The following is a 69,153-nucleotide window of genomic DNA, read 5'->3' on the forward strand; positions in this document are numbered from 1 at the left end:
CCCAATCTCAGATCTAAGAGGCTTAATCAAAGAAGAATCCATGCTAAGTTAGATTCCCTAAGTTCTCTTTATGGTGTTATTTGTTTTTTATCATGCTAAGTTAGAATTCCCGAGTTAACTTTTCAGTGTTTTTTTTATATATTTTATATGAAGTTTTGTAGAGATCTAAGGAAAGGAAGATAGATTGTTGGAAAAGATTGGAGTTTCCATTGATAGTCTTTTTGATTAAAAGATGATATCTGCTAATTAGGTTTTGTTCTTGCTTTCAATCTTTAACAAAATAAGATTGATTGATTAGATTTGGATTTATTTTTTTTTTCTTTTATAAGAAAACTTGGAACAAGCTGTAACTGTTTTTTACTATTTTTTTTTGGTACAACGGCGGCTCACACTCGACGAGTATGAATACGGCCAACAAAATCAAAAAACAAAATGCTACATAGACCCGCTGGCAGAGTTGCGTAGTCCACCCATACAAAACCACCCGAGTGATGAGCCGCAAATGAAACTACCCAGTCGGCAGCACCGTTTGCTTCCCTATAGCTTTTTTTTACTATGAGAATGTAAACTCTGAACAATATTCAATTACTTTCATTCAAAATGTTTTTCTTTATCTCTTAAAGCACATATATGGTTAAATGCTAAACCTTTGCCGATCTTATTTCTAGTTTCCCTGTTAAGTCTCCAATTCCATTTATTTAAGTAACATTACATATCCATCTTAATACACTAATTTGTACTTTCTACATCAAATTGAATGCTTTTGTGCAACCTTTTGTTCTAAAATCACAATATTATGCTATAATGAACTCCATAAGCATACATTCTTGTTATCAATTTATGAAGACACTTCCTCCAGTTTTCTTATAATTTTTCAGGTCAAGCTTATAATGATTATGTTCGTTCCACAACAAATCTAATCTTTTCTATGTATTGGTTTGATTGGACCAAATGCTTTCATTGTATTGTATTGTCCTGCGTTATATTGATTAGATTTCAACTTTTCTAACCTGCTTTGAATTTTGTTGGAAGAAGAGGATGATGAGTTATTGTGTTCTCTTATCATCTTTAGTTAATAAATATTATTCCTTAGGCGCATTTCATTTAGTATTGAATTGTCGCTTAACTGATATTGATTCTTATTTGATCAGATTGCATCTATGTTGCATAGGTTTGTCCTTCTCAGGTAAGTAACTACATCCATTTGAATATTTTACATAATTATCATATATTTTTGTATTACCATAATGATTTTCGTATTCTTAACCTCTAAAGTTTTTATCTTTTTCTTGTAGGTTCCCGATACTTTCTCTATTCGTAAAGATAATGATGTTGTCATCGATCCCTGATAGCTCTTAGACTATTCATTTAGGAGTTTTATATGTATATTTTTTATGATTTTTGAACTACATTGTAAATATAAATTGATAATGTAAATGTAATCATATTTGACAATATGAATATTTTGAATAATCTATTAATCATGTAATAATATAACTTTTGTTGGGTATGTGTTTAGTGTATATATATATATGTATACAGAGTTTTAAAAAAAAATAATTTTTTTTCAAAAAAACTAATTATAACGACGCTTGGTAATACTAAAAAGCGTCGCTAATTCGCAACGAATGCCGATGCTTATAAGCGTTGCTAAAAAGCGTCAGCATTTAGCGACACTTTTTACAAGCGTCGACAAATTGATTTTCAATGCTCATATTGACGCTTTTTACAAGCATCCGCAAATTGATTTTCAACGCTCATATTGCTGATACTTTTGCAATGCCTTATAAAGCGTCAGTAATAAAACTAACGACGCTTATTAGTGTCGGTATAGATAATAAAAAGTATCGGCAATGCTTGATTTTCTTGTAGTGGCAGTCACTGATATGAAGACTACCACAAGTCCAATAGGTTCGTTCTGGCATGATCACATTTAATTTGAAATCGACTTGTCTGGCAATTTCCTTAACTACAAAAATTTTGGCTGAGATCCGATACAGACACCTTACGAAATGAGGTATAGACACTAAATTATAATCTGACCATGACCTATTTGAAAAAATGCTGCATTAATCTGTGTTTCTATTAGATATGACCTCTCACCATGCTTGCTAAATAACCAATTGACACAATACAATTCAATCATGGTAGCATCGCATCTAATTGTACTAGTTTTATAGATTAGCACTTAGTGATATCAACCAAACATAACCTAATACCTAGATGAGTTATATTTCTTTGTTCTTAAAAAAAAAAAAAAAAAGAATATAAGAGGCTTCTGATACCCAATCAATTTATTTAGGTGATAAATTTTAATGTCATTCATCCAAACTTCAACTCCAGTCACTAGCTGATTTTACCAATCGAACTACTTGGCACCTACTTATTGAAAAGGGAAAGATTTGTTTAACCTTCTATTTTTAAAATATTGAATCATTTATTAACCAAGAGAGACTGTATTGTCATTTGTATGGTAATAAATGTTAAAGATATGCATGCAAGACTCAAATTAAATTTGAAAGTTAATTTCATTTAATATTCTCTTTAATAATTCAATTCATGTTTGGAAATTCTGGCTCATTACTTGTTTTATCATTTGTAAATTAAATATTTTATAACGGGCAGGAGCCAACCATTCTCAATGAAACCCAGTGCCACCCACAGGAATCACCAACAGAACCTGTAATGCGAAGTTTCGCAGTCATGTATGGGAGTTTGGATCCTCTCAGGTTCGCGATCACAGCCATCCGTGTGTTGCAGGACGGTGCAGATGGATCGGGCACCATCTAATACAGTGTCGTTGTACCATGTGCAGCATGGGCTCCAATGCATCAGAGGCCGACCATCAAGCTCGATCCCGGAAATTGAGAAGATCTGGACTCGAATACATGAGGCCTTGAGCCGGAGCATTACGTGTACCAACCTCACCAGCCGAGCGCCAAACGTCTCCCTCTCCATTTGAAGAAGCGAAGCCAGCTCTCTCGCTGTGTCCTTTTCTCACACTCGTCGCATTCTTCTGATAACTTTTTCTGTTTCTTTCTACAAGAAATCAATCTCTCAAATTTCACAAGCCTTTCACCTGCCCCAATTTCAGCCCTCATGAGCTGATCTCCAATCCTCATCCATAGACGGTAATCAGCGCCTACATCTTTCTCTTCCATCACAGTTTTCTTCGATTCTTTCATATGTTTGAGCTATTTTCATTGTTGTTTGATTCTATTTGTTTCTTGGATCAAGAAAACAGTTTGGTTTTCATGACGCTTTGTGCGTAGATTGTCTGTAAACGTTTCTTTTTCGTAGAAAGATGATGTTTTAATTGAGGGTAATGCATCTAGAAGCCGGTTTATTTGTGATTTTTGGTGGATTGATTGGAAGCCCCTTCTTCTAAGGTGAGATTTGATTAAAAATCTTATGTTCCCTTACTTCTGCATGCAGGGGCTCTGTGACAGTCCATAATTATGACCCATTTTTATTTTTTCAATTAAATACAGATCACATCTATATGCCTCTTCCATTGCTCATTTTCAGAATTTTTAATTTATGGTTATGCATCTAGAAGGTGGTTTATGTGTGATTTTTGGTGGATTGATTGGAAGTCCCTTCTTTTAAAGTGAGATTTTGATTAAAAATCTTGTGTTCCCTTTTTTTTGAGATAGTCAATAATGACCTCTTTTTTTTTTTTAATTAAATGCGGATTACCTTTAACTGCCTCTTCCATTGTTGAATTTTCGGATTTTTCATTCATTTCTGCTCTTTTTGGTTCTTTCATTTTTCTAATGGATGTCAATGAGCTGTTTCATTTTTAACCCATCTTTTGAGTGAAAGATGTTGTATCTATCAATGATATTGTATTTGAAAGCTGGCTTTTTTGTCTTTTCAGATGAATTAAATAGAATTCATTTCTTTAACATGGATCTTTATTATGAATTTTGGTGTTCTCCTTTAGCCTGCAAGAACTGTGAGATGATAAGGAGTGATTTTTTGGACCCAAAACGCGTGTAGAATCAATTTCATTGCAGTTTTCTTTTTTACTTTTGTGAATTTCAGCTAATCTTGTTGTTATTTGGTGCTCTAATCAAGAAAATTCATAGATTTATGCTTTCTGTCGATTTTTTAATGAGTTTTTTTTTTTGGGGGATTGAGACGAGAAACAGCCAACAAAATCAGAGAGAAGACAAGATCGAACCTAGGGCACAGAATGTAAAAGAATCTCTTTGCAGTTCTCTTTGTTTGTTTGATGAATTTTGGCTCCTATTATTATTTCATGTTCAAGTCAAGAATATCCATGCTTTGTGCTTTCTTCTGATTTTGTAGAGTGAGTTTCTTCGGGGGACTAAAACAAGAAGCAACCAATAGGATGAGATCGAATCTAGAATGGTGCTATCCAGCATCCAAAGACTTTACCAACTCAACTAGTCGGCATCCTCTTTTTTATTAATTTTTCGATTACTTTTTGAGAAGAATTATTTTTATTGTTTTCTTTACTGACATTATTTGTTTTTTTTTTTTATGATAATGGATATGCTTATTTTCTCCAAGTTTTTACTATTCCTATATATAGTCATTCTTAAATATAGGCAAAAAATACTTGTTTCAAAATTGTCTTCTACCTCTTCATATCAAGATTTTACAATATTTAGAGTTAGTCCGTAGTTAAAAATTTATAAACTTGATCTTGCTAAAAATAGACTACTTTGGCACATCAATGCATATACATATACATACGTACGTACGTACATACATACATACATACATACATACATACATACATATATATATATATATATGTATGTATGTATGTATGTATGCATGCATGCATGCATGCATATATGGATGTATGCATGCATGCGTATATGTATGTGTGTGCATATGTGTATACACACACACACATATATACACATACATGCAAGTATAAATACATGTATACATGTTTGTATCTACGTACATACATAAAGTCATAGAAACATAAATGCATACATAATACATACATATATACATGCATATATGTGTGTGTGTTGCGTGCGTATGCGCATGCATACCTATACTTCTTTTGTGATCTCATTTCCAATTCCTTAATATGGTTCTCTTCAATCCTTTATTTTTCAAATGATATTTCTTTTATTTTAACTAAAGGTGGCAATGCTTAACCGTTCAACCTATTTAACTTATTTCAACTTGTTGTACTTTAGGTTAGATTACCTATTTAATAAAATGTTCAGGTTCAGATCTGAATTTTTGACTTGTTTAATAAATAGATTAGGTTCGGGTTGACAGAATTTTTATCTATCTTGTATCTAACTTGTATCTTGTCAGACCCAACCTGTATCTTGTCCGAACCAATCCGATTGCCACCTATGATTTTAATTGGTACATTAGAAAAATTGTTTTGGATTCTTGATAATAAATAAGTGTTTCTTCAAGTGTATTTCTTATTTCTATTTTTTTGACTGAATCGTACAAGTATATCTTCTTCTTTTTTCCTTTTTTCTAGTGAATCTTCAAATTTATTGTGAGGACCTGTGCGGGCGTGTGTTTAGTCCCACATCGGTTATTCGCTGGGTAGATCTTGGGTACTTATACAGGATCAAGGAACCCAAATAATACCTTTCGGCTAGCCATTTTGGGTGAGGTCATAGGTTGTTACAAATGGTATCAGAGCGGATCCGGCCCATAACCTATGTGGAATAGGGGACACTGCAACACGGATCTATTAGAGCTGACCACGAGCTGATTGTGGTGTTTGTTATTAGATTCGAATGGATTTGAACCCTTAGTCTGATGAGGACGTCATGGCTTGAACGGGAGGAGTATGTGAGGACCCGTGCGGGCGTGTGTTTAGTCCCACATTGGTTATTCGCTGGATAGATCTTGGGTACTTATACAGGATCAAGGAACCCAAATAATACCTTCCGGCTAGTCATTTTGGGTGAGGTCCTGGGTTGTTACATGTATCCTAGTTGCATTTTGATGCAATGAATTTGATCATGAAAGATGAAAAATTTGGATGAATTTCTTATGACTGGGCAAATGTGAAGAAAGAAGTGGGTCATCATCTAATTATTGATGAAAACTTCTGTAAACTGAGGAATGAGAGAGGTCTAGAGATTTGAAGTTTTAGAGTGATAGACAGTAATTTCTCCATTTAAAAAAAATAGATCTGTTTTTTAAAGAAAAATTATCATTATATAAGATCAAACACAGATTTTGACATTCTACCTGATCAATTTTTGTGCTTTGACAGATTTGATAAAAAGGAGAGTTTGTTTTCCAAATTACTTGGTCTTGGAGGGAGGAGATAGTCTGTCCATTATGCTCGTGAAGGGTTGGTTAAGGTATTAAAACTATATTTTTTATATTTTGATTTCATAATGTATTTTTCCTTATATTTTTTCCTTATATATTCTTGTTAGAATATCTTCAAAGCTCATGTTGCTTCTTTTAAGTAGATATTATGTTATGGAGATTAAGATGACTAATTTGTAAACTTTTTCTTTACCAAAGGGTTAGAATCTTGCTTAGCCGGACAGAGATTTGAGCTTCAAAGTATCGTTTGAACTTGCTAGTTCCCTTAGAATTGAAAACCCATCCTTTGCATGAGTAAGAAAACCCTTTTTTTTTTGTTCCGAGAGTAAGAAACCAATATATTTCCATGGGTCGCCCTTAATCAGTAGTTGATTTCTTTTGCATTTCTCGTATCTCTTTTCGTGGATCAATACTCATCATCTTCTTGTCATGCATAAATTCCTAACCTATGATGGATGACCTTCCAAACAAGAACCACTTTTCTTTTTCTTTTTTTCCTTTTGAGCTAGAATGAAAAAAAGTCAAGCCAAAATTGGGCGAGTTCAGGATTCAAACCTAGTAACTACTTCAATACTAATGATACTGATCTCCATCTCTCTCTCTTCCTCTCTCTCCCTGTGAGGGGGGGGGGGGGGGGGCGTTGATCATCTCTTTACCTGTTTATGGACTTTTGATATTAGTTGGGATAATTTTTGAGGAAAAAAATAGATTTTTTTTTTGGTAAGTCAACCTCTTAGTACACTCAGCCGTGAGATGGCCCAGAACAGTCACTGGACAAAACACGATCTAATGCCAGCGGCACACAATCGGAACTACTCCAAAAAACACTCCCAAAGTAGTGGGCTACAAAGGAGGCGACCCAGTTCGCTGAACTATTCGCCTCCTGAAACACATGCGAAGTCCGAAATAACTCTAACTCCTCCACGAGCCGCCAAATATCTCAGAGTAGTGGGTGCCGCTCAGACCTGGTCTGACGGCTCCGGATCCAACTGATCACTGTAGCCGAGTCGCCCTCCAGGAACGCCCGCCTAGCACCCAAGTGCACTCTAGCATAGACGAGGCCTTTCATGTCGCACGCAACTCTGACATGAGAATGGAACCATCAAATGTACACCAGCCCTCAGCTGCAATCATTCTGGAGTCCTAGTCTCTGATCACAAAACACATGCCACATCTACTGCCGCCCTCTGATATACTGCCGTCGAAGTTTATCTTAAAGAAACCAGAGGGTGGGGGCTCTCAGAATACCATCGATACCATCGCATACCTGGACGTTGCAAGAACCAAAGAAGAACCCCAGGTGTCCCTATCATCTCTAGGTGATATCTCTGCAGCAACGCTCACCAGCTCGGCTGCCTGTGAAAAAGCTCTATCAACCACTGATCGTGGGTAGAATCCTCTATCCTCAACAACATTAATACTGCAGCCATCCCCCACCGCTCAGTAGATGCAGGGGAGTATCTGTGGGGCTCGTACACACATCTCCCACCAAATATAAGAGCACTAACGCCCTAGTGTAAATGAGTCTCCCATCCCGTACTTTGCTCTCATCAGTCTACTCCATAACCCATCCGCCTCCAACAGAAATCTAGCCATATGCCTCAATGCCAAGGCCTCTCGCCTAGTAAGGAGAGAGTGAATGCCCAAGCCCCCGGAGCTCTTCGGCTGACATAGGACCTCCCATGCAAGTAGATGAATGCTCCGCAATAGTTGCTCCAATTGCCTAAGAAAGACAATCGGGACAATGGTGTTTGAAAGCATGTACACGGGGATAGAGCTCAGCACTGACCTAACCAAAATGACCTTGCCCGTCATGGAGAAAAAACTCGCCTGCTTCCCCTCCAATCGTTGTTGGAAGGTCAACTCCACCTCGGAACAATCTGCCCTGCGCAATTGTCGACCGGTAATGGGGATCCTCAGGTACCGCATGGTACCGCACTCCTCCTCAATTTCTAGGATCTTCGAACTGGTACCTTTCAACTGGATTTCAATCTTCGGACTGTAGGATATTGTCGATTTGGCCAAATTGACCCTCTGCTTGGATGCATTGCAGTACTCCGTAATTATCCCCCAAAGTGTCCGTGTCGACTTCCTAGTCGCACGAGCCATCAAGAAGTAGTCATCAGCAAATAATAAATGAGAAATTTGGAAGGTACCGGACCTTGGTGTGTAAAGCTCCAGCTCACAAGTCTCAGTGGCGCTACGGAGGGCTCGGGATAAAGCATCCGAGAAAAGGATGAAAAGTAATGGAGACACCGGATAGCCCTACTGCAGGCCCACCGAGGATTCGAAGAAACTCGTCGACATGCCATTCACCAGAATGGCATAGGATGGTGCTAAGATGCAACTCATAACCCATTCAATCCACTAATAGTGAAACCCAAAAATCTCTAGGGAGTGTGTCACAAAGTGCCAATCCATTATGTCATATGCTCTCTCCATGTCCAACTTGATGCCCATCCTATGTGAAGCCTGCCTAAAATCACTCATAAACTACTGGGCTATCAATACATTGTCGGATATACACCAGCCCCCAATGAATGCCCCCTGCTCAGGGCTCACCACCTCATCTAGTACCCCCCTAACCCTCCTCACTAGGATTTTGGCTATGATCTTGTAGAGGGTGATACAGAGGCTAATGGGTCGATAGTGGATGGGCTCTGTGGCATCCTGCCTTTTCGGTATCAAGGTTATGAAAGTCCGTTTTCACTCACTAGATATGGTAGCTGAGCTGAAACACAGTAGGATGGCCTCAATCACATCCATCCTAACAATATGCCAATACTTTGGAAAAAAGAGAGGGAGAAAACCGTCCGGCCACAGAGCCTTGTCCTCAACCACGGACCAAAGGTTCTCCTGAATCTCTGCTACTGATACCGGCCTAATCAGCTCGGCATTCTCCTCCTCAGTAACCCTCTTGGCTGGGGCAGGCTGGGTAGGCGACCCTCCACCACTGGTGTGCTCAGTCCACCTAGCCTTGAAGAACTCATGCAAGATCCTCCTAACCGAGGTTGGACCCTCCATCATCTAGCTACTGCTCTTCCTAATGCTATGAATTCTATTCCTCTACTGGCGGATAATAGTGGATTGGTGGAAGAATCTGGTATTACGGTCCCCCTCTAGAATCCACTGAACCTGCAACTCCAGAAGGTCTTCTACTGCTGAAGTAATGAATGGTGCATAGCCAGGTGAGCCCGAAGGTCCCTCTGCTCCTCCTCACATAAACCACCATTCTGCTCTTCTTTGTCCTAAATGCTTGCAATCACTACTTCAACCCCTTCAATCTTTCTGAAGATGTTCCCCACCTCCACCCTGTTCCATCTCCTCAGGCGTCGCTTGATCATCTCAAGCCTACGTGACACCCTCTCTATGGCATTCCCTCGCACCTGCCAGGCTTCCCTCACCACCTCCCATGATCTTGGATATGAAAGCCAAAATTTCTTAAATCTAAATGGACCGAGAGTCTAAGCTACGGGAGAGGTGCTTACCAGCACCGGACAATGATCTGACGCAATCCGTGGCAAGTGAAAAACCCTGAAGTTAAGCCAGCTCTGAATCCACCCCGCTGTGGCAAACACCCGGTCAATCCGCTCTCATACCCTGGCATGGCCCAACCTGTTGTTGCACCATGTATATCTCGGCCCCGAGAAACCTAGATCCACCAATCCACTTCCTAAAATAAAATTCTGAAACTTCCTCACCTCCACTTTGTTCGTGAATGGCTTGCCCCCCCTCTTCTCCAGTGGGCTGTCAATGCAGTTAAATTCGCCAACCACTAATGTTGGGTACCCATGATGAATCATGCTCCTTACCTCATCCCACAGAATTCTTCTCTCACAAAAATCTGTACTAGCATAAGTGGCACAAAAAACCCATGGTTGCCCATCTTCCTCCGATATGACCATCACTACATTCTGAGTACATTCATTAAACACATCAATTTTTCATATGTTCGACTGCCACGTGACATGCAATAATTTTCCCTGACAGTCCCCGAGATTCAATTGCATAGAATCCCCATGAGTTGGGAATTCTTCTTCTAGCTTGTTGTAGGCTTCTACCAGAGAGTGGTTTTAAGGTAACACAAATGGTTGGTTCATGTATGTGAACTAACCTCCGGAAGGCCGGGCTAAAGGACGGTTTCCCCGCTCTCCGGCAATTCCAAACAAGAATATGCATATCAAGGATCCGAAGGGGTGCTTCTGCCCACCCATAGCTTGGCACCATCTGAATGTAGTGAGCCGTCCCACCCCTGCATTGCCTTTTTTAGCTTAGCAACAATACGCATGTGGGAAACCTCAGTAGAGTTCGACCCCTCAGCCCCGATACCAATCACCCCCTAATCCCCTACACCACTTGACACTGTCCCACCATCAACCAGGCCTGCTTGGGGATCCTTGCCAGGCCTCCTATTCTCCCCCATCTTCCGCACCGTCTGTCTCCCCCCCTTCTTCTAAGCTTGGTCACCCTGCTTTTGCCGTTGAGCACCACCCCCCAAGCTTCCCACACCTTCCTCTGCCAGGACAACAGCCCCAGCCACCAAGACTAATCCCTCCCCTTCTTGCTGCTCTTGGTGCTCCCTGCCACCAATCTCTGATTCACCATGTGAGATAGTCGATGCCGCTAGATCCGAGCTCTTCCCAGAGACCGCCCCTGTCCTCGCCGCACCTTCTACCTTGCCGGTGTGTGATGAAGGGTCCTTGCTCCTATGCGTTGCCAGCCCCTCCTCTGACACAACCCTTCCACCATCATCGGCCGTGAGATGGAGAGTGCCCTCAGGTTTGGCTCAGTGGATGTGGACGACCTTCGCAGCCGAGCACCAAGGACGGCTCGATTAGTTTCAGTTCCCTGACAACCTAGTTTTGATCCAGATTCGGATCCCTGCCCGTCCGCCCGGTTCTGGTCCGCAGGCCCCTTTAGAGCTTGGCCTTTCAATGGGCTTCGTGCCCATTTGGACGGCCCTAGTTCGGTTGCTGCCACCTTGTGGACCAAGGTCAAATGGGCTTCTGCCGCTCGGGACCTTTGGTTCCCTTATAGCCCAAGTTGCTCCACACCGAGTTGACTCGGCCAAACTCAAAGTTAATCAATGGGTCAAAAGCACTCACCTCGGTAGGGAAGGCTGAGTCACCTTCGGGATAATCCACCGCTGATGCTTTCTCCCAATCACACCTAGCCATTCTCTTCCACTCGTCGGACTCTACCAGAACCTTGGACGGCTCCAGGTTGGGTGTCGGATCCTCGGGGTTTTGGACATCGGCAAGTGGACCCCGAGTTATTTCTATCCCCAACTCGACGATAGTCTTCCTCCACTACTCCGCTCCGACCAGTTTGGCTTGCGCATCCGGCTAGTAACCAGCCACAGTCCATATGTCGGCCGCAGAGGTTGATTGGGGCCAACATCGGCCAGGATCGGTGATGTCTCCATTGCCTTGTCCTCCCGCCTTTGAGTCCCCCCCTCCACCTGGTGCCGAGGACCGAGCAGTGCAGGGCTCCCTTCCATGGCCGAGACACCCACATCTGTAGCATACCCCCGACAGATTTTCGTAGGTAAAATCCTGTCAGATCGGCTCCGATTTGCTCTGGAGATAGATCCCAGGTCATAAGGGTTTCAAGGCATCCACCTCTATCCTAACCCTCGCAAACTCTAGCCGCCACCTGCCATCTGTCGTTGCATCCACTACCACTCCGGCAATGTCGAGGATTGATTCCCTGTCCTAGAACTCGAGCGGGAGTGCTGGCAATCACACCCATGACACAACCCTGGTCACTTCCTGGACACCGGGCACGAAATCGGGGCGCCACCTCTCCATGGCCAGTAGCTGTCCCGCTACCAACCATGGGCCACTTTGGAGCACCATGTCGCTCTCCTCCTTGAAGCAAATGGCCAGATGCCCCGCTGCCAGAGGGAAGCCTTTGACCTTATTGCCAAGCCTCACCCTGTATTGGATTTCCTTCAGAATCCTCTTGATTGGAATAGGGCGGCCGAGGCTTCGGGCAAGAAGGGTTGTCGTCGACCAAGCTCTCCGGGCTCTGTCGATCCTCTCCGGGGGAAGCTCCAAAACCTCGGTGAAGACGCTCTGGTTCTGCCGGAGTTCAACTTGGGAGATCTCGAAGGCGGTCCATCACGGCCTGCTCGAGGGAGCCTGGGCTACCGCCGACCACAAGGGCTTCTCCGTCGCACCTAGTAGTTGCCGAATCCCACTCCTTTGATCCGCCCTAGTCACCACTGGCTCCTCTACATGCCGATTCGCTGCTGCGTCCCGCCAGTGCTCCGCCGCCTCACAGCCACTTTGCATCCTTTCTTCAGGTGTTGCTTTCTGAAGTAAAGCATCTCGAGCTTCCTTTAAATTTAAAAAAAAAAAAAAAATAGTTTTGAGAAAATACATTACTTTGGATACTTGAGTCTCCTTCATTGCTAATAAATGAATCTGTTTTTAAACATGCTATATGAGTTGGGTTTGAGTTAGCCATGTAATTTATGTGTTGGATTCATGTTAGAAATTTTGATTTTTTATTTTCTGGATATGGTTTGAACGTGATTTGAAGTATAAGCTTAATTTTAAGTGCTTCAATTGTCTCAACTGGACACGAGCAAACATGACAATCGTCACATTCCGCTATCCACCCACATGAATCATCAGCACAACCTGTAACATAAAGTTTGAAGGGCAACCTTGAGACAAAGCACATATCTAACAAACTCACCCCCGAAGCGCCCAATGTCCCACTCCTCTCCATTTGAAAAAGAGAAGCCAGACCCCCACTGTCTTCTTCCCACACTTGTCATCGCTCTTGAAACTTTCTTATTTCTTCCATAAAGGAAAGAGCCCAACCTCTCAATTCTCATAAGCCTTTCCCTTAATTCAGCCCCCAGGAATTCTCTGATAGCCATAGATTGTAACGACCACCAATACCTACCTCTTCCATCACTTTCTCTTTTATTCTTTCATCGGATTCAGCTTCTCTTTTTGCCATCTGGTCATCACATTTAGTTCTCGTTTTAGTCTTCCCACTTAGCTTGTTATGCTTTTGTATTCGTTAGATGTTTCATTTTTCCAGGGTGCTTTTATGTGAAAAATTATGTTTTCATCAATGCTATTTCATCTGGAAGCCCATTGCCTTTCGATTAGTAGTTCTTTCTTCTAAAATGAGTTTTTGATTAGAGATCTTGGTGTCACCTTATTTCTGCATGCAATATCAACGAGATGGTCAAGAATGACCCTCTCTCTCTGTGTGCGCGCGCGTGCACGCACGCTCACAGGTGCGTGTGTAATGTAGATCGCCTTTAGATGTCTCTTCCATCATTGATTTCTTAAGCTATTTAATCAATTTCTACTCTTCTTGGTCCTTTCATCTTTTCCTATATCAAAATTGATGTTTCCATCTGTGATTTTATACTTGAAATCCTGTTTTGTTGCATTTTGAAATGAACTAATTATAACTATGGATTAGAACTTCCGTTCTTAAAATGGACTTTAGCCTTCAACTAAGCATTGGTGAGGAATAGGTTTGAATCTAGATCATGCTTAGATATCTCTTCCATTTAGTTCTATTTGATCTTTTGATCAATTTCAACTTTTCTAGTTGTTCTTTTAGTTCTTTTATGATGTTTTTTTCATTGTTCAGTTTTCTTACTAATTAATTTCTTGTTTTTGTAGTTTACTTTTATTGTAAGTGGGAACCAACATTCCTAATTTTTCCATGTTTTCACTAGGACTATCTATATAATTTATTCTCAAATATAGGTAAAAAATCTATATATATATATATATATATATATATATATATATATATATATATATATATATATATATGCATGTGTTTTTAAGGGTACGTGCCTTTATTTTTATGTACATGTATAATGTAGATTTGTGAATTAGATAGTTTCTCTACTTTATCTGGTTCTCTTCAACACTTTCTTATTTAAATTTGAAATTCTTTTTTATCAAAAGGTTCATCAAGGAAATTAATTTGGTTTCCTCATGTAATAAGTGTATCTTCAAGTGCCTCTTTTTTCTCCTTTAAGTGAACCTTTGGTTGTATCTTTTTCTTTTCCCATTTCTAAGTTTATCTCAGTTGCATGCTAGTGTGATGCATGAGTAATGCAGGATTTTGTCCTTTTTAACACCTAAGTGGAACATTTGTGTATATTACCAATGTGGCATGCATTTGGGATATAAGTCTCCATGCATTATTCAGTTACTGTATCAAAAAAATATTTAAATGAATTTCCTAGGATATGGTAAAGGTGAAGAAACGGGAGACTTCATTTTACATGATAGATAGAGTGATATAACTAGACATTCTAGCTAATTAATTTTGCTCCTTGCAAATACAAAAAAAGGGAGAAAATCATAGTTTACATCAAATATTTTGTAAAGGTATTAAAGTTTCCACATAGTGTATTTTCCTTATTATTTTCTTCGTAACTATTTCTGCCATAATATCTTTCAAAAGCTCATCTTTCTTCATTTATAGGATATTAGATTATAAAGTTTAGAAAATAAGATGATTATTTTGTAAAGCATTTTATTATATAACTGATGATGATTATTATATAACTGATTATTATGTAAAACATTTTATGGGCAAGCAGGGTTGAGGATAATAATTTCTTTTGGAATTGTAAGTTCTATTGAAACATTACCTTATTCATTTTCTTGGTTTTTTTTTTGGCTGTGAACTCATTTTCTTGGTTGTCCTAACATTTATGTGTTGAAGGGACAGGATCTCCCTCATATCTTGTTAATTGACTCTTATACATGATCAATGTTTTGTGGCATTTCTCATACTACTTGGGCTATTTGTGTCCACTTCCTTGCTGATAGATAAAGAACATGGTGGGGTTTTTTTTTTCTTTTGCAGCTTAGTGGTTGTGATATTAGGAGGCGTGCCATCTTTTGGACTTGGGAAATAAGTTCTGAAGGATTTGACACATTATGAAACCTATCATCCTAGACGGTATGTCGCAATTAGAATTTTAAAAATTTGTTTGCTTTTTTGTTTAACATATTTGTATTGGCGGTTACTTGAATTATGGCCTGTCAGTTGGTGATTACTTGAATTTTAAAAATTTACTTGCATTTAGAATTTTAAAAATTTACTTAAAGTTTAAAAATCTGTTTATTTGATCTATCAGTTCAATTATGGCCTTGTCATAATGAATTGATGTGGTTGAAACTAATTTTGGTACCAAAGAAAGTTAAACTATATGATTTTTATCCACTCTACCTTTAACTAGGTAATATCTAGAGCAATGAACTCGGTCTCCATGCTGCTCCAAGATATAATCGTTCGTCTAAAATATCCTTAAGCTATAGAAGCACCACCAAGAAGAAACAAAGTGATCTAAGAAATTATGATCTAGGTTGCATCACTATAAACGTTAACTACCTCAGGGTATCCAGTGTAGAGAAGATAAAGATGAAAGGTCCCTTAAGATATCCAAATACTATTTCTAAAAAGGTCAAATGAGATTGAAATTGGTTATGAGTATATCTATTTAATCATCCTAAAATATAGGTAATATCTAGTCCTCTCCTATTTGCCACATATAGTGGAGATCTAATGATTTGAGAATATCTAGTTTGATAAACAAATTCACTTAAGTTCTTCATAAGATGTACACTAGTATCATATCGAGTGGGAATCGGTTTTCAATTGAAAAAAACAAATTTTTTAATCAATTTATTGATAGAATGAGAAAGGGAGAGAGCTGCCCTTCTTAAGAGATTTCATTAGCTTTATCCTTATGACTACATTGCCTTCATCTAGATCTTTCATATCAAATTGTTTGATAAAAAGACTTGATCTCGAATATGATTTTAATAGATATTCCAACTATCATAGTATCAATGATGTACAAGCAAATGATCGCATAGTCACTATCCATGAACTTCGAAAATATACATTTATCATGATCATTTATAATAAAATTAAAAGATAGGATGGTCTTATCAATTTTTTCATGCCATTATTTGGGAGCATGTCTTGAACCATATAGGAAATTAACAAGTTTGCACACCTTATTCTTTTGTCCCTCTACAACAAATCTTTTAGATTATTCCATGGGTATCTCGTCTTCTAAATTTTTGTTTCGAAATGGAATCTTCACATCAATTTGATGAATGATTAGTTTATAGATGGAAGCAATAGGCAAAAGGATTATAATAATTGTAATTCTAATTATAGAAAAATAGGTGTCAAAGTAGTTTAGGTTGTTCTTCTGGTTATATTCCTTAGCTACTAGCCTAATCTTATATTTTTCTATAGAATCATAAGGTCTAAGTTACTTTTGGAATATCCACTTGCAACCTAATTACTTACTTTCGAGTCATAGATGGATTAGAATGTAGGTTGGGTTTTGAATGACTAAGTTGAACTCTTCCTTTTGAAAAGGAGCATCAACCGAAGACTTCATCTCTAAAAAGGTAGAAGGTTCACCATCAATAAGGAAAGTGGAGAATCCCTAATCAAGGTCTTTCCCCACCCTTGTGCCTCTTCCAAGTCCAACATGTCTACTATTAGATCTAGGCCTTTTACTCTTTTTTGATTCATGGGGAGACTCAATTTCAATGGGATTAAGTTATAAGAAGTGGATGATTTAGATGATATTGGATCAGAAACTTGGTTTCTAAAGAAAAAAATATTTTCAAAGTAAGTTACATCTCTAACCTCAATAAAAGTATTATCTGAGATGTCACTATCACTGTATTTGTCACAAGTAACCTATTGGTGTTACAATTAAAGAAATACCTTATAGAAATGGCATTTATAGTTTTGGGTCCTATCTTTTTTCTTTTAGGTTCAGATGTACCAACCTAAGCTAGGCACCCCCACACTCTGAGATAATCTAACCTTGGAGTTCTTCCTTTTCAGAGTTCAAAGATGCTTCAGCATTATCTTCAAAAGGTACCTTATTTAGGATATAATAGACTAATAATAGGGCATCCCCCACAAGTGTTCGATATCCAGAATTAACTAATATTAAATTAATCATGTCCATTAAGGTTTAGTTTTTCTATTCGGCTACTGTCACGCACCGAGCCCGGAGCGCGGCAGATGCCACACGCCCACACGGCGGACCGCACAGGCATGCAAGGCAGCAGATCATATCAAAGCAATCACAAATATTTAAAGATGACATAATTATTTAAATTGTTCAAAAGCAGTCTTACAGAGTTTCAAAATAACATTTGCTAACATAATTCAAATGTCCAAACTAAACTAACTAAAATGCCAATAACTGAAAAATCATCGAAAAATCTAACGCACTCCCCAATCTCGTGCGATCAAGCCTCTGGATCTGAAAAATAAAGAAAATAAAATAATGAGCTACATTAGCCCAGTAAGCAACAAAATACCCCAAAGTGGGGTCAGAGCATATCAGATCAAAATACAGGATAATGTCTGGAATAAATCATAAATATCATTGTTTTGCTGTTTTCAAAACTTATTATCATTTTTTCGAAAACTCTGATACCAGAATCTCAACATGATAGGCTACGGCCACGTAACCCAGTGGCATGGGTTGCACAGAGTGCCAAAAACCACTATTGTTAGTCACCGGTGGCAACGGTGTCCAGAAACCACTATTCTAATCACCGGTGGTGCGATGTCGAAATCGGTTCCTCACAGATTACAAGTCGACAGGTCCAACGTATAATCCCCATTGGCGGGGCCAGAACAGAACATAACAGATCATAGCCATGCTGAGAATGCATATATATATATAAATATATTTCAAAAATTATCCAATTATATTTCACGGATTTCAGAGCATATAACATGATTTTCAAATAAAATTTAACATGCCTGACCCATTTTACTGAATACAAAACATTTGTCAAAACATAATCAGTTTATCAAATAATTTAGAAATCACACTTGAAGTATTAAGCTACTTACCTCTTCTCGCTTAATTCCTACTTTAGGCAGGCGGATCAGGTTCACCTATTAACATTTAATTAATTTCTTTGTAAATTTCAGAGCTAAGCGAAAATCAAAAATAATACTATTGGATTTCGGGTTCAAGTTTGGAGTTCAACCGGATTTCGGGTTCGGATTTCAAATAGACCCAAATTGGGCCTAACCGGGCTGGACTGGGCCCAAGTTGGGCCTAAAATGGACAGGGCCCAACGGGCCTAGTTTGGCCCGTGATGGGCCTCCTTCTTCCCCCAAACTCCCCATGGACAGGGGAAATGAAAACTAAGAGAGGAAGGGGGAAACTGTGGGGGGGTCGGCCTGGGTGGCCGGCCTAGGCGGCTGGGGGCCGTCGCCCGATCGATGGCCAGCCGATCACGGTGGCAGCCGGCGTCCGCTACGGCTCCCGGCGTGAAGAAGCAACCGAGAATGGTCTTGGTTCATGGGGCCAAAACCAAGGGAGGAAAGCATGCATCGGCTAAGATCGGAGAGCACAAAGGGAAGAGAGCTTACCGGCAGTCGACGAAAGTGGCGGATCTCGGCTGGGGGAGGCTCGATCCGGCGGTCAAGCGGTGGCGGCGGCGCTCGGAACCGAGGGATGCGAATCTCCAAAACAGGGGAAGGCACGGGTGGTGATGGTGGTGGATCCGGCGCACGCCAGCCACTTGGGAGGCAAGGGCAGAGGAAGGAGAGGGAGGAGGGAGGAGAGGAAGAAGAGGGAGCTCGGCGGTGGCCCTAGGGGAAGGAAAGATGGAGTTTTAAAGCCCCATTGTAACGGCCCTCCACCGCGATTTTCGCGGCGGTCAAGCGAGATCCGCGGTCGTGAATTGGCCGCGGATGGACTAGGAGGGCTGCCGTTGCCCCGTTTGTCCCCCGGAGGAGCTGGAGAGGATCGCGATTGCGATCCTCTGTTCTGGTTCCTCCCGAATTGAATCGGGGCTGATGTCAGCGAGGGCTGCCGACTTCAGCCCCGTATCTCACATTCTTCCTCCCTAAAAAAAATTTCGTCCTCGAAATTTAACATACCTTAGCTTGCAAAAAGGTCCGGATATTTTTCCTTCATCTCGTCCTCCAGCTTCCACGTAGCCTCTCGTTCTGAGTGATTGCTCCACTGGATCTTAACATAAGGAATCGTGCGCCTCCTCAACACTTGTTCTTTTCTATCAACCACACGTACAGGCTGCTCAGGATATGTCAAATCTTCTCTAAGCTGCAGGGGAGCCACTTCAATCACATGGCTCATATCTGGAATATACTTTCTCAACATAGAAACATGAAAAACATTGTGAACTCCAGACAGTGAAGGTGGGAGTGCCAATTTGTATGCCACATCTCCTACTCTTTCCAAAATTTCAAAGAGGCCCACATAACGTGGACTGAGTTTTCCGCGTATTCCAAATCGCATCACCCTTTTAGTAGGAGACACTTTCAGAAACACATGATCTCCGACCTGAAATTCCAATTTCCTTCTTCTATTATCTGCATAACTTTTCTGTCTGTTTTGAGCTATCCGGATGCGTTCCCTGATTAGCTGGATCTTCTCTACTGTTTGCTGCACAATCTCGGGGCCCATAGTTTTTCTTTCACCAACGTCATCCCAACAGATAGGTGATCTACACTTTTTTTCCATATAGAGCCTCATAAAGTGCCATTTGAATACTTGCCTAGTAACTGTTATTATATGCAAACTCAACCAAAGGCAAGTGACGGTCCCAAGAATCTTTCATATCCATTACACAAGCTCTTAGCATATCTTCCAAGGTCTGAATGGTTCTTTCTGATTGGCCATCAGTCTGAGGGTGGAAAGTTGTGCTGAAGCTCAGAGTGGTCCCCAAGGCTTTATGCAAACTACCCCAAAAGTGAGGTACAAACCGCGAGTCCCTATCGAAAACAATAGATACGGGTACTCCATGCAACCTCACTATTTGTTCAATGTAGAGCTCTGCAAACTTTTCCAAGGTCATTCCTACTTTGAATGCCAAAAAATGTGCCGACTTTGTCAATCTGTCCACAATCACTCATATAGCATCATAACCTTTAGGAGTGCAAGGCAACCCGGAGACGAAGTCCATAGTGATGTGTTCCCACTTCCATTCAGGAAGTGGTAGGGGCTGCAACAACCCTGCCGATCTTTGATGCTTTGCTTTGACTTGCTGACATGTCAAATACCGAGCCACAAGTTGTGCAAGTTCTCTCTTCATATTATTCCACCAAAATGTACCTTTCAAATTCTTATACATCTTAGTACCCCCAGGATGCACTGTATATCCAGTATTATGAGCTTCCCTCATTATTTCATTCTTTAAATCGGAGTCATTTGGAATACACATTCTGTTCCTGTATCTCAATTATCCATCCTCATGAGGTCTAAATTCTGATTGAGAACCTAATTCAATATCACTTCTAAGCTTTTGCAACTGAGGGTCATCTGCTTGAGCAATCCTGATCCTCTCTATCAAGGTAGGTTGGACACATAGGTTTGCCAAATGTGCATCAGGGTCATGCCAACATACCTCAATTTCTGCTCTTCTCAGATCTTCCGGAATTCTCCTCTGAGAGGTGAGTAAGGTAGCAATACTACTAGTAGATTTTCTGCTCAGTGCATCTGCTACCATATTAGCTTTTTCCGGATGGTAATGAATAGACAAATCATAATCCTTCAGTAACTCTAACCATCTTCTCTGTCTCATGTTTAGTTCCTTCTGGGTAAAAAGGTATTTCAAACTTTTGTGATCAGTGTAGACCTTACAAGATTCACCATATAAATAATGTCTCCAAATCTATAATGCAAACACAACAGCAGCAAGTTCCAGATCATGAACGGGGTAGTTCTCCTCATATGACTTTAATTGTCGAGAAGCATATGCAATAACCTTATCATTCTGCATCAGCACACAAACAATCCTTTCTTTGAGGCATCACTGTAGATGGTATAACCTTCACCACTAGAGGGAAGGGTAAGGATGAGAGCAGACACCAAACATTGCTTAAGCTCCTGGAAGCTCTGTTTACATTTATCTGACCACTCAAACTTAACTCCTTTACGAGTTAGTCGAGTCAAAGGTGCAGCAATAGAGAAAAAATCCTCAACAAATCGTCTATAATATCCTGCTAGGCCCAAGAAGCTGCGAATCTCAGTAACACTGTTGGGTCTGCTCCAGTTGACCACTGCCTCGATCTTCTTTGGATCCACATAGATACCCTCTTTAGATATTACATGCCCTAGGAACATCACACTGTCTAGCCAGAATTTACTTTTCTTCAACTTACCATACAACTGCTCTTGTCTTAGGGTTTCCAGTACTAACCTCAAATGCTGCTCGTGCTCGGCCTGGCTCTCAGAATAGATCAAGATATCATCAATAAAGACTACTACAAATTTGTCCAGAAAGGGTTTGAACACCTTGTTCATCAGATCCATAAAAGCTGCAGGGGCATTTGTCAGTCCAAAAGGCATGACCAAAAATTCATAGTGCCCATAACAAGTATGAAAAGCAGTTTTAGGCACATCTTCAGCCCTTATCTTTAATTGATGGTACCCACAACGAAGATCAATTTTGGAGAATATCTGAGCGCCCTTTAACTGATCAAATAAGTCATCAATTCTTGGTAGAGGATACTTGTTCTTTATTGTTACTTTATTTATCTCTCGATAATCAATACATAATCTCATACTACCATCCTTCTTCTTTACAAATAAGACTGGAGCTCCCTAAGGTGAAACACTAGGTCTGATGAAACCCTTATCAAGAAGATCCTGCAACTGCTCCTTTAATTCTTTCATTTCAGCTGGAGCCATTCTATAGGGGGTCTTAGAGATTGGTGCGGTACCAGGAATCAAATCAATTGCAAATTCAATTTCTCTATCTGGTGGCAAGCTAGAAAGGTCTTTCGGAAAGACATCAGGGTATTCATTCACTACTCGAATATCTTCCAATCTTTGATATGATTGTCTGGTATCAACCACTGTGGCAATATACGCCATACTCCTCTTTCTAAGCAGCCGCTTAATTTGCATAGTGGAGACAACTCGAGGGGAGGTATAAGCACCACTACCTACGAAGCTGAATTCAGTATCTCCGGGGATCTGAAAGTTTACCCGTTTCTCATGGCAGTTAATGGTGGCAAATTGTGTTGCTAACCAGTCCATACCGAGGATTATGTCAAAGTCATGCATATCTATAACTATCAAATCAGCAGGCAAGTCTCTACCTAATATCTGAATCGGACAAGTCTTGCAAACCTGGTTACCAATCATCCGGCTCCCGGCAGGAGTGCTAACATGCAGATCATACTCTAATTGCACACAAGGTAGGTCATGTTTTTGCACAAATGTAGATGACAAAAAGGAATGCGTAGCACCGGAATCAAATAATGTATAAGCATAAACAGAAGCAACTGGCAATGTACCTGACACCACAGTGTTGGATGCCTGAGCATCCTGCTGAGTCAGTGCATAAATACGACCCTGTATGCGCGATCTCCCTCCTTTCTGCTGCTTAGGAGAAGAAGGCTGAGCTGACTGAGCCGAAGCAGGAGAAATTTGTACTTGCTGGGTTCTTGTAGTTTGAGGCCTCTGAACTAATCGAAGGTCCTGTTGAGGACACTCAGCTACCTTATGAGCCTGCTGGCCGCATCTGAAACAAGCACCGGATAATTGTCTATAATGTTCAGTCTTATGCATACCACCACATGCATCACACTTATGCTTCTCTTGCTGAATAGTTTTTCCATAAGATCCTTGCTTTCCTGATTGCCAAGATTGATTATGAGATTTTGCAGTCTTGCTAGAACTCTGTCCACTGCGAGCATCATAATCTCTGCTTCTCTTCTTTTGTTTCCTATCTTTGGTATCATATGTTTCTTTCCAAACAATTTCCAGATTCTTAGCCCTGTCTACCAGATCATCGTAGTTTGTCGAGTGTACTGCGGCCAAACTCCGATGTAAGTGAGGCTTCAATCCTTCTTCGAATCGCCTCATCTGGGACCCTGCATCCATGACGAGGGTGGGAGCAAACCGAGATAGCCTGTCAAACTCTGCCTCATACTCATCCACAGTCATAGTTCCTTGATTTAGATTGAGAAATTCCCTCTCTAGCTCCCTCAGGCGACTAGAGGGAAAATACTTGGAGTAGAATGCTGTGCGAAATCTCTGCCAGGTAAGTGCCTCCTGCTCGGGTGCCAATGTACGCTCCACAGACATCCACCAATGATGAGCTCGGTCCTAGAGCATATAGGTGGCAAATTTGACCTTCTTTTCATCGGTGCACTCCATTGCCCTGAAGGCTTTCTCCATTTCATCTATCCAGGTTTCGGCCTCTTGAGGACTAGTGGTGCCTTTAAAAGCCGAAGGTGCCATTCTCTTGAATTCTGCTATACTCCTTCTTTGCTCAGGAGGAGCAACATCCTGCTGGACTGGTTGCTGAGGTTGTTGCCTCTGTTGGCGTACTAACCCGACGACCTCCTCGATCAGTTCGAGCACCCGAGTTTGATTTCCAGCGATAGCTTTCGGAGTCATTGTTGATTGACCCTGGGGCCCTGAGCTTTGCGAAGCCTCGTCCGCTTGATTAGCAGGGACCCTTCCCCGAGAGCCCCTAACCGTCCGATTCAGGCTATGGACACGACGAGGCGGCATTCTGATTCAGTAAAAATATAAATGTCATAAAATCATCCAAACAGAATAATACGAAATAGTTAATAAAACAAATGAACATTATCCCCTTATCTGGTTCCTACCCATCTCTCAACCTTTCTGGCGGATCCTAGGAATCCTAAAACTTAGGCTCAATATAATTGTTTCAGTTACAATCCCTAGTGATCTTAAATCTGAGCTCTGATACCACCAAATCTGTCACGCCCCGAGCCCGGAGCGCGGCAGACGCCACACACCCACACGGCAGACCGCACAGGCATGCAAGGCAGCAGATCATATCAAAGCAATCACAAATATTAAAAGATGACATAATTATTTAAATTGTTCAAAAGCAGTCTTACAAAGTTTCAAAATAATATTTGCTAACATAATTCAAATGTCCAAACTAAACTAATTAAAATGCCAATAACTGAAAAATCATCAGAAAATCTAATGCACTCCCCAATCCCGTGCGATCAAGCCTCTAGATCTGAAAAATAGAGAAAATAAAATAATGAGCTACGCTAGCCCAGTAAGCAACAAAATACCCCAAAGGTGGGGTCAGAGCATATCAGATCAAAATACAGGATAATGTCTGAAATAAATCATAAATATCATTATTTTGCTGTTTTCAAAATTTATTATCATTTTTCTGAAAACTCTGATACCAGAATCTCAACATGATAGGCTACGGCCACGTAACCTAGTGGCATGGGTTGCACAGAGTACCAGAAACCACTATTGTTAGTCACCGGTGGCAACGGTGTCCAGAAACCACTATTCTAATCACCGGTGGCGCGGTGTCGAAACCGGTTCCTCACAGATTACAAGTCGACAAGTCCAATGTATAATCCCCATTAGCGGGGCCAGAACAGAACAAAACAGATCATAGCCATGCTGAGAATGCATATATATATAAAAATATATTTCAAAAATTGTCCAATTATATTTCACGGATTTCAGAGCATATAACATGATTTTTAAATAAAATTTAACATGCCTGACCCATTTTACTGAATACAAAACATATGTCAAAACATAATCAGTTTTTCAAATAATTTAGAAATCACACTTGAAGTATTAAGTTACTTACCTCTTCTCGCTTAATTCCTACTTCAGGCAGGCGGATCAGGTTCACCTGTTAACATTTAATTAATTTTTTTGTAAATTTCAGAGCTAAGCGAAAATCAAAAATAATACTATTGGATTTCGGGTTCGGATTCGGGTTCGGGTTCAAGTTCGGAGTTGAACTGGATTTCGGGTTCGCATTTCAAATAGACCCAAATTGGGGCTAACCGGGCTGGACAGGGCCCAAGTTGGGCCTGAAATGGACAGGGCCCAACGGGCCTAGTTTGGCCCGTGATGGGCCTCCTTCTTCCCCCAAACTCCCCATGGACAGGGGAGATGGAAACTGAAAGAGGAAGGGGGAAATGGCGGGGTGGTCGGCCTGGGTGGCTGGCCTAGGCGGCTGGGGGCCGTCGCCCGATCGACGGCCAGCCGATCACGGTGGCGGCCGGCGGCCGCTACGGCTCCCGGCGTGAAGAAGCAACCGAGAATGGTCTCGGTTCATGGGGCCAAAACCAAGGGAGGAAAGCATGCATCGGCTAAGATCGGAGAGCACAAAGGGAAAAGGGCTTATCGGCAGTCGACGGAAGTGGCGGATCTCGGCCGGGGGAGGCTCGATCCGGCAGTCAAGCGGTGGCGGCGGCGCTCGGAACCAAGGGATGCGAATCTCCAAAATAGGGGAAGGCATGGGTGGTGATGGTGGTGGATCCAGCGGCACGCCAGCCACTTGGGAGGCAAGGGCAGAGGAAGGAGAGGGAGGAGGGAGGAGAGGAAGAAGAGGGAGCTCGGCGGTGGCCCTAGAGGAAGGAAAGATGGAGTTTTAAAGCCCCATTGTAACAGCCCTCCGCCGTGATTTTCGCGGTGGTCAAGCGAGATCCGCGGCCGTGAATTGGCCGCGGATGGACTGGGAGGGGTGCCGCGGGATACCCGCAGCGCCCTTGCCCCGTTTGTCCCCCGAAGGAGCCGGAGAGGATCGCAATCGCGATCCTCTGTTCCGGTTCCTCCCGAATCGATTCGGGGCTGAAGTCGGCGAAGGCTGCCGACTTCAGCCCCGTATCTCACAGCTACACCATGGACTGAAGGGAATAAAGAGGAGTAACCTCATGATTTGATCCAATGTTTTGCCAGAATAGGATCATTGTATTTGATGTATACTCACCACCTCGATTAGACCTAAGTCTTATAATGATTTCTTGATTTGGGTTTCTTCTTCGACTCTAAAGATTTTGAATTTGTCTAGAACTTCATCCTTAGGTTTGTGAGATATGTGCAATATCATCAAGAGAATCATCGATAAACATTCCAAAGTAGTGTTTGTCTCCCTAAGTTGGTGACTTGGTAGAGTTATATCATTACATCAAGAAGACTTGAACTTCTATGTGCAGACTTCAAAGGTTTTGAGGTACTCCTCGCTTGTATATAGACTTTATATTTAACTTTCTATCTAGACGCACCTTAGGAATGGGATTTAAGTTCATCATGTCATGGATTTGAATAAAGTTCACATGATCAGGTCTACCAAGGTAGATATTGTAAGATCTATGATTGACGACAACATAAGGATTTTTATTCACATTTTTGGAAAGTACATAGTTTGAACAAGCTCTCTCATACAAAGTCTTTCTCTAGAAACTTGGTAATATGAGTGATATAAGTTTATTTGATTCTAATAAAATTTTGTACCCCTAGGATTCTAATAAAATTTTGTATCCCTAGATACTAGAGGATCTACTGATCAAGTATCTCTTAACATTGGATACGAAGGACAAGGATTTTTCCAAAGTCATCTTTAAGCCTACTCATCTTTTTTCTTGCACTTGTGTTGTTGAGTTATTCCCAAGAATTATACCTCCGCCATATTATTCCTAAAAGGTGGAGAACCTAGAGTGATTGAAACAAAAATGAACATTAACTTCAAAATTAAGACACCAGTCATAAGATGAATAGGTGAAGTTTATTATAGGGGTTAAATTATTTGACTTGAAAGAAAGTCCGCACCACCTTCAACAATGTTCAGTTAACGTTCGGTGTACTTTCACATTTCCTAAGTAATTTAGTTTTCTTATGGTAGAAATCCTTCACCATGTGATTGTTCCGACTGTACAAGAAGCAGAAATGCACTTTCAACTTCTAAGCTAATTGGTTTTTGTTTGGATGATTTTGATTTTAAGAAGGTTTGAAAGAAGGATTCTATGTTAATCAGTTTTGAAATTTCTTCTTTTGAAGTCCTTCCCTTGGTGTTTGAATTGGCCTTATTTTGATAGTCTAGGATAGGATTCGATTAGTTTGATCTTGGATCCACACTCCTACTTGTGTTTGAGCTTAACTCGGTATTCTTCTTCGATTTGAATAGAGTTATTAACTCCTACCAAGGTCAAGTCAGCTTGCTTATGACAGATCTCTCGATAAGTTTGAACAAGATGGAGGAAGAGAGTCATTAAAGCTAGAACCTCATAACTCTTCAAGAATTTGCATCTAATCAATTCAGCATTTAGAGAAAATCTTAGAATTTATGGATATGGACACTAATAGGTTTGGAATCCATCATAGCATACTTTCAGATCTAGGATATGGTGAACTAGTCTAAGCAGGAAACATCTATTCCATACTCAATCTCTAGGACAGTCTACGGTATCTTTGCAGTCTTGATGGCAAGGTAAACATCATAAAGGAATCAGATATGGCATTAAGAATCCTATAATGAGAATAAGAGTCCATTTTCTTGTGGATTTTAACTTAAGTATTAGAGGAAGCTATTTCTTGTGATTAGTCTTAGAGGTAGTTTGAGAACTTGGTATAGATGAGGGTTTAGCCGTTTAGGATTGGGTTGTTCAATAGGTAAAATCAACTCAAGTGGTCAACCACTATGTCACCTGGTTTTGACATTCTTGAAAAATAAGCCATTGGATTTTTTAAGGTTTAATAGCACTATGATCATAAAAAGAAGCCATTTTATGAAATGTGTGTTGATTAATGAATACTAAGCACATAAGATTCACATCATCTAGTATTGATATGTTTAAGTATTTAGTTAATAGCTTCCAATGATAGTGCACTAAATTTTGAAACTCAAATTAAATAGTAATAAATGCATGAATTAAAAGAGAAAATAATTAAATGGTAATAAATATAATAAATAAATAGTGTACTAAATAATTATATTAAACCAATATGATTATTCTAATGCAGGATAGGAATAAATTGATCAAATACATTTTAATGTGTAAGTTTCAAAATTTTGAAATAGAGTAATTAAAACACAATAAAGTGCATTAGTAGAGTTTTAAATAGAGTGTTTAATATTTTTTAAATATACCAAAAAAATTACTATATGTTTTAAAATAAAGAAACAAATTTAATATCCAGATTAAGAAAATAGACTTCTCCACAATTTTCTATTATTTTTATTATTTTATTTTGGAGATTCAAATTAAGGAATCTCTTTCTTCTCTTCGATCAGATCATCACTTTGGTCTTCTAAGACATAACTAAGACTAAATAGATAAATGATTTATTTTTTTTGAACAAGTATTCTATCTCCTTTTGATTTCCAGTGTTGCAACCTTTGTACCATTTTTTTGATAACTTTGGATGCTTAATAATCATTTTTCCTTCAACCAACATCTTGAATCACGTTGTTTTTCTCTTTTCATGCCAAGATGCAATATTTATGTTATATATATATATATATATATATATATATATATATGGGTGTGTGCGTGCGCGCGTATATGTATATAAAGAGAGGTTTTAGATGTTACAACTTCATGGATTGTTGTCTTCGCTAACTGATTTAAAATAGCTAAAGACTTGTATGCTTAATGGTCCATTACACACAAACACATATTTCATCACAAGTATGTCAATACAATTTGATATTGATCTACACATCTTCCTAATTCTAAGTGTCTCTATCCAAAAATATACTATAGTCTATTTCCCATTTATATTTGAATTGAGTTCTTAAGTTTTAGCATCACAACTTAGTATGGAAGAATGGGTAGCAAATTTGAAATTGGATCTAACCTAATTTGACCAAAGTGAACTTGTTTTGACCCAACAAATTGTAGTTAAAGAAAAATTGGGCCTTGGATTTTAAACTTAGATCTGACTTAGACCTAACCTAAAATGAGGGTTTACTCATCTGCCTCTCCTCTCATTTGTCTCCTAGCTTTTTTTCTCATCCCTTTAATACTTTTCTCATCTTCCTTTTCTAATACTTTATTTATCTTCACCTTTTTAATGGAATTGGCTCTAACGATTAATGGTTCTGTTTGGGCTAGTCGAGCCAACTTAAGCTTAGGCCAAAAGCAAGCCTGACTTTTAAACTTCATGCCTGAGTTGGACTAGACTTATTATATACTTTCATGTAGGACTCAGCTCAGAATAGGACCATATATATTTTTTGCCAAATTTGCAACCCAAGTCAAGCCCAATACTTGTTCTAGTCTTCAATTTTATAGGCTACACTTGTCTACAGAAAGGCGAATAGTACTGCTGACTGGGTTGCCTCCTTTGCGGCTGACTGGATTGCCTCCATGTCTGATCCCTTGTGTGATCTTCTTTTTTCTGATTTTTTTGGCCACACTCATACTCGTCGTGTGTGAGTCGCCATTGTACCGAAAAAAATAGTAAAGCCTGACTTGCAGCCAAGTCCGCCCTAAAACCTAAGCCCAAGCCCTGTTTTTTCTATGTCGGTCCTTCAAATGTTCTACTAAGCATGTTAGGCCTCACATGTCCTTTGTCTTAGGGAAAAGGAAAAGAACTCTATATAGATAAAAATATGCCAATAAAGATGCCATGTCGTTGAAGATTTTTCAAACCAATCCAAGCATAGAAGTTCAAATCCATCATTCTTGATGATAAATAGGAACAAAAATTTTGGGAATGAGAAAACATAAAGTGCACATTTGTCTATCTGAGTTCGCCTACCTGAGTTCTTTGTTTCCATGCCTCTCCCCTCTTTTGTCCCCCATCCTGTTTCTCTTTCCTTCTTTTTTTTCTTAATACTCCTTATATCATTCATTTAATGAAATTGGTTAGGCTTTCCTGTCATTTCCCTCAGGAAAGAAAAAAAATGTAGATAGAATATGCCATTGAAGATGTTATTTAGTTCATGATTTTTGGACTTTAGAAAAGCATAGGAATCAAAATTCATCATTTTTTAATGATTCTTAGAAATGAATATCCTCGGAATGGGAAAGCCAATCATGATTCCTATGCCTAACAATTGATGCCTAAATGGAAAGGAAAATAAGATAGAGGGTGGTGTCCAAGGGTTAAAGTATCGATGTCAATACCCTTAGTGGTATCTTGTTGTTATCATACCTCATTGGCATATGGCATACTTTTGGCGTCGGCACAATGAAAATGTCATAGTGCAATATTGATCAGCATACCAATGCTAGTAACTTATTGGTATGACATGGCAAGACCATTATGCACCCTTGCTACTTATGGCAATGATTTAAAAACCATCAGGTTGTTTGCACTCAAAACTCATTCTCTCAATATACATTGTTAACACTAAAAGTCATTATTCGTTTTGATGTGCACAGGGACCTAACATGCCATGGTGACAAGAAAGGAATGGATGTCATTAAAGATACCTTCATACAAGGTGCTATTTCCAGAGATTTTAGGGATTTGGGTGTACATGCACTCCATGATTGCATGTAAAATGTCTATGTTATTATCCACTAATGTAAGTTAGTTAATATAACTTACAGTTATACACCTTGATTGGTACTCTATAAGAAAGAATGTAAAGGTATATGTAGAAGTATAAAGGTTGAATTATTGCTAAGAATTTGCTTCTACCTTTATTTCCAAAGTGGGAGCAGTTGCAAGGGTTGGTTCAGGTTTTCATATATGGAAATGAATTATTGAAAAGAAAATGATAAGAGCATAGGAAGAGAGTGCTTGAGTGAGCTTTTCAAGAGATTACGAAGCAAGTGTAGCATCTTGGATAATAGTTTTCTCTACTAAAATTTCCAACAAATTGTATTCTTAGAAACATGGCTTATCTCAAGTTCATACTAAGACTAGAGAGGTCTAGTTTCAATTATTACTTGGATGGATGGAGATTAAATGGCCCCACAACTTTTAAGTTGGACAATAACTTTAAGACACCAACTCTCACTTGATTGTGAGTCATTCTTGTGATAATTAGATAGCTCGACAGCTTGAAAGAAGTGATATCTTTTTTTTAGTAAGACAGCGGCATGATATAGCCCTAGTGTAAATGCAACTATGGTGTTTGAAAAGAAATGGTTGCGAAGCTGTATAGGAATGGGCGAGAGTGAAGTCCAGAGAATCAAGCTTGTATGATATTCTACATGCGAAGTTACCTAATTAGTGATGCTATTAGCTTCTCTACAAATATGGTTGGCTTCAAAGAATCTCAAGGATGAAGTAATCCTTCAACAATTCAACAGGAGAGAACGAGGTCATCACTATGGGCTGCTGACTTAGATATCCAATTGGTCATAGTTTTTGAGTCACCCTTCAGTACTACATCGGTTGCCTTACAGATGGTGGTTGCATAAATAAGCCTTTCCAAGCACTTCTCTGCTCTACTATCGAAATCATAATATTATATGGATGGCTACCACCTGCTGCCACAAGAATAAAACTAGGATTCTTAATGATAAAGCATGCTTCTCCTTTGGTTCCACCATCTAGCATAATGCCGTTGAAGTAGCTTGGAGGCTCCCAAGTAAACTAAATCACATGAGACTCTGCAGAGCCTACAAAATTGAAGCCCTAGTTTTTTCTAGCTATTATCTCCTAAGGCACTCGAGTGGATGAAATCTAAAGCTAATAGCTGGGCTCTCTTGAGAATGACCAAAGGTCTCTAAACATTGTTCTAGAATATGTAGCATTTCTTGCCAACGAAATATGGTAAGTAATATAGCAATTCACGGTAACATTGTAAACTCATTTACCTCTCCTCTTTCCATCAATTATGTATCCAAGAAGTGTCCATTGAAATGAATGGGTCATGATTAATGCATTATGATCAACCTGGCACATATGAATAGCCCTTAAATATTCAAATAAAATACGGATTATCTCTCATATGCATTCGGGCAGCAGAGTATATGGCTTCTTCCATGATGAATTACACTCCTACATTGAAGGTGCTTATACACCACTTTCTAAAGGAAAAGTGCCACTCTCAGATGTATACTAATGTTCTAAACCCAAGCTACATCCCTAATCATTGGAAAATTGGTTTTGAATAGGTTATACAAGTCCTTAGATTTCACTCTCGATCCTTCCTACCCTAATTTGTTTGGATAACTGAAAATTAGGATAAAAATAGAGAAGATCCTACTAGCCAAACCTTCACCTTTTATTTGCAGATGATTGCATACTAATCGCTAAAACTGCATTGTTAAATGCAGTGATCCTTAGAAAATTAATCATGGACTACTATTTAATGTCCAGTCAGCAAGTCAATCCTTAAAAGTTAGTGATGAGATTTAGTCCAAGGATTAATCTATTTGTAAAGTAATAGATCAAGGACCATATGAGCATAACAGAATATAATGGCTTGTGGCAATACCGGATAGTACTGCTTACTTGTAGGAGAACAAAGTCGGTTAATTGTAAATAGTTGATACAAAGTTCACAAGAGAGACTGAGGGATGGAAATAAAAATTCTTTCGATAATGGGCAGGTTCGCTATCATCATATCAATATTGTGTGCTCTGCCTATTATCTAATGGCTAACACTATCATTCTGAAAAGTGATCTATAAAATTAAGCACGTGAGAAGTTTCTCATGAAATTCTACTGGTAATGCAAAAAAGTTACAGTTAGTATCTTAGAAAGTGGTTTGTCGACCCTTACAAATTGGAAGACTTGGGATCCCATCCTTGGCTCTTAGGCATGAAGCCATGGTGGTTATGCGACAAACAATTAAATAGATGAGGAAAAAGTATGGGACTAGGGATGGTATTTATAATCCTGTTCCGCCACTTAATTGCTCCTTCATATGGAAAGCAATATGCCTATATGCCCCGATTGTGACCTGATATATCATATAGAAGATCGGAGATAGTAGAATTATTAATGTGCTCAATGACTCCTAAATACATTAGTTCCTCTCAATCATACTCCCTTTCACTTATTCTATCTTCAGTCAAATATGGGACATTGTCCTAGTTCTATGTAGAAACATGGGTGGTACATGGACGTTAGACAAAATAATTACCCAATGGGTATGTAGCACATGAAGATAAAAAGAAAAGTGATTAGAAAGTGGAACACATGGTAGTCCTAGAATTAGTGTGGTCTTCCAAACATAGAAGATAGATTAAACCTAGTTTTGAAAAAGGAGGTTATAGAAGAGCTAGTAAATACCATGCTCTTCACTTCAAGGAATCCACCAAGACATGGTATTACACCTTACCTTTGAGGATCCTCCAAGAAGTCTAGGTGAAAGAAAAATTAGAGGAAATAACATATGAACCGAAATACATGAGAGACTTCCAAAAGAGAGACTCCTTGGAAGACAAGATATGAATTGTTGACTAGCATAGTATGGAAAGGCACGCAAAATGTACGGTGCTAATATTTTATTGACGCATTGAATTGACATGATATTAGGTATATCTTAGTACTTGGCATATTATCATACTAGCATACGCTAAGCACTAGTATAAAATTGAATAGCATGATGTGATTCGTACAATGTCATTGCTAATCCATTTATCATGAACCCATCATACTTCACTTCTTTTATTAGATTAAACCTATCCATCGATATTCAATATTCAAGTACTACAATAAGATGGAGAGTTCTCTCCAAGTTTTGAAAGAATCCCATGAATTCCACTTTTTCTCAATTCTTAATAGATGGGTTGGTTTAGCCTTAAGGACATGAAATCCTAATTTAGAACTTTCCTGATTAATACTAAATTATCTTTGAGTTCATATTTCTTCATTGATGATAGTTGCAGAACCTAACATTGCATTCACCATAAGAATTCTATAGCACAGAATTGATGCTTTCTTCTCAATTTTTACTGGCTTAAACATCATATTCTTCCTTATTTGAGGATTTTCATATTTTCTACAACTTTTAATTCCACTAGGTGAATGCTTATGTTGACTAATGGCAAATCAACCTAGAAAAGGATGACATCTCCTAGTTATTTCAATAATATCTTATCCGATTCTTTGTCCTATACTGCTTGCCGAATTCAATTGGAGGGTAATAATTCATACTGGTTTGGCTGGACATTTGTAATTCCAAAAGTAAAAGGATGCTTTTTATACAGATATAATGCTTGACAAATTCATTTGATGGACACTTGTAATTCCAAAAGGTAAAAAATGGAAAAAAAATATATTCTAACTTGGTAAATGCACTTCCCAATTTAGTTTATATACCCATTGATGACCATGCAATCTAAGTGTATGCAAGAGGCATTTTTATTAAATGAAATGTATGTTTACAATGATAATCATAGTATATATTTGATATTTAATGTTCTATGTACTTCTTTTATTGCTTGGACTTTTTTTTAAAAGTAATGCTCGCGTTTCTTGAGAGCCCTAATTACCTTGCTTATGGTTTGCTCTGTCACATATCATCTCACGATGCCACTAAATGTATGATTTAGTTATTTACTTTTTTAGTAAAAGAAGCATGTAGGAAATGGACTACTCAACTTGATGTAGTCCACCAATTATTCCTAAACCCTAAATCATGGTAAAGGTAGAGTTTGGACCTAGGTTTTTTGGTTTAACCATTAAGAAATTTTACTTGCCTAGTTAGCTAGCTCCTTCTTGAGGATTTTCTTTACAAAGAAATGATGCTATAGATGCATTATGTGCACATGAAAAGTTCATTTTGCTACATGGCACAAAGGGATTGGTGTAACTTGGAAAAATTAGTTAGGTGCACTAGAGATGGTTGAATATGAGTTGCCAAGCCTAGATTAGGTGGGCTTTAAGAATTTTTTTGTGTGTGTGAATTAAGGGGTTTCACAAAGTATTTTACTTAAACTAGAGTAAATGGGATCATAAGGATCTATAGAGACTTGGATGGAAATAAAGTCATGATAAATAATGATGAATGTATACTTGCAATTAAACCTGCATCTATGGATGTAAAATCATCCATGTATTCTTTTAATTAAACCTATTTATTTGGAAGAATGAAACTAATCTCTTCCATTGTGTCCAAATCATGGATTGGTGGTTTATCTCTATATTAGGTATTTTAGCCCCCGAAATTATTTGATTAGAAGACCATTACTCATCATTGTTGGAGATATCATGCTCCAAAATGTGACAAGATTCACCACATCCCCAAACTTCAAAGTATCAGTATGGACTTTCACAACCTGCACTTGTCTCCTCGAATCATATCTCAAAGTCATAAAAGATATATCTGAGACTACTTAAGCTTATATATACATTGATGCTAGAAAGGATTATTACTAAGTCAAACAAAAAGAGGTAATACAAGAGCTAGTAAATGTTATATTCCCTTGCTTTCAATGAATCCACACGAAGAAAAAATAGTGGCATGCCATGAATCTTTATAGGAAATCCACCAAGAGGGATAAAAAGAAAGAGAATATTAAAAAATCCATATCCTAGCAACAAAAAATAAGCTTTATCAACTTAGTCATTCTACTCTACATGCTATACTTTTTAAATTATTTACATGCAAACACTAAAGATTTGAAATTTTTTTGAAAAAAGTAACATACGAGTTGAAAATATATAACAAGTTTTCATAAGTTAGGCTCCACAAGGACAAGCTACGAAGTTAAATTTAACTACCATTACTTAATGCTTATGCATGGTTATTGAAAGATGGAAAGTTCGCTCTCTAGAACTATCCATTATAGGTTCTACTTTTGGAAGAAGTTTGTTATAGCCAAAATTCTCAATGGACTTGAGTTGATTTGAGAATAGGGTTATGGAAACTTCCATTTTAATGTGATTGTTGTATATTTTAAGATAATTATTTTAAGAAAAGACTATTTGTGTCAATGTTTCTTTAAAACCCCATCCAACACGTTATCATTAATATCTTTCGAGCCTCTTTAGCCATTTATTTTTTTATTTATTATTATCATTGTTTATTTTCTTTAATGCAATTTATCTTTCAATTATCATTTAGGTTATTTAAATTATGTGAGTGATTTACCTAATGATTAAATATAGCCATGCAATTAATTTTCAATTGCCCAACAAATTGGAAGTCCTCTTAAATAAGAAATGGAGAGAAACTTGAGAAAAGGTTGATGAATTGATCTAATTTGCATTCATTTATACAATCATTGGTTAATTGATTAAGTGAGGCCTTGCTAGGGTTTGTGGGTCATTTATGCAAAAATAGAAAAAAAATCTTGAGGAAGAAAAATATTTTATAGTCAGTGATTGGTGATGTAGCAACATAGAACATATTTGATCTTTGAATTATAAGTAATTGAGACTTGTGTGTACATTCAATTACAATGTTACATCAATATTTCTATCAATTGATTTATCCTACTAGAAGGATCCTAGTTGACTCTCTCCAGCAATGTTGGTCCCTATAAAGTGACACGCATTGAGGACTAGTATAATGTATTGCATTATTACATTATTGTTGAGAACCAAAGTGAAGTGACATGCATCAAAATAGACCCTAAAGAAAATAATATTACATTATTTGTACCTGTACAATATATACAAAGAGATGGAGAGAGCTAGAATCTTGTTACTAAGAGTGAATCCTTGATCAATTGGTTCAAAATTAATGGTTCAATGTTAAATTAGAAGCACATGCTATTAAACTTAATTTATAGTGTTAAAAATGCACAAAGACAAAAAAGGTAATATATTTTATAGATTTTGTACATATACATCAAGCGAAAAACAAATAAAAGGTTTGAATGATATGTGAAGCATTTATTTTGATGTGAAGTAACATCCATTAGACTAAACCACAAAGAAAAATCATGTTGCATTGAAAAATAGGTAACTTAAGTTGAAGTACAAAGCGATATTCCTTTATTTTGTTCAAATTGTTAGAATCAGCCTTTCTAAATAAGTTGGGCAATTAAGAAAGTGCAACCTCTATTTTGAGCTAAACAATAACAAGATATTGTTGATATTATATTCCTTTATTGCACTTGTACAATTTACATATTACAAGGCGATTTCAAAGTTCTCTCAGCTATTTATTAGCATTTATATAAAACATTCACTTTATGTGATTTAACAAGTACAAAATTAATAGACTATTTAATTAAAGCAGCATTTGTAGAAAACATGAGTTTAGAAACTATCCAATGTAAGAACTTAGTGTTACTTTCATTTACTAACTTATGTGATATGGTTTAGAAACAAAATATGATGCTAAATAATAGCAAGAAATATCCATTTATAGAAATAAAAATAATATACAAGTAGAACTAGTGTAGCACTAAATTAGGATGACGAGTTGGCTAATGAAAAAAGGATTTTAAAAATTGGCAATTATTTTAAACTTAATTTGACTTTATTTTAATAAGGTCAACCATGGAGACCATTTGTTGCTACTCTACTCATGAAAAATTTATATTAGATTTGGAAGGAAAAAACAAAGAAAGAAAGAAAGAATAAATCTACACATAGTCTTTACTAACCTAGAAAAAAGATATTATAAAATGATATGAGCGATTTGCAAGGACTTGTAGGAAAATAGTTTTTGAAGGGTACATCAAAATTTGACACGCTTGAATGAGCTGTTGTAAGTGTTAAAGCATTTCTGATGAGATAATTGCATTTCTAGTCATAATGGCTAACACCATTTATTGGCAAAAATCTCATATATCTTTCAACTAGTTGTATATGAAGTTACTATTTCTGATGAGATAATTGTATTTCTAGTTACAACTGCATAAAACAATTATTGGCACAACTCTCATATATCTTTGAACTTATTGTATGTGAATTACTTTAATATTTAGGGATAGAAAACTCATGATGTATGTCATATGCCATCAGATAACAAAATGCTGATAAATGATATTATTTTTTTTCACCGAAAGACAATGTGAATTAAAGGTTAAATGCTTGGGAAAGTTTTGAGGGGACAAAGGTTTAAATTTAGTGTAACTACCATAGAACATAGAGGGAAACAAGGCTGTGAGAAACATGTGGAACTAAAGTACGGTATAAGAAGGCTGTGGAAAACTTATACAAGTCAAGAAACATTTATCCATATCATATTTTTTTTCTTTTTAATCTTGAATATATCATATAGAAGAACAATGAGATAGATGAAGATATTATATACAATTAAGTCAGGTAGAAGAAGTAAATAGAGGTGTTTTCACCAAAAAAAAAATTGAATAATTAGCTCCTTACCAAGCATATCTCTCCATTTTCTCAAGGAAACTCTCTCGGTTAGATATATATTATATCTATCCTCATGCAATGACATAACGAATCACTCTCGTCACTTCCTCTCTAGGCGATTCTCTTAATATTTCTAATTTATGATGTTATCTTTATATTTTTGTAGATCAAACTGATAGCGACCATGACGTTCAAGAAGAACCAAATGAAAGGAATCATGGAACTCAGAAAGTTCCAACATCTACGTATCAAGCCAGTGGCTATCCTTACGGCCAGTCAAGCCTACTCCGTAGCACTCGTACAAGCAGAAAAGATGCAGGTGGTAGCGGTTCCAGTGCTTTCCCAAAGCCTATTAAAGTCACGCCAATCCAGCCTTCCCCTAGGGGTTTCCCTCTTCGTCATGCCCTAAGTATATATGTATGCTAAGTTTCCTAATGCAGCAGTTTAAGGGCAAGATTGAGGATAGTTTGCTATGCAGGTAACAGCAGAGACCAACCAATCATAATTGATGATGATGATGATGATGAGGAGGAGGAGGAGGAGGAGGAGGACGACGACGACGACGACGATGATGATGAACCCTTCTTTCTTTTTGAAACACCAGCACCTCCTCCAACCTTTGCCGAGTATGCCGGTTTTGGATTGAAGAGAAAGCATGACCAGAATGACTCTATACCATATCGCCTGCAGCGACCGCCACGGCATACTAGGCTTAGAGGTATTCCTAATGTTTCTCTTTTCAATCTCATACAGCATTTTAGCTTTCAAAAGATTCAGGTCAAACAAGAGAGAATGCCACAAGTTGAGTAATAGGCTTGTACTATGATTTCTTTCCATTATATACAGTCATCATGATGGTTGTACTCAGATAATCAGGAAGGTCATATTCAGAGAACCTGAGCATAGAGCATAGATACTCTCATAAAGGGTGCAAATTGAGGAAGTCAGTGGCTTAACCATATCCACAACGAAGCAATTAAGCAGCTCATTCTGTAACTTATGATATGGATGTAAGAGTGCTAACTAAATCATCTTGTTCCAGTTGACTCCAGTGATACTGTGCCTGAGCCGCTCGGCTATAAGTGTCAGCTCTGCAACATAGACCTAGCATTCAATCCGAGAGGGTCCAGTTCCGATTCAGTTCCTGTACATGTAGTCTTACCATGTGGTCACTCTTATCACAGTAGTTGCTTTGAAGAAGTACATGGTTACGTAGGAAAAGATGAAATCCCTCCATGCTTTCGCTGCTCGCAAGGTGGACATTAGAGGAGGAATTGAACACCTCACATCAGATAATTCTCAGTGCTGTTAAGTTTCTTTCTGGCATTTTCCTTGTTTCAGTATTCCAAGTATTCTCCAGGGTCAGATGAAGTAACTTACATTGCTAGGAATAGTGGCTGAAATGATTTGAGCTCATACATTTGATTTTAATGTGTGCAGCAATTTAGCAGCTGAAGGAGAAAAAGGAGGCCGCCTTCATGGAAAGCTGACGGCACTCAAATAACGTCATCACTGCCATCAAATCTGTGTCAGGAAAGGACTTGAGCTCTTATTCAAATAAACCAAGCTCGGGACTCTTTATTGGTTGCGTTGCATTAAAGTACCTTTCAGTTATCACAAAGTTATATGGAACTATTAGCAGTTAGTCTTGGTGATGTTTAAGCTCTTACTATGTTTAGGCTGCCATTTCTTTTCTGTTATTATCCTGTTGTTAGCGATAATGATGCTCACTGAGCATAGTCACAGAGATGCACAAAGGCACACACCAACGTACACACATGGGCGCACAAAACGACAGGAAATCCACAGATGAGATGGAAACTAAGAGGCAAATGAAAGCTAGAGAGAAGTTTAGAAGCTAAAATGATGAATATTTGGGAAAGGAAGGAGAAACACAGTAATGTAGGAGAGTATTCTTGTTTTAAACTAAGCTGCTAGGTGGTTAGAATGTAGCCTGATAAATGTCATACTCAAGAAAAACTTTTAGGTGACTAAAGCAGACAACTGTTGTATGGATTAAAATGTCACGAGAATGAAATGAATCAAATATATATATATATATATATATACAGGACAGTTGGGAGACATCATATTTAAAGTAGATGTACCAAGACCACAGAAGGATTAGTTTTAGATGGGAGCGTATCAGAGAGAACATTATAATTGTGCTGACCTGTAAATAACCGGGTGGGATGCTATCAGCCAAAGAAAAACATAAAGCTGGACAAGGATAGTAAGCAGGATATCCCTGACAAGAGGATGAAAGACCTAAGAAAACATGGATGTAATTTACAAAGAAAATGAAACAACGAAGAAAACTTGATGGATGATGTAAGCCATATTCATGAAATTCATGACAACATGAAGCTGAACAAGCATGGTAAGTAGGATTTCCCCGACAAAAGGAGCAAAGAAAAAGAAACAACAAAGAAGAAAACTTGCTAGATGATATAAGCTACACCATCTAATTCATGACAACAGGCCAAATGTGTGTGATCATAAAGTGCATCAGTTTTCATGGTTCCATGCATCCAAGGATATTTTCCATAAATTTTCTGAACTTTTGCATGAGACTATCAGTAGCTAGAGCAGCATGTGTTAGTTCCAGTATGCAGTCCCCATATCATGGATGGAGAAGTTTGTGGAGAAACAAAATATCATAAACTTTTCTTTTCTGAGAATTCATTGGCCCTCTGGAAGGCTTTCAAGGGATTTCAAGAATATTCAGAGTCTAATAACATCAGAAAGTTGGCTTTATACAAATAAAAGAGTGAAATCAATCATATGTACAAGATACCACCCACCAAGTTGTATTCATATATGTACAGTTTAATCTCCCTTCATTTCAGCCACAGGCAGGATCAGGAAAGATTTGAATGAATGGCATCAGGTAGGATGGCAACTGTCACTATGAAATATTCACAACCAACAGGAAGACTGTATGGATTTGAGGCAGCCCCTGATCCTGGAGACCGCCGGTTGCTGTTGCCAGAACTCAAAGATTCTACTTGATCACCATGCTCGGTCCGCATGGATACTGGTGGCCTCACGATTCGCCGCTCAATGTGCACAATCTGTCCAATTATGTATGTTGGTCTGCTTGGATGTTGTTCTGTGAACAGAGCAATAGATTCTTCAGAAAGAAAGTAATTTGAACAATTTCGGTTGACTGCTTCATAATGCCCAGCAGAGTTAAGAACAAAGGCAGCAAGCTCGTGGACTTCAAAACGACCAAGAGATATCTTCTCCTTGCTTGCCTATCGCAACAAAATCCATCTTTCAGCGACTAAGAAATAGAGCAAAAATAGACTTAATTCAAATAGGGTAATGATGAAAAATACAAATTTTCACAAGTTCGGGTACCATCCAAAAAAGTGGCCAATTATAACATGATTTAGAAGTGACTTCAACGTGGTTGGTAACAGAACAAGCTAGATGTTCAAGAATTCTCAGTCCATTTTGAAACTTATAAACTACAGAAAAATTTAACATGTAAATGGGATGGACACACCTGCAACTAGAAGCAGTCACTAAAGGGGTCAACAGGTTGAATAACTTATTCAGAAAGGTTCCAAATACTCCTGACCATTTACCATTAGGTCCAATTTGAGATCTGTGCAGATCAATTTCTTTATTACAAAGAAAAATCAAGACCATCCCTCCTGCTTTCCTCCCAATATTTGCCTCCAGCCTATCCTATTCTTCCTCGACTCTTCCACATAAGTTACCCCACCCTTAACGACTTGAAAAAAAAAATAATAAATAAAATATTCTTATTTGGCCTTTTGTTTTTGCCCCCTTCTACAACCTGCTTGAAATCTTTGCCATCATGCCCTCTAGTCACATCCTAATTTGTCCACCATGCATGCAGTAGTAGAATTCAAACCACCAGCCTCCCCCAACTCCACCCCATGAAGACACTGCTCCATAAACCAACATCCACAAGCAGCCCAAAAGAGTGGTGGCACATGGGGTAGCAGACCCAACCAATGGGGTTTAGGTGGCGGATATAAAAGGATATTGATGGGGTATAGAGAGAGCTGGAAGAAAAGGGATTACAAGCTGTGGTTGAGGGTGAGAAAGGTGGATAAGATAGGGAGGGAATCAGCAGGGAAAGGGAGAGATGCCTGAACAAAGGGGGAATGTAAGGGGCAAAATAAGAATCAAAAAAAAAAGGCCCATTCCTTTGTGTCTATACTTTAAAAAAACAATCTGCTACAATAGAAGTAAGGGTTGCAATTTATGACCTAACCCATCAATACGATCAGCAAATGACCCGCTTTAAGCAAGTTCGGGTTTGATATAAATGGATTTAGGTCATAAACGGGTCAACCTGTCTAAACATGTTTATTAAATAAGTTGGGTTTAGGTTTAGACCTTTGACCCATTTAACCCATTTTGACCTATTTAATAGTTAGGTCGGATCATGACCCGACCCATTTAATCTATTTAAAACCTTCTTAACTTGTTTCTGTCTTGTTTAACCCAACCAGCTTCACATGTTTAACCCGACCATCTTCACATGTTTAACCCGTTTAAATCCATTTAACTATTTAAAACCCACTTAACTTGTTTAACCCATTTAGCCTAACTTGACTTATTTAATAAACGGCTTATGCAGGTCAAATCGAGTTACCCATTTAATAAACAATTGGATTTCGATCTAAATTGTTGACCTGTTTAATAAACAGATCATGTTCAGGTTGACCAATTTTTGACCCGGCCCGTACTCGAACCCACTCGATCCAATTGCCACTCGTAAATAAAAGCTTGGAGATATTTCGGGCCATATATTCTCAATAGCAGCCTACTCAACCCAAATCCCCTCTGCTCTCTTTCTCTCACCCTTTTATACATACATACACAGGTACATACATATACACATATATATACATATATAGATATATATACATATGTATATGTATGTATATATGTATATATGTATATATGTATACATGTGCACATATTTATATAGTACATGTATATATGTTCCGATGTATGTGTTATTTACATACATACATGCATTTGGTGTATAGAAAAATCTCAAGATTTTAAATATTGGGGCTGGAAATCGTACCTATCCCTCATTAGTATGGTACATGTCATAATGTGTAGAGTTGACTGGAATGGGGTTGCTTGAAGTCAGCAAGAAACAAAAAAGAAAAAGGGTACATCAAGCAGCATAAAAAGTGTTCAATTCAGGGTCGATACGGGAGGTATAGGGTCATTTGAGACAAAATAGTATGGTGCATCCTGGTACGTGCACTCCCATACTTGATATATTTCTAGAACAAAAATCATCAAACTTTGTCCCAACTATTCATAGTCAGCTTCATGAGTTCTCATCCGCGAAACATTCCTATTTAGGGATGCGTGACACCTTGTGTTATTTCAAGTTTTTTCCTATGCTCTAGAATTTGCAGTACCACAGTTCAACATTCTATTTAGACTAGCTTATACATGCAATATATATGCATGTACATGTGTAGGCATGTATCTCTATATGTACGTATGTATGTATAGTATATATATCTTGCATAACATGTACAATACTGAGTTAACACAGCTTAGTCCTAAATTGATTGCTCTCCAATTAATTTTAGATGTTAAAGGCACATTAAATGTATAAATTCATTTCATCCTAGTTATAAAGACTGGACCTTAGCAAGACAGTCTTTCCACAATGAAAGATGGAGCATCCATTAGTACATAAAAGGACAGAATACTAATTCTTGTACCACTAAACTGTCAATGACACATTACTTCAATGCAAAAAATTTAAAACAGGGCATGCAACGGACCTGTTTCTCTAGCTGATGCTTAGTATATAAGCTTGTAATCAACTCTTTCTTCTCTTTCAATTCCCTTACAAGATGTCCATGTGCAGCTTCCACTCTAGTGCAACGCTCTGAGCGTTGAGATAGAAAACTCACTTCCTCTGCAAGATCCTTGATACATGCTTGGAACTCTGCAGTACCATCATCTTCATCCTCATTGACAGAGCTGAAAGAGTAACATATAAAAGTTAGAAAAGAACTTACTGACCTGCATGCTAAATATACATAGAAAACATATGAACTTTCACGGAATACAACTGGAATTGAATCGATCTGCTCATATACTACAAAGTACTTTAGTACAATGACAATTTGAACAGCAGGTCGATAGATTAAATTTATACATCCATCTTTAATCATCACAGATAGCAGCCCAACAATAATTTGCAGCTGGAAAAGAAAAGAGGGAAAAATGAAAAAGAAGAAAGAAATAGAAAGACTACAATGGACAACTATTCTTGGTGGTTATTACAAGCAGTATCATTTCTATGAACTACTACAACTCATTAGTGTTACTGTTACCATCATCATTACCATAAACATCATTAAGTTTTGAAGTGAAAGATGACTAAAGCAAAATAAAATGTTAAAGATTTGCTAAGGTCCAATGGAGAATTAGATGAATGTATGAGAAAGCATAGACAAGCATTAGACAAGTGAATCATAATTGTGGCAAGCATTGAAATTCGAATAAGAAGATCAGCATTAAACCCTTCAAAACAACCTGTCCAGAGAGAGATTTCAGACTGCATTATATCAATACAGACAAGTCTACAAAGCAACCCATGTAAGCCCAATGTAATTGCATCTATAATCTCATTTGACCATGACTCCAACAAGAGTTTTCTATGGTCAAGCCCGGTCCTCCTAATGGAGGTAGAATCTGATACAAGACTTGCTACCAACATGGCTGGAATAAACAAAGGTAATGCTATGTGCATCCCCTATATCTAGCCAAAAGGTAAACAGTATAATTTACCTAATGAGCTTCCATGAAAACTTGGCTTCCAACCAAACTCTAGGGTTTAGGGATGTGCAAATGATAGGTGAAGATGAGGATTTTGAGATAATTAAGACTACGGAATATTAGAAGTATCAAAGTTTCAGCAAGGACAAAGTGAGAGGCAACAGATTGAAATGGCATCAGCACACGCAAAAAAAAAAAAGACATGGAGACATCCCAACAGAGCGAAGGGTTAGGGATACAAAGGTTAATTTCAAGCTAACAGGGACGGAAGTTACAAGTAATCAGAAAACCTCAAATTAACACCAAAGGTGGCGCTCAGCAGGAAAATAAGTCAAATACAGATCCATAAACAACTCTTAACAGTTAGGGCCAAAATTGTCGAAAGCAGGAGTCGCTGCAGGAACAAATTCGGGCAATAGGTACAGGAAGCAGGTCTCTGAAAAGGATTAGAATAAGGGAATGCTTAGGAAGTGGGTGCAGGCAAGAGTTTCTGAAGCAGGTATGCCACTTTAGGCAGAAATTTATGGCTGCTAAGGTAGGGAAAGGTTTGATGGTCATGGTTATGCATGCAATGATCAGCTAAAAATTTCTTTTTTGGTTAGTTAACTCATCAAACTTAAAAATAAAAAAGAAAAAAGAAACATTGCTGGACAAGCAATATCATCACAAAATGGACATCACTTTGTGCTTGCGATCACAACTATTAATGGTAGTTTGTCTTTGAAATGTATCTTGCTTCTTTCCATCAAATTGCTCATTCACTATCAATGGAAGAATACCCAACTTACCTTTCATAGCAATTTAACTCTATAGCATACACATTGATATCCACAACAACTAAAGCAAAGGATTTAATTTCAAGTTGCAAGTGGGAAGCATAGCTCATAATTCCATGGACATGCCTAATTTGAACCTAGCCCATGCCTGAAACTTGTTCCAATCACTCCACTCACTGCCAAATCAAGTACTTCTCCAATAGAGTTGGACCTGTGCAATAATTCAAACTTGATCTCCAACTCAATACCAGGTGACTGAAACTGTGAGAGTTGGCTGCATTCTGTGTGACGCAAAGGAGTAATGCGAACCAACTGCTTGGATATTAAAGGCCATGCTGCTACAGTTAGTTCCTTCTGGTCAAAATGGAGACGAAAGAGAGTATCAGCTAAGTTCCAAAGGGTTCGGGAACAACTTTCTATGGTAGTTTGTTGGGCAGTCTGGAAGGATAGAAACCGCAGGGTTCTCGTAAGGAAGCAATCATCTGTTTTGCTCGTTCTTCAACTAGCATTAGGTTTGTTCAAGGACTAGGGTCACTAGATAGTTTGACGTAATGTAGAGGTTTACCCCCGATACGTCTTCTCGCTTTCTATGTTGTTATAAATTTCCTGCAGGGAGGGGTTTTTCCCCTCCCTTTCCCCTCAAGAGAAAGTGATTGGATTAAAGAATTCAGTGTATAAAAGTTAATTCCAACAAATAAGTTCAACATTTGTCTATCTTTTTCAAGGTATACAACTATCAAACTCTTAGTAGCAGGAATCTTTCACTTAGGATGGCACAACCATATCAGAATCTCTCTACAATATTGTCTCCCCACCCCTCCCTAAAAATTCCCCCATCTAAATTTTTTTTAAAGAGACTCACTTGCACTTAATCTGCTCCTGCACTTGCATGTGCTCGTGGTAACTATGATCGAACTTCTATCCCATTAAAAGATAACTTTATATTAGTAACTAAGTCGATGAAGCATGAATCAAAGAAAAAGTATCATCTCAAATTAGGAGAACTTAGCTTCTGGCTGATTTGCTAACCTTCACTCATGATGGGTCATACAATTGGTTCATTTGATAGATTCCACCATCAACCTTCTTTTACTTTTTAAATGAAATTGAAAAATATGGAATTCTATAGCTTGCAGCAAAATGTGTATTACATGTGAATCCCATGCTATGACCTCCCAAAACTGATTCCAATACAAATTTAAATAGAAAACATTGTCATAGAAGTAGGGGTGTCCTAAATATCTTAAATAGGGGCACTTATCCTACTGGAACTCTTTAGAGCAATTGCAGAAGAAAACCATAAAAGAGAGACTTTTTCTAGCTAGAATAGGCTTGTGGTGCCTCAACACCTACAATGACAAGAGAAGTCCTCTCCAAAGTCAATTGAACACAATCATTTTTCTGCAATTCATGCATTCATTTGGTGGTCTAACAACAATAAGATTTCAGGTTACTGCAGACCAGTTCTACTATGCACAAACTTGTCTGAACTTGTCTTTAACTCATTGATCCAAATCCTATACCTCCATCACTAAGCTTCCATTTAATATGTACTTTATGATGAATGTCTACCATAAGATGTCAAAATTGCATCTGTGCTGATACCAAGATTCCATCTGGTACAACCTGCCAAGATCTCTTTAGACAGCAGTGAAGTTGAAAGCATGTCTTCTACGTCCTCTGGGTTGAATCCTATAATATGTACGATCTTCCTTCTTCATAAATAGGTTTTTGTGTCTGATTTCATATGAAAATTTCTCTAGTTCTTCAGCATAATCATGTAACTTCTAAATATGGCCATCTCTTCTAATACTTCACCCTCATTCAAGAATCAAAAGTATTATGAACAACTTCATTAGGAAGAAGCTCTTAATTAACAATATATGGCCCTCGAATAAAGACTTCATCTTTAGTCTTGGTTTTTGTTAGGATCTTCATCTAAGTGCACATGTTTGGATAACATGAACACTATTTTTACCAAAGAGACATGTTGAGAAGATGGCTTTATATTGTCAAGGAGATGAGACAAGACGAACTCTTTCAGTAAAGTAAAGAAATGCAAGTGATATGCTGTTTAAAATCCATCCCACCTTCTACATTGGAATGTACACTTCAAGAAAACTTGGCAGAACCAAAATCTCTAATAGCACAGTGATACAAAGCATCAATTTGATCCCAAAATTAAAACTTTAGGCAATAAGATTTTGCATTTCTTGATTTTTTTTCCCTTTATACGATAGTAATTTTAGCACGCAAATGTCAATACCAGTTTCAGTAGTTGACCAACTAATTTAAGTCCCAACTATGTAACTTAAATCCACATCAAAAAGTGGTTGCTGAATTAGATGAATAAGCATATAGAAATGCACTAGTCAAGATTCGCCGTACTGACCATACCGACGTACCGGTGCGGTATGGTACCAGTACCGAACCGATACCGTACCGAAAGTACCACAGCGCGTGGCACTTAGTGCGTGGCTTTAGCCATGCGCTGTCTCCCATGAAGAACACCCCATACCAGTTCGAACCGACCGGTACGGGTATGTACCGGTGCGAACCGAGCCAGTTCAAACCACACGCTGTCTCCCATGAAGAACACCCCATACCAGTGTGAACCGATCGGTACGAGTATGTACCGGTGCGAACCGAGCCGGTTCGCACCGATACAGGCCATGAACCGATCGGTTCCGACCCAAATCTGGGTCGGAACCGATTTCAATAATCGTACCGTACCGGTGCCTGTCGGTACCGATACGGTACGGGCTGAACCGATCGGTACTGATCGGTTCAACAAACCATGGCGCTAGTATTCCCTATTTAAAAGTTAAATAACTATGAAACCTAAAGAAAAGTCCTACTTACCAAATTTACAAGCTTTAATGCTACACAAACTCCATTAAGCATTACACTAAAAAAATAAGAAAATTTTACGTTGCTCTGGACAAGGAGGCATACGACACAACCATTTTCAAAGCCAAGTGTAGAGCTATGTCCTTCACCAGTTTCAGTGTCATGTTGTGTTGACATCAATAAGATTGAGTAAACTACCAAGTTCAAGTAATATAGACAAAAGTTATTGTAGGTAACAATGAATAAGACAACTTTCTTTCAAGATCAACTAAATGTGGGCCTTCTTTAGTGCCCTCAGGGTTTATTTTTATTCCATTTCACTACTATAAAGTCCTATTGGCCAAAGGGTCTGGCCAACTAAGGCCCTGTTTGGCAGAGCATTTGGAGGGCCAGAAAGCACTTTCTGGCCCTCCAAATGCACTTTTAGATGGAATAAGAGTGTTTGGTAAAAAAATTAGAAAGTTGTTTTAGCTTTATCAGAAAGCTAAAATAGCTTTTTGGAAAATTATTTTGAATTATAATTTTTTTTTTCTTTTTGGACCAAAATACCTAGGATAAAATATAATAATTTCAGAAAATAATAATATTAACATATAATGATAATAATTATAATATTTTATAAATTTATTATTGTATTATACTATAAATATAATAGTATATTACATTATATCATTACATTGATATGTTATGTTATATAATATCAAATTATGTTATATTATTATGCTATAGTATACAATATTATATTACTATATTATAATAATATTATATTACATAACAGTAATACTATACTATATTATATATTTATGTATTAATATATATTATATTTTATGTTCTGTTGTATAATACTATGCAATATCTTTTATGGTCATTTTGTCATACCCAAAGTATTTTTTCAGTTTGTTTATCAAACACATATTAAAATCTCACAGCACTTTAGAAATGTGATTACCAAGCAGCAAATAACTTTTTATAAAAGCTCTACTTCAAAAAGCTCTACTTCCGAATCCTCTACTGCCAATAGCTCTGCGAAGCGGGGCCTAAGACAAGTGACACATCAAGTGGCACCACTCTTCTTTACTTTATATGTGCCAACACAAACAAGGATGACACAAAGTGGTCACTGCTACAGAAGGGCATTCTCTCTCCCTTTGAAGTTCCTCTTAGAGCGTCTTTGGTTTTGCTTCGGCTTTGTGAAATGAGGAGAACCCTCTAGCTTCTGCTAGAAACACTTTTCTATCTTTGTCTTCTTGCATAAGCACTTTCCAGACAAGTTACCAAACTATTATTTCTCAAAAAAAAGTCCTTTTTTGCTTTAAAAGTCACTAAAAAACATTCATTAAGCAATATCCAAGCCTTCCCATGGCTCTTCAAAAGTTGGTGAATTCTATCCAGACCCCAAAAAATTCAAGTTTTTCCAGTAATGTTGCTTTGATGCATCAAAATATCTGAACCTTTTGGTTCATTAACAAGCATCCATGAACTCTTTTAATCTTGTATGTTAATCAAGTGGTTCAGTAGCTACATTGCTTAATCCAATCTATTATTTCCATGTCATAGAAAAAACAATGTAGCTCCTAATAATTCAAAAGTGAAGTATAGCAAAAAAATAAATAAATAAATAAGAGAACCTATTTCATTAAAATATTAAATATATACTTCAGTTAGGTCCGAATCTAGGTCCTTTGAACCCAAATCTACCTACATGGAACCCTAAACAGAGACCCACAAGAGCATGAATTTGGCATCTTAATGGAGTATGTTTACTTGTTGGAATGAAAGAATTCATTTTACAATTTGTGCCTTGTATCTTCTGAGCTTTTAATTAAAGGTAGATTGTGCCCACACAAAACTTCCTAAATTTTGGCCATATATGTGCATCAATAGTGGTACTTATTAGCTTTAGAGAGCGTGCATCTCGTTATTCTCAAATAATGTAACAGATAAACAAATAATTCAGCTTCTGTTTTCCATTAGAAGGAAAACAAATCCCAGCAATAATGTGGAACTGAAAAAACTAAATAAGAACTGCATTAAAGAAACATACGCCTGATAACAAAAAACGAGCATTGAACTACACAGATAGTTCAAGTTGAAATATAATTTAGAGTGCAAGAATACCTGGGCAGCTCATTATGGTGCAAGCAAAATATTATGAACTGCAGATTGACAAAATTAAAGATATACAACCATATAAAATGGGAATTAAACGCCAAATATAGTTCATGTCAGTAAATAATTGGGCATGAATACCTGGCCAAAGAAAGAGCTAAAGAATGCAACGCATCTGCAAGACCAGCAACACCTGAAGCAGTTACACAGTTACGAAACCTTTCAAATAAACTACGCATTTTTACAGCAGTGGTACGCAGAGCATTATATTCTGAGGCCCTTCTATCAGCAGCACATTGATTAGTATGAGCTTCCTCTCTTGCTTCATGCAGGCAATTTTCCAAATGTGCACAGTTCATCTGCTTTGCAAAGTTGTAAAAGAACATCAAAAAAACCACTAACAAATGAATAGATCAAGAAATCGGGAAAATATGTAAAATTATTAATGCATAACTAAATCTAGAAATGACATGTTTGCACATGCACATTGACACTTGTGAAAGGTCCTGGTTTGGGAGTGCAGCCAAAAATACTCATGGAAGGTTATTTACGTGGAATAATATCACCACATGCAGGTACCAAGGACTCATTATGTCAAAAATCATATTAACAGGGATATAACCCATGTAAAATCATATTAACAGGGATACAATCCATGTAAAATTGTATTAACAGGGATACAACCCATGTAAAATATATAATACATGATCCACATAACCTAAAAAGAAGCTTGGGATACATACCAAGCTTGCTTGCACTATGACCTACAAAATATACTAGGTTATGGCACACATTTCTCAAGCAACCCCCCCTCCCCCAACACACACACACCCCTGCAGGGGCAAAAAGGGGGAAAAGAAAGAAAAGTTTTACCCATTCACTCAACAGAAGACACGGCGTACTTATCAATCTCCATATGCACTTGAGAGCAGCATTAATAGGCAAATGGTCTCCCAACCAACCGCTGCCCCTGACCCACCAGAATAAAAAAAAAAGGATTCTCCACCCAATGCCCTATCTAGGCCTGAAGAATTAACAGAATGATTAGAAGAAAGGAGCACCCTTGTCTCTACGCATGTCTTTAGCCTCCAAGGAGGGTCATTAGGAATAGTCAAGAAATGTTATACAGAAAAGAGCAGGAAAGTGAATAATCTGCATCAAGAATGACAATAGGTAGACGAAAATAATTACAACATTAGATTGTTGACAATCCTTACTATAAGCACAGCCTAAACGCTTATCCTTTCATCTTAATCCTAGCAAATAAATAGGGAGTTCAAATATTTCCCGAAGAGCAGAGAAAGAATATATAACTTAAAATATTAAGAATACTAATTTGGACAATCAAAAATAAGATAGGGACCACAAAGTAAGGTAGGACAGCTGCAAAACTATGACAAGCAAAAAGCAGTCCCTTAAACAGAGGGCAATACAAACGAGGGAGGAAAAACTTTCCAAGTTGGCATTTCATAGAAAAGATTTGAGGGCACAAACATGCATAAATCAATCCAATTCTGCCTCATTTGGTTATATGTAGCAATAACAACATCTTTGGAGCATTTAGACAGAATGCTACCTAAAATTGAATGATGCTCTGTGATTTCTATCCCAGAACATCATTTGCAACTTCTAGGAGGAATATTGCTGGAGCAGTGATTTAGGTGGGGAAGAAAAGCAATGCTCATATGATTAGTGTCAATCAGTATAAATTTTGCAGAACACTCATGCAGATGATTGCCTTTCACCAAATCCTTATATTTGCAAAAATAAAAAGGGCTAATAAAAATATAAACATTCATAACAGGATGCACTTTTCTGCATGGATTATTTTTTACTCGACAAATAAAATCTATGCAACCGCCCTTTCAATTCTTTTTACCTGAGATTCATCAAGAAGATTTCGGCTCATTTCCAGTTCCCTTCTCAGAGAGTTGACCTCCTCCACAACAGCTTTGATTTTGATTTCAGTTTCATTCAACTTGTTTGACTTTTCTGCCAAGGCATTTTGCAAGCCCAATACATGGCTACCTCCAGCTTTTGACTCTACACTTGGTTCAGCAGCTGCTCCACAAGGTAACATGTTCAGAGGTACCCCTGAGCTCACATTAGAATCATTTGTCACAATCAATTGCAGCATCATCATTTTCGCTTCCCTGTCAATATCACCAACTTGATGTTCATCACGAGGTGGTTCCTGCATTGATGCATCCATAGCACGTTCAGAATCCACTGACTGCATATTTAGTGTGCCCAGAATATCTGCCATATTTTCATCTCCACCTTCTCCAGGTTTGCTCAGTTGTCCGGTAGTCTGATCAAGTTTTGGGTCCATCGATGCAGAAGTACAAGAAACCTCATCCATAGGCATGGTTGATATGTAAGGAATATGAGCATCCCCATCTCCATATATTTCTGACTTGAAGTCATCAACCTTTATAGCCAAAAGGATGGAATCAGAGGCATCTTTACAGGCAGAAAGCTTCTGTCCTTGCAAATACTGATCTGACAATCTCTGCTCAAGCTCTTGGATGCGTTTTTCATAAGACAAACACTGCTCCTGCTTCCTGTTTAGCAATGACTGAAGATGCTTGGCATACTCGTCCTTGCAGTTCAGAGCTTCACTTGTCTTCTCCTGTATGGTTTTCAACATATCATCCATTTGACCTTCAGTTATAAAGTCATATCCAAATTCTGCAATTTCTGCACTGAAACTACAGATTAATGCAATTTTAGAAGCAAGTTCAGCTTTTAACCATGCATTCTCAACTTCCATCTTGCTTGTTCCAGCAATATCTACTGACTCACAACCCTCAAGAAGTTCTTGAATGTCAATTCTCTCACCAGTATGCACTGGATTTTCTTGGGATTTAGCCACATTACAGCTATCACTAGGCATGCCTGAGCAACCTTTCGGTACTCCATTCCTCTCAGATTTAGAACAAGAGCCTACCAAAAACTGAGGTGCAAACCGATCCACGTCAACAACATCAATTTCCAGCAAACTTGTATCGAAAGGAGCTACATGAACATCACACTGACTTGGAGAATCAAACAATCCCATGGATGCTAAAATATCATGTGGTAAGTATTTATTCCATGTTCTGAGGAACCCCTCTCGTCTTCTTATCTCAGACTCCCTCTCAGTTGCAAGCCTTTCAGCCAACTGTCCAGCTAGACCCATGTACAACTTCGATGAAGATTTTCTCCTTGCTACTTCAGCAAGGCAAGCCCTGTATGCCTGACTGATTCCATTAACAAATTTTAGATTCTCAAATTCCTTCTCTTGATGTCCCATTACCTCTTGGAATGCATGTAGCTCATTCATCATGTCCTTGATGCTGGTCTGGACAGATTTGACCTTTTGCATGCTAACATGCACTAGCAAATTCATATCATTTTTTTTAGCCTTACATTTATCTAGTAACTTTGATATTGTATGATCACAATTCTGCACATTTGAGAGATGACTTTTCTCATGGACATCATATATGCGACCAAGAGCCGAAACTGCATCATGAGGACGAAGGGATGGAGACAGTTGGCAGTTTGATGAATCATCCACTAGTTTCTTTGCCGTGATGACATCTTTACTGCATGCAAAGTATCCAAGATGCAACGAAAGCTTTAAATATTTATGCCAGAAGAAAAGAAAAGGCATATATCAAACAAAACAAAAAGGACAGCAGTTCGCACATGGACTAGGAAAAGTTCAAGCAAGATTATGTGTGCATGCCCGTGCTTGCGTCTTTGTGGGTGGGCGGGCGGATGGTGGGTGTTGGGGTGTGTGGGTGCATGCGTGCATACATTCAAACATTTCTTGAAGAAGATTGCTTTTCGATATTCTTTTACTAATCAAAATATTATTAGAGCCATCTGCTTAACCCATAGAGTCAACAGATTAAAAAAGAGTCCATTATAACATAAAATTCAGGACCAAATCCAATGGTGGTGGTTCAAAAATGAAAATACAAACTACTAAATATGATGTACATGGCTTAAAGTGTTTGTAGAAAAAAAATAAACAAACAAACAAATATAGAACTTTGGCCATAATTAAAAAAAAAAGAAAATTAACTCAATTAAGCCAACTGGAACAATGTTTAGCACAAGATTATTAACCAGGGGTCTTTAAAATGGAATGTTGCAGCATAATTTAATTTCTAGTTCCACAGAGAAGTGAATATATTAAAGGGATCATACTGACTATAATTGACTATACAAATTTTGCCCAAGCACATTGAACTCCAGAATTCTTAAAACAAACAATTAAGCAATTTTATAAGGTAACCCAAACCCATACAAGGTTGGACCAAACCATGATTCCTCTTTTGTGATCATATGCTGAAATTCTTTATGTTGGATCATATGCTGAAACTCTTTGTGCTGGCTATTTGACTGAGTTATTAATTTTAAAGAGAAGCAAATTCCATACTGATAGTATTATTACTTGAGAGTTTATCTGGTTGCATTATGTCCACTTGTATGCTTTTTCCTATGTAAACTAATACCAAATCTTTCTAAGGCAAAAGGAAATTTCCAAATATTAATAAAGCATAGATCATGATCAATATGAAAGTATACTGCATGGTAAAACGACACTAAAGGTTGCCAGACCATAAAAGGTACTGAATTAGATGAATGGCAGATTGAGAGCGGAACTATAGACTAACCTCAAAGACTGCATTGTACTTTTCTGGTCGCTAAGAATCCTTTGGTGGTCTTTAATCACTAGGTCTAAATCTTTGCAAGCAGCTGAATCCATAACGGAGAACAGATCCTCCACCCTTCTCTGCAGCTCCCAGAAGTTTGTCTTTAGCTGTGAAACCTTAACCTCAAACTGCCGGTGGGAGTTGAAGCAGATGTCCGCCCACTTCCGCAGGTCATCCTCCTTCACAAGATCAAGCAAACATTTGCGTGCCTCAGACTGAAACCTTGGATGGAGCTTCTGCATTCGGAGTCTATCCACATCCCTCTCGAAATTAGCCAAGAGGTCGGAGTGGCTCCGGTGCTTCTGCGAGAAATACTTAATGAATTCTGTATACCTCTGCTGCAGCTTCCGATAAGTATGATCCAGATTGGCCCGGGCAGTCTCTAATGCCCTCACCTGCACCTGCTGCTCCCTCAATAACCTCTTGCAGACCTCAAACTTTGCTCGGGTGCAGCCATACACCGCATTGGCAAGCTGGAAGTGGTAGTGGAACTGACGCTCGTAGGAAATCAATGCCTTGAGGGCAGGATCTGTGGCGTTATCCAAAGGGTGTGTGTCCTGAGTCGGAGACGGTGGAGGAGGGATGGCGGCCTCAGAGACATCGATGGCTTCAGGAGGCGGGCGAAGGGAGCTGGCGTGGAGCCTGGCCTTGTTGTAGAGGAAGACCTCGCGATCATCCTGTGGTAACTTGTAGTGCGAGAGGGGCTGCTGCGGGTCGAGCGAGGTCTTATGGCAGAGAAGGAGCTGGTCGGTGACGCGGACGCCGCAGAGGGCCTCGATCGAGAGCTGGATGGCCTCGACGGTGGTGGAGCCGTCGCACTCGAACTCAAAGCTATGCCCGTTCTCCGCAACGTGGACCAGAAGCTTCCTCCCAAGGACGAAATCATCCGTGGTGGTGGTGACCGTCGAACCAGAGCTCATCTTTCTCCCTCACCCGCTCCTCCCCCAACACCGGAACCCTAGCGAGCCGAACCCGCCGCTAAAAAATCCAATCTTTTTCCGAGTCGTGCAACAGAAACCCCCCCAAACGGCCAATTCCCGACCCAAAACCCTAAATCCCCTCAACCCCAAGAAAAAAAAAACAACCGAAAAAGCAAACTTTCCGCAAAAATTTCCCAAGAAAACGTCGATGAAGCCCAAATCTCCCACCGGAAGCCCTAATCTCACATCAAGAAGAGCCCAAGCTCGCACCTTTCGATGATTACGAGACCCCCGAGGGTGATTCCGGAACGGGAAGAGACTATTTCTTCCCGGTCTCGATCAATCAACGAAAAAAATCAGCAAAAATCCCCAAAAAAAGCCGCGTCGATGCGATAAAAAGGAGAACAAAGACAGGATTTCTATGGAGGGGGGTATTCCAAAGGAAGCAATCTCTCAAGTAAAACCCTAATCCCGTTTTTTTCTAGTTTTTTTCGTTTCCTATTTGAACGCAAGGGGAAACCTGAGGGGGCAAGAAAGAGAGGCGGAGACGGCGTCCGGGAGAAGCACAGCTAATGCTGGACGGTAAATATCTGGAGATCTATCGGGTATCTATGTTTTCAATACGCATCGATTCCCTTCTGCGTAACAAATTGGCCCAAGTATAGCTTCTTAGTTGGAGATGAAGTGAAACTTCCAATCATCTTCGTCCATTCTAGCCTGCAAATATAAAATAATAATCCATGCCCTTGTGGTACACATGGAGAGAGGTAATGAGACCTTGATTGGTGTTGGCCAGCATGCCTCCACGCAAATCACATGAGGGCTCAAGTCAATTAGGCAAAATATTATTTGGACTCAATCAACCATGCTCTTATCAAATCATGTTAGTCAAAACAACTTGAACGATTGAATGCATGATCTTTAGCATCATAAGCATATTTTTTTATCTTACACACGTTTCATCAAAGTTGCTCTATGCTCGTAGTAATTATCAGGGTCTATGCAGGCATGTATTTAGTCCAACATTATGGGTCATTCATCGGAGAGATTTTGGATACTTTTATAGAACTAAGAAACCAAAAAATTTAGTTTTTTTTGGATGAGATTCTTAAAAATGACAAAAATAGCAATATCACCAACCAGCCCATAATTTATGTGGAATAGGCTATACTGCAATACGAGCCCATTTGGATTGACAATAAGCTGATTGTGATGTTTATCATTGGATCTGAATGAATTTGAACTTTTAGCCTGATGAGGACGTCAAGACTTAAACAAAGAACATACGTAAGAACTTGTGCAGGCTGTCATGAAAAAATTATTTTTGTGTTAGCTGTAGCATTAGATGTAAACTAGCATTTAAAATGAAAGCTACGTGCATGTGGCATGAAACACGAGCAGTCCTCTCTTAATATGGGAGCAACATCTCTTACATGTGGGGAAATAATTTGAGAAAGGTGAGGTGTAATACATGCAGTTACATTACATGGTTGCCTGTATACGTGTACCAACGCTATCAACATTGCTTTGTTCTCGATGGGGGTCTGGACTTGGACTAAATCACTTTGAAAGAAATTTTATGTTACCATGCAACATGACGCGCTAAGAGATTGGAATTGGTCGATTCTAATGCGAAAACTAGTTCCTGACCACTGGTTTGCCCATGCTTCAAATCCAATTCTGCATTTACTTAAGATGTTGAAATTTTTTGAACTTGGCTTGGGAAATGGGGGCTCAACAGCAACGTAAAACTACTTGTTAATGGACCCCTTCGCACCCTTCCTCTCATTCCCACTCTTCCAAGTATTAATGTTAGACCTAACAGAGGAACAGCGGCAAGGAAGCAAAAAAAAAGCAGTTTCTCTCTTGCTTGAGGACATAGAATGTGGATTGCCAAATGAACTTTCTAAATAACAGCCAATGGCCAACTAAATCATTTGACAAAAGATCTAACCCAACACTAGATTTGTCTTTTTGAGGGAAAGGAATTAGGCAGAAGCCTAAGACAATTTATTGACATAAACATAACAGTAACTACAACAGTGAACCTAGACCAACCATATTAACATACAGAGAAGGCAATTACAATAGGCTCAAGGATTCAAATGCCAACAACAAGATATTAATTGTATCTAAGTGGATTTGCTTCTGAAAAAAACATTGCATAATGTCATTATGTCTATCCCTTGATATAAAATTCCCTTTTGTTTTATCCAAGTTTTCCTCGAATGCATATGTAACAATTCAGGACCTCACCCAAAAGATTAGTCGAAAAGTATTTTTTAGATTTTTTAGTTTTGTATAAGTACCTAACATCTCTCCAACGAATATCTAATGTGCGACTAAACACACGCTCGCACAATTCCTCACTACTCCCCATTTAATCCCTAATATGGCTAATGGTCCAAACGCATTCAAATTTAATTACAAGCACTGCAATTGACTCATAGTCTCCTAATCCATATGGGCCATAAGTCGAATCTGCTCTGATACCATTTGTAACAATTCAAAATCTCACCTAAAAAAGATAGAATATATTTTTTGGGCTCCTTAGTTTTGTATAAATATCCAAGATCTCTCTGGCGAACAATCGATGTAGGACTAAATACATGCTCGCATGGGTCCTCATGGCATGCCTATAAAAAATACAATGAGCGCTCCCGTTTGTGATGTCCAATTCTCTCCATGAGATACTTCAAAATCCAATCATTAAGAGCAAGACTAGGCACAAACTGTCATAATGTTAAGTCACAAGGAAAAAAAGACAGATTAGTGTGCACAAATAGAAAACAAGTGCTTTTCCTTTAGTTGCCCCAAAATAGTTATCAGACACCCAATTCTTGTATATGACTGCAAGGTCCCAAAAGAATAGGGAATGAATTTACCACTATATTTTGACAATTTTGATCTGTTATTGGTCCATTTTTTCTTACAAATCTTTATCATCCATTTGTCAGACAACCAAACCTACATAACATGTACAGAAGAGTAGTCAATTTTGTGTCCCCACCCAATGAATGAGCTCAAAGTTGTCAGCGATGTGAAGCTCTGCTAACCAGCAAAGCATCCTCGAGTGACAGGAATGGTGTTTGGCCAAGAGGAGTCACCTCATCTGAATGATGTGGCGATATAACCACAAAAAGGAAGTGGAAAGTGTTTGGCTTGCGACTTGGAGTTATCACAATAGTGATCTCTGATCATAAGTCAGTCATCCACAATATGTGGTTGAAATTAGAGTATGTTGGCTAAATGTTACAACCATATACACCCTTTGGCCACAAAATCGTTGTCCCCTGTTTGTATACTAAGGAAAAAAAGAGGACTTCATAGTTGTTGCTACTTGTTGGTCTAGTTTAGTGATCGTTTAAATTATTGATAACAGGCTGGAAGCTCAAACATTATAGGCCAAGTAGCAATATGGAGCTAAAAAATTATGAAAAACAAATAGAAAGAGAATTTTAATCGAGTCTCTATTGAAGGATCCTATGCTAAGTTCAGTATCAAATATAGAGCACATGATTATGCAAGTGGCTATCACTTCTTCTCTCTCAAAAAAAAAAAAAAAAAGAGTCACTATCACTGCATTAAATTACTTAATGTATGCATTTCTAGAGACATTTTACCAAAGATATGACAGAAGGCCAGGTCTAATATATCTATGGATCTCCAAATGGAGCCAGGAAGCCTATATAAGAGAAGCTTGATTCTATATATTTAGTTCGATCTAAAGGATATACAAGGTTGAAGAGTGAGGAAGGATCATGAATCAATGCTAAAGTCAAGAACCAAATGACCGTCAAGGGAAAGCAATTGATCGAAATCTAGATTTCTTGAAGTGTTTTTCGTGGAGATGAATTGTATATCTGCAACAGAAATATTTTTTTCAGGCAACAGATAAAAGATTCTATGCTTTGTCCTTTCATTCTCAAAATTTTGACTCCTAAGTTAACACTTACATATATACATATATCAATTTTTTCATTGCCTCAAGCTAAATTCATGAGCTAATTTGCATTTACAGTGAAAATTACAGCATGCGCTCAATTAGCTGACACATGGACAATTTTTCAATGGACCCTGTGAATGTTACAGGTCTGACTTCAGACTTCAAAAATGGCCCGCTGCCTACACCCAGCTTGCATTAAGAAGCTGCTCTCTCTCTTTCTCTCTCTGAGAGAGGAACTTCTTTCCTTTTTGTTGAGAAAGGAGAGGAAGAGATGTAGAGAAGAAAAATATACTTTCTTATTGCATTTGGAAACAGCCATAGCCCGCCTTTTATAAGGGGAAGGTGGCTATCGTATACAACAGCTCATGTACAATGCCAACAGCAACAGTGTCAGGTATTACAACGGCTACAGTGTCAAGTCATGTACAGTTACATCAAAAGCTAAGCTAAGCTAATGTACAGCCGAGCTAACATCCTCTCTCAAACTCAAGATGGGAGCGAAGATGCCATCTTGAGTTTGTGAACCAAATCACAATGACGCCTCGGTGGATGTGCCTTCATAAAGATATCAGCAAGCTGATCCACAGAAACAATATATATTAACTGAAGAGTACCTTGCTTGATATGATGCCGAATGAAGTAACAATCTATCTCAATATGCTTCGTTCGCTCATGAAACACATCGTTAGGAGCAATCTGCATGGCACTTACATTATCACAATGTAGAGAGGAACTGGTAGTCAAAGGAACACCCATATCATGCAGTAGCCATCGAAGCTATAAGAACTTAGAGGTAGTATCTGCCAGTGCACGATACTCAGCCTCTGTACTGGAGCGAGAGACAACTGTTTGTTTCTTATTTTTCCAAGAGATAAGAGATGACCCAAGCAAGAAACAATAGTCTATGGTCGAGCGGCAATCTGTAGGGTCTCCAGCCTAATCAGTATCAGAATAAGCCTATATATCTAAAGTGGAATAGGCCGAAAAAAGAAGGCCGTAAAATAATGTACCCTTAATATACCGAAGGATATGTAGGACTGCTGCATAGTGTGTAGAGCATAGTGCATGCATAAACTGACTAACCAGGGTGATTAAATGTCAGGGCATGTCACAGTCACGTAGATGAGACGGCCAACCAACTACCGATAAAGAGTCACATATGTCAATAGTTTACCATCTGTGGGAAGAAGCTTAACATTTATAATCAGAGGACTATCCACGGTCTTGCTATCTGTCAACCCAGTACGAGATATCAACTTGGAAGCATACTTAGCCTATGTAAGATAATAGCCATCTGAGCTAGATGTCACCTTGAGATCAAAAAAGTAGCTGAGAGATTCTAAATCCTTCATCTCAAACTGTTGTCCAAAAAACTGCTGAAGTGTATGAATTCCTGACATGTCATCTCCAGTAATAACCATATCATCCACATATAGTAAGAGAAGAACAATACCAGCCTCAGATCGACGAATAAATAGTGTAGAGTTATATGCGCTAGGAGTGAAACCCTGTTGAGTGAGGATTGAGCTGAACTTGGAAAACCAAGCTTGAGGAGACTGCTTGAGGCCATAGAGTGCCTTTTGAAGACGACAAACCTTTTTTTGTGGATGAGCAAGACCTAGAGGGGGTTGTAGATACATTTTTTTAGCTAAATCACTATTGAGAAAAGCGTTCTTAACATCCATCTAATGCATCTTCCATTGCTTGATAGCTGCAATTGCAAGTAAAGAACAAAAAGTGGTAAAACGTGCTACTGAAGCAAAAGTCTCCTCATAGTCAATACCATACTTTTGTGTGAATCCTCGAGCCACCAGACGAGCTTTGTTGTATTCCACTGAGCCATCAGCACGAGTTTTGATCTTATACACCCACTTACATCCTACTGCAGTCTTTTCAGTAGGTAAGTCAGTTAGGTCCCATGTATGCGTATCATGAAGAGCTTGGAGTTGATCAGACATGGACTTCTGCTAAAGGGGATTAGAACTGGCATCGCAATAATTGCAAGGCTCATAGAGGGTAGCAAGAGCATAAAAATAGTGATAATCATTAAGATGAGATGGGATAGATCTTACCTTACTAGACCGGCGAAGGGCAGTACTAGAAAGAGGCTCGGATGATTTGATTGTGATGATCGGATCGGTGGACGATCCAGACTCGGTGGAATCGATCGTAGAGAGATTACCTGATGAGCTCTCATTACCTGCCTCAGAAGGAAAATCTGGAAACATATCAATAGTGAGGTTATTGGAGATAGAAGAATACTGAGAAGGACTCGTGGAGAGCGGAGAGATGCTAGTAAATTTTTTGTGTTCGCAAAATTGAACATGTCGGGATATACGAAGTCGCTTGGCGATAAAATCATAAAATAGCAGAGACGTGAGCATGGTTCAAGTTTAGTACACTCATGTGAAGGAAGCAGAACAAAACGGGCACAACCAAAAACTTTTAGAAAAGAGTAATCAGGAATCTTCTCATAAAGAACCTCATATGGTGATTTATTTGAGATCATGGAAAAAAGTACCCAATTGATGGTATAAACTGCTGTAAGAGCAGCCTCTCCCCATAAAGACTCAGGTAAGGCAGCAAAAAGAAGAAGGGACCTGATAGTGTCCAAGATGTGTTGGTGTTTTCGTTCAACACGATCATTCTGTTGAGAGGTGTAAGGGCAAGAATGATGGGATACTGTTCCATCTTGTTTAAATACTTTCATGAATAAGGTGGAGGCATATTTTATGGCATTGTCACCACGAAAAACTTTTATGGATCGACCAAACTAGGTTTTGACTATCTGTTGAAAATCACGAAATGTGTCAAGCAATTCAGAACGATCACGTAAAAGATAAATCCATGTATAGTGTGAGTAATCATCAATAAACAACACAAAATATCGTGATCCTCCTTTAGTCGCAACAGGAGCAGGTCCCCAAATATCGGAGTGTATCAAATCAAAAAGTGCGGTGGAGAAAGAAATGCTTTTATTAAAGGGCAGAGCATTTCGTCCCGGAGACGCCGAAAAAAAAGGGAGCCGCCGATCGATGGTGGCTCTGGTTTCTCAGCGGCAAGCAATGGGGAGACCAAGACCACCGTCGGGCTGCCTCTTGTTGCGTCAGGGTTGAAGATCCGGAGGAGGCGGCAACGGTAGCAGCGTCAGAGGGGCCGTGTGGAGCTGCTCACCAAATTCACCCAAGAGCAGAAGGAGAAGATGTAAACTTTCATAGAGAAGTTGGGGTGGCGGATCCAGAAGCATGACATCATCGCACTCGAGGAGTTCTGCGTCTAGTTTGAAGATCCGACAACTCCTACACCACCGCCGGAGACCGAGACAAGCTTCTTGGAAGAGATCGAGAGAGAGCCGCTGCCGAACGGACCTTTCGTTGCTGCCGGCCGCTAGCTCGAAGAGAAGAGAGATGGGAGAAGGAGACTCTCGGGACAATGGAAGAACCACAACTAACCGCCGGCCGTTAGCCCGAAAAGAAGAATGATGGGAGAAGAAGAAGACTTTCAGCACAAAGGGAGAGGGGAGAGGGAAAGAGGCTCTCGTAGAGCTAGAGAAGGTGAGGCTCTGATACCATGTTGAGAAAGGAGGGGGAAGGAGAGGAAGAGATGTAGAGAAGAAAAATATACTTTCTTATTGCATTTGGAAATAGCCATAGCCCGGCTTTTATAAGGGGAAGGTAGCTATCGTATACAATGTATATTACAACGGCTACAGTATCAGGTATTACAATGGCTACAGTGTCGGGCGATGTACAGTCACATCAAAAGCTAAACTAAGCTAATGTACTACTAAGCTAAAGCTAAGCTAACACTTTTGTTGTTGACGAGTCCCAATATACACCTCAAATGTCTCTGTGCCACCTCAGGTTCCTTTCAGGGAGTAATCCAATTTGAGAGGACCACCTCATGTGATCACCTCAATCAGTTGCTACCAAGATGGATGTGAAAGGCTGCCATCCTTCCACCACCCAACATTCCACTGAGAACAGAACCACCACATAAGACCATTGGAAAAGAAGAGACTATTTCTGATTTTGTCTCCAGATGCAACCTATCATTTTCAACATGCCCTTTTTGCATGCTAAATCATCTAAAAAAATAAGGTGGGCATTCCCATTTCATGCATAAGATGCTGCATGAGTTGCAATTTAAGAACACAAAGCAATTCTATTGCCCACAGGTGGCCTTTTGCAGTGTGTATAGAACCCAGCAGGTGACCAAGGTTCCCAAGCCAATCAACTGCTCATTTTGGCTCTCAATAGGTGCAGACAAACTAAATCACTTCAGATCCTTTTACTACCATCAGAAACATTAAAAAAAAAAAAGAAAAAAAGAAATCAGATCCTTTTGCATGCAAATATTCTTGGATCACGTACGAATCCTAGCAGATGGACTCATGTTCTGGTAAAATTGCAAGGTGAGACAGTTGCTTTCAACAATAGCCATTCTTGCATTCATGTCCCAGCTACTATGAGAGTTTCATGGGGATCTCTAGGCCTTGGCCGCCAGTGTGGAGTTTCTATGCACAGTGCCGGCTCGAGCCTTAGGCGACCGAGGCGGTCGCCTAAGGCCCCCGGCCCAGGGAAGGCCCCCACCGCCCAGTTGTTTTTTTTTTTTTTTTATTCCAGCTCAAGGCTATCGCCTATCTGGGAGACTGGGAGGGGACTGGCTATGGCGCTATGCCTATGGGCTATCACTAGCGGAGTGGGCAGCGGGTTTGGGCGGCGGCGACGCGACGTAAAACGGTGAAAGGCTGAGGCCGACTGCGGCGACTGGCGACGGGCGACGGGCGATGGCGTGGTCGGTGGTCGAGCGGTCGAGTCGTCGACACTCGACAAGCAACGGGCAAGTGGGCAACGGCTTCTTCCTCCCCGGCTCCCCCCTTCTCTCCGACAGTCCGACTCTCCAGTCTCCCCTTCTCTGCCTTTTTAATGCCGGAACCTTCTCCGGTTCTCGGCACTCGGTCTCGGCACTCGGCAGGGCAGATCGGCTATTCGGCTTGCAAAACCCTCTCTAGCTCTCCTCGCCGACGTCCGGTCCACTGTGCGTCCATGCAGAGTCCCGTGACTTCCGTCCTCTCCTCGGCGTCCAGCGTCCTCGCCGGCTCGCCGACTCCGTCTCCGAGTCGCCGTCCTCGGCTCCTCCGACATCCGACTCCGCGGCGAGCGACCGAGGGCCGAGGCGGTGAGGCCTCAGTCCCATCCTCTTCTCGCCGACGTCGCCGACTCGCCGTCCTCGGCCTCCCGTGAGGCTGTGACCGGCGCCGGCGGTGGCCCCGTCCTCTCGTCAGACCTCAGCTCCTCCGCCGCTCCGGCCGGCGGCCTCCTCGGGCCTCGGGGTTCCCGGTTCCCAAATCCCAAGTCCGACGGCCGACGGACCCGACAGGCGACACCCGACCTCCTCCCAGCCCCAGGCTCCCAGTCCCACGGTCCCACCGGGCCACCTCCCGAGGTTCGGCTGTTCCCAAATCCCGGTTCCCACTGTGGCATTGTCTACAGTCCAGTGATCCCGATTCCCCAATCCCACTGAGGTGAGATTTTATTAATTATTTTTTGGTTTAATTAAATTATATTTAGTTAAGTAATTAATTTAAAATTTGTTATTTTTTGGTTCAATTGTAGATTGGTTGTGAGTCTACTGACTTCACTACTTCAGCGGTTCGGCACTATTCGGCCTCTTCTCGCTGTCGAGTTCGGAACTATTCCACCTCTTCTCGACACAATTAAGTTCGGCACTACTTGTCGGGACCCGAGTTTGTTTTTCTTGACACAATTAAATTTTATCATTTTTAACTTATTTATATTTTGATTTGTTTGTGGTGGTTTTTTAATTGCTTAGTTTGATAATATTATTTATAGATTAAAATGTCTAATAGAAAATATGACTGTGGGTATGAAAAACTCAAAAAAAAAAGAAAAATCGATAAACTCATTCAATCTCAAAAAGGAGCTCTAGATAGATTTGTTGTTACAAACAAACATAACACTACATCAAATTCAACTCAAGAATTAGCAATAGAACAGGCACCCGAAATAGAGCTAAAAAATGAGATTGCCAGTGAAACAATATCTAGTGAAGAACACAATGAAGAATCAGATGGAGATAGGATAAACAAGGAAAAAGATTGTGAAACTAGTTCTATTCCTACAAATTTATATGATCCTGGTCAATGGAAAATAATTGATACAAAATTTAGAGATCTAATAGTGGAAAGAGGTCCAATTAGGGATTATGATTTTCATTTTCCTAAGGATGAAAACAATAGACACTTTTCTACGATATATTATATTCGTAAGTTACCTAATGGTGAAAAACATGATAGAAAATGGTTAGTGTATTCGAAAGATTTGGATAGAGTATATTGTTTTTGCTGTAAATTATTTGATTCAAAGTCTAGCACGAGTCAATTAGTCAATGAAGGAAGTAGGGATTGGAAAAATCTAGGTATCAAGCTTAAAAGTCATGAAACAACTAATGAACATATCATTAGCATGAATAGGTGGATTGAGTTAGAAGTGAGATTGCTAAAAAATAATACAATTGATAAAAATCTCCAAGAACAAATAAACCAAGAGAAGGATCATTGGAAAAAAGTTCTATTTAGAATTATTGCTGTCGTAAAAAATCTTGCAAAAAATAATTTAGCATTTCGAGGAAAGAATGAAAAGATCTATCAAAGCAATAACGGAAATTTTCTAAGTTTTATTGAAACGATTGCAGAATTTGATCCAATAATGCAAGAACATATTCGACGCATTCAACATGGTGAAATTTACAATCATTATTTAGGTCATAATATTCAAAATGAATTGATTCAAATGTTAGCATCTGAAATTAAAGCTATAATACTTAAAAAGATTAAAGAAGCAAAATATTTTTCTGTAATACTTGATTGCACTCCTGATGCAAGCCATCAGGAACAAATGACCCTAGTTTTAAGATGTGTAGATACTTCAACAAGTTCAGTAAAAGTAGAAGAATATTTTTTAGAATTTTTAGAAATAGATGATACCTCTGGAAAGGGCCTTTTTAATGAACTTATAAATATAATAGAAAAACATAAACTTGAGGTTAATGATATAAGAGGACAAGGGTATGATAATGGATCTAATATGAAAGGAAAACATCAAGGTGTACAAAGAAGATTATTAGATATAAATCCTAGAGCATTTTACACACCATGTGGATGTCATAACTTGAATTTAGTATTATGTGATACTGCTAACTCGTGTCCTAAAGCTATATCTTTTTTTGGAGTGATACAACGAATTTATACCTTATTTTCTTCTTCTACAAAACGATGGAAAATTTTACAAGATAATATATCCACATTAACTCTTAAACCCTTATCACAAACACGTTGGGAAAGTCGTATTGAAAGTGTCAAAGCAATTAAAAACCAAGCTCCTAAAATAAGAGATGCTTTAGTTCAATTAGCGGAAACTAGTGAAGATCCTAAAATAAAGAGTGAAGCCACATGTTTAGCTACATATGAGATTGAAAATTTTGAATTTTTATTGGGCATGAATATTTGGTATGATATATTGTTTGCTGTTAACTCAGTTAGTAAGATTTTACAATCTGAAGACATGCATATTGATGTTGCTATAGATCAATTAAAAGGTCTTCTTTCTTATTTGAAAAGTTATAGGGAAAATGGATTCATGAATGCTTTGAATTCATCTAAAGAAATTGCAAATGAAATGGAAATAGAACCTATATTTCGTGAAAAACGTGTGATCCGTAGAAAAAAATATTTTGATGAAAATAATGATGATGAGATAACAAGATCAGCTGAAGAATCTTTTAGAATTGATTACTTTTTATATATAGTAGATCAAGCTATTTTTTCAATTCAAAATAGGTTTGAACAATTTACCGTATATGAAAATGTTTTTGGTTTTTTGTTTAATTTTAGAAAGTTAAAATCTTTGAATGAAGATGATTTGAAAAAGTGTTGTCTTAATCTTGAAAACTTTTTAAAGCATGGTGAATATTCTGATATTGATGGTATTGATCTGTTTTCAGAGTTAAAAATTTTAAAAGAATTTTTACAAACAGAAACTAGTACCCCTATTGATATTTTAAGTTTTATAAAAAAAACAGATTCTTTTCCAAATGCATGCATTGCATATAGGATATTATTAACAATACCTGTAATAGTTGCTTCTGCTGAAAGAAGTTTTTCAAAATTAAAGTTGATAAAATCTTATTTGCGATCAACTATGTCACAAGAAAGATTAAATGGATTAGCTATATTATCGATTGAAAATAGTATTTTAATGGATCTTGAGTATAAAAGTTTAATTAGTAATTTTGCTTCTCAAAAAGCTAGGCGAATTATTTTTAAATAAAAATTTTAAAATATTTTTATACTTATTAAAAAAAATATTATTTAAATAATAATAAAAAAGGCCCCTTCTAATGAGTTCGCCTAAGGCCCCCAAATGTATTGGGCCGCCCCTGTCTATGCATTACCATTGCCATGAATCTATGGAGCACCAACATGGTGCAATGAGCTTGAATGAGCCATGCCATGTAGACTTGGTGTTGTCAATGAGCCAGCTCAAGCTTTGGATTTCTTTTGGCTTGTAGGCATGAGATCACCCTAGTCCAAACTTGGGCAGAGTATGCATGCCCAAGATTAACCTCAGATAGGGTTGGCAAATTAGATGGAAAGATTTTACAATCTCACAAAATTAGATGGAAGTGATTGTAAAATCTACATTGTTGAATGTTTTACATGACTTGAAATGTTTGTAAT

At 38.7% G+C, this 69,153-nt stretch overlaps 1 protein-coding gene and 1 long non-coding RNA gene across 2 annotated transcripts; one reads left to right on the forward strand and one right to left on the reverse strand.

Moving 5' to 3' along the window:
* Positions 1 to 2,998: 2,998 nt before the first annotated feature.
* LOC120112234 lies at positions 2,999 to 30,771 on the forward strand. The gene is made up of 4 exons (XR_005513733.1): positions 2,999 to 3,131; positions 6,242 to 6,332; positions 15,169 to 15,264; positions 30,481 to 30,771. It is a non-coding gene; the product is annotated as an uncharacterized LOC120112234 (long non-coding RNA).
* A 10,162-nt stretch (positions 30,772 to 40,933) lies between these two features.
* Positions 40,934 to 57,154, reverse strand: LOC103722038 (autophagy-related protein 11). The gene is made up of 5 exons (XM_008812458.4): positions 55,488 to 57,154; positions 52,697 to 54,407; positions 50,959 to 51,176; positions 44,080 to 44,281; positions 40,934 to 41,535 (listed from the first exon to the last, which is right to left on the reverse strand). The coding sequence occupies exons 1-5, from the start codon at positions 56,444 to 56,446 to the stop codon at positions 41,140 to 41,142; spliced, it is 3,486 nt and encodes a 1,161-aa protein (XP_008810680.2). The 5' UTR covers positions 56,447 to 57,154; the 3' UTR covers positions 40,934 to 41,139.
* Positions 57,155 to 69,153: the final 11,999 nt, after the last annotated feature.

This window comes from Phoenix dactylifera, chromosome 1 (genome assembly GCF_009389715.1).
Source record: "Phoenix dactylifera cultivar Barhee BC4 chromosome 1, palm_55x_up_171113_PBpolish2nd_filt_p, whole genome shotgun sequence".
Lineage (NCBI taxonomy): Eukaryota > Viridiplantae > Streptophyta > Magnoliopsida > Arecales > Arecaceae > Phoenix > Phoenix dactylifera.

Excerpts from the sequence above, each read along its gene's own strand:
- LOC103722038 (XM_008812458.4), bottom strand. The coding sequence starts at position 56,446 with ATGAGCTCTGGTTCGACGGTCACCACCACCACGGATGATTTCGTCCTT. Across the intron at positions 54,408-55,487 it reads AGTACAATGCAGTCTTTGAG|TAAAGATGTCATCACGGCAA; the intron begins GTTAGTCTATAG and ends CTTTGCATGCAG. Across the intron at positions 44,282-50,958 it reads TTAGCTCTTTCTTTGGCCAG|CTCTGTCAATGAGGATGAAG; the intron begins GTATTCATGCCC and ends TTACTCTTTCAG.